Source organism: Bombus affinis, chromosome 3, assembly GCF_024516045.1.
Source record: "Bombus affinis isolate iyBomAffi1 chromosome 3, iyBomAffi1.2, whole genome shotgun sequence".
NCBI classification, from domain to species: Eukaryota; Metazoa; Arthropoda; class Insecta; order Hymenoptera; family Apidae; genus Bombus; species Bombus affinis.
The window spans coordinates 14427456-14499544 of record NC_066346.1 but is presented as its reverse complement, the minus strand read 5'-3'; the positions used below and the strand labels follow the sequence as shown (position 1 = coordinate 14499544).

At 37.7% G+C, this 72089-nt stretch overlaps 2 long non-coding RNA genes across 2 annotated transcripts; both read right to left on the bottom strand.

Moving 5' to 3' along the window:
- Positions 1–51489: 51489 nt before the first annotated feature.
- LOC126914929 (uncharacterized) lies at positions 51490–53801 on the bottom strand. The gene is made up of 2 exons (XR_007709949.1): positions 53721–53801; positions 51490–51602 (listed from the first exon to the last, which is right to left on the bottom strand). It is a non-coding gene; the product is annotated as an uncharacterized LOC126914929 (long non-coding RNA).
- Positions 53802–53876: 75 nt separating this feature from the next.
- On the bottom strand, positions 53877–54201 carry LOC126914850 (uncharacterized). The gene is made up of 2 exons (XR_007709868.1): positions 54110–54201; positions 53877–54031 (listed from the first exon to the last, which is right to left on the bottom strand). It is a non-coding gene; the product is annotated as an uncharacterized LOC126914850 (long non-coding RNA).
- Between the last annotated feature and the right edge of the window lie 17888 nt (positions 54202–72089).

Genomic DNA, 72089 nt, shown 5'->3' with positions numbered 1-72089 from the left:
TACCTATGCATTGGATTTCGCGGAGGACTTCTGTGATGATTTCCGTCATCGCCTTGCATTCTCTCATTTTGATGACGATACTGTCCTCGTCATTGCATTTGGTCTCGGCCGTTGCTCTGTTCGCCATGGCCTTCCTCCTGAGACATTCCCTTTGTGCCGCCGCTTCGCTGCCGCTGTCCGACATTTCCGCCGGTGTGTCTAGCTCCGAGGTGCTGGCCGCTTCGTCCCTCGTTGCCATCGGCTGGCTCCTGGCCAGGCTTCTCGTTGTCTTGCACGCGCTCCCCTCCACTGGGGACTTTCTCATATATCTGGTGATCTTGTCACCTTTCAAGATTTTTTCCTTGGCGATTCGGGTCGCCTTTTCGGTGGGTGGTGTCTTTTCCTTGAGTGCCTCCATTGGCATCTCGACATCCTCGATGATTCCCGCGATGTCTTCATCAAATTCGAGGTATCTTCTTGTGCTTTTCTTGCACATCTTTTCCTCTGTGACAACTGCAGGTGTTTCTTGGTCCCCGGTCGTGTTTACCGAACGAGGGGAGGCCCTGGGATCGACCTTCCCCTCGCCGTTCGTCCAGTCGCTGGGTGACCGTCAGGTCGAGCCTGGGACGCTACTCGAATCCCCGACGGGGCCTGGAAGCTCCGAAACCCCCTGAGCCGTAAGTTTACTTACCTTATAGTACTTGTCCATATTGTATTTGTATCTTTAATATACATATATATATATGTATGTATGTTTGAAATGGATGTCCTTCGACGTAGCCGGTCGTCGTATAATCCCACTGTATCCTTCCGCGTGTATGCGATTCGTGTCCTAAATAAACTTGCCGATGTCGTCGTAAAGTCGCCAGTCGTATGACTGATGACCGGATATTTCTAAAACTAGCAATGTCACTATCACTGTGCGACGCGGGGAGTTTTGACTGGCCCTCCACGGGGGCGCTCTCCACCACTCCTTGGTTACCCAGGTAGCCCGCACGGTGGCGCTTCGGTCGCGCGGCCCAAGATGGCCTCCGCTCTGCCGCTAACCTCACTTTTCACACACAGCACTTTCAATCGTTTCTCTCGCCTCTATACCAGCGAGCTCCCCTATTTCTTGTATTCCCACTCATTCCGGAGCACTAGAAACTTCACTTTCGTGCACGTTTCGGCCCGAATTCTTTAATTTACCCAGATATTTCGGTTATGCCTACGGAGCGACGTGCACGTGTCCGTTCTGCTTGCCGCCATCATTTGATCCCCCCAACAGCCGACTCAAACTACTCACTATGGAAAGCCTCCAGGAAACTCACGCGCCCCCCACAAATAATACCTCCAATCCGCCGTCCGCAGGGTGGATGGGCGCGTAGCCCTATAGAAAAAGCCAACCTATTTGCCAAACTTGACTGAATTATTCCAATTTGACTGAAGTATTCCAACCCCATTCCTCCATAGCTGCAGCGGACGTCACCGAATACCTGCACACTCCCTTCCAAATGTCCCCTCCTATTGAACCCTTCACTTCTGCAGAGATCATAGAAGCAATCAGTCGCCTAAACCCCAAACTCACGACCTAATGGGAAATAAAGCAATCAAGGAACTTCCCATAAAAGGGATTGCACTCATCGCATCAATCTTTAACGCCATCCTCCGCCTTGAACACTTTTCTAAGGCGTGGAAAATCTCACTAATCACCCTCATCCCCAAACCCGGTAAACCAATATATGAAACCAGCTCCTATCGCCCAATCAGTCTTTTACCTACCCTGTCTAAACTATTCGAGAGAATGCTCACGAATCGTCTCCATCCACTCGTAGAAGAATTGAAAACACTCCCAGACCACCAATTCGGCTTCCGAAAACAACACTCAACAGTAGAGCAAATCCACCGCATAAGCCACATGATCAGCCAAACCCTTGAAAAGAAAAAATACTGCTCAGCCGCATTCCTAGACATCCAACAGGCATTCGATAAAGTATGGCATGAAGGGCTACTCTACAAGCTTAAAAAAATCCTACCCCACCCATACTACTCCATCTTAAAATCCTACCTAACCAACAGACAACTCATAGTTAAATGTCTAGACGCCACTTCCGCAACATTCCCAATAGAATCTGGCATACCACAAGGTAGTTTCCTCGGACCCCTACTGTTATCCATCTACACTGCCGACTTACCCATATCAATCGAGGTAACAATAGCAACATTTGCCGATGACACAGCACTATTAGCTACCCACGCAGACCCGGCAATTGCCTCATCCACTCTCCAGCGAAGTCTCGACTCCATGGAAAAGTGGTTCCAAAAATGGGGTTTTAAAATAAACGAAAAAAAATCCTCCCGTGTAACCTTCACGCTCCGAAAACAAACCTGCCCCCAGGTCACCATTAACAACGCAATAATCCCAAGCAAGGACTCCGTAAGATACCTGGGCATGACCCTGGACAGGAGGCTAACTTGGAAAAAACATATCTCAGAAAAAACAAAGCAACTAAAGGAAAAACTAAGAAAATTCTGTTGGCTCACGGGCTGACGCTCCAAACTAAACATATAAAACAAAATAACCCTCTACAAGGCCGTAATAAAACCTGTCTGGACCTACGGAATCCAACTATGGGGAGCAGCAAGTAACTCCAACATTGAAATACTCCAACGCTTCCAATCGAAAACGCTAAGATCCCTATTAAATGCACCCTGGTATGTTACCAACGAAACAATCCACCGTGACCTCAAGATACCTACAGTCAAAGATGAAATACACAAGTCCAGAAGCAGATATAACACAAGAGTCAACAACCACCACAACCCACTAGTCACCCAACTACTGGACACGACGGACCAGATCCGCAGACTAAAAAGAAAATACCCACTAGATTAAATCCTTAGTTCTACTAGAATCAACAATATAAAGCTATTATAATCCATGTCATTGTACCACGCCAAATTATGTTACTGAAAATTCTCAACGAGAATTGATTGTAAATATTCTAATAAATAAAAAAAAAAAGAAAAAAAACCTGCATTGATTGATTGTTGAGGCGATTACTAGCGGAAGGCAAGCGACTACTTGACCAATTGGCTTGCCGTTCTTTTCGTGAGTAGCGTTCTAAGTCGGCTGCTTTCTTTTCAGCTTCTTCAAGATTCAAGGGTTCAATGATTAATAATGTTCGGCCTATTTCGCGCCTGAATCCCTTTAGGTACACACGGACAATCTTCTTTGTAGTTTCTTCGATCATTAGCTTGCGTAGAAGTGGTTGTGGGTACTCGTTGGTTACTGCGTACAGTAAACGGTTGAGTATTCTTCTGAACCGAATATTAAAACTCTGCACTGATTCTTCCCGTCCCTGTCTCAACTCTTTTAATTGTTCCCGATATTCTTCCGAAGTCACTTGAGCTGCCACATTGTTCCTCAGTGCGTTGTACAGATCACTGTAGCACTCAATGGGGATGTTGCGGATACTTTGAGCTGCTTTTCCTACGATTTTTTCTGCCTTTATTGCTTTTAGCAATAAATCTTGCTCCATGCAACGGTCTTTTATACTGCTCACTTCTTTGATAAATTCTTCCACACCTACATCATCGTCTCCGTTGAGCATTGGAATACAACGTATTGCATCCTTAACTCACAGAGTGGAAAGAGCGGGTGGAAAATAGCCTCTTTCTTCAACCTCGGGTTGTTCGGTGTCGATGTGCGCAGGTGGAATGACTGGAATCGTTAACCCGGTCGGTTCGCGTGCCCTAGCCGTACTCCCGGTGCGATTAATCGCTGTCGATTCACTTTCGTTGCTTTCAGTAATGATGGAACCAGAATCATCGGTCGCAAGGGATCCGAACCCAGTCCGTAGCTCTGCGACGGTTCTCCTAATATTTCCGATTTCTGCTACCCAGCATCTATTTGTTTCGTCACTTTGCATAGACAAACGTAACATATCCTCTTGTAAACGGGCAATACTCTCTTGCTGTTTTTGAATGCTATCCAATATTGTTCGCAACGTTGGATCCGTTGAGGTAGAAGTTTGAGATTCGTTTGTCTTAGACATCTTCCTGCTTTCGGGCGAAGATGAGTCTTGGCTACTGAAGCTGGATTTTCTTTCACGGTAACGTACGAAGGAATCCAGTTTACCTTCCTTTGTCACTTCACTCGGTTCGTGATAGTTACTTCGTTGTTGCGGATAACCGTAGTCCCAAATAATTCTATCTTCCGTAGATGATGAATGTCTTTTGGTTTCCGAACAAACACTTTTCACTATCCTGGCAGTAATCGCCAAAAATGTCACGTAAAATAAAAAGCAGGAGGCTCGAACGAAAAGAAAAAATTAAGATAACAAAAAAACAAGAGAATTTATTTCTGAATTTACACTGACTGCGATTTTGTTCTGAGCTCCAGCCGTGACTTTCCAAGACTGAAGCTCTTACAATTTGACTTTCGGTAACATCTGTTTCTTCTTTGTTTGTCATCCCTCAATATCCCCACTACCCTGTAGGCGTACGTGACCGTTGTCACACTTCTAGGACGTTCGGTGGAAGGACCGTTAGGATACAGATGACTCATTAGGCACTTCGGCGATATACATTGTCGCCAAGGCCGCCACATCTCTATCTCCATCATCGGTCCATCGGATTTGAAGTATGCCGGTCGTGACAAGAGCAAGGTCGTTCAAGATGAAATCCTCGGCCCTTGTTAAATCGTCTCGGTCGGGGTCGAACAATGCGTTCGCCAGCATCCTCGTTTCTCGGTGATTGCACATAAAGCTGCCATTACTAGAACTTCAGTGGGCGGTAAGCGCTGGTGCTTTTTCCAGTCTCGCGTTCGCGCTTACTCTTACGCACAGTTCGCCGCTGCACTCGCGTGCGTTTGCAGCCGCGTTCATCCGTCCATGTGGCTGCCAGTCGTAGCACGAAGCTCGTTCATCGCGTTTACTCCACTTTTTCGTCGAAACCTTCTGTCCGGGGGTATGGCGATCGACCCGAGATCCGATCGATCGTCTTATCCTTCTGTCCTTTTCGCGAAAGTCGTTCGAATTTCTGTGACGCGCGCGTGGAAAATACTGGCGCGAATCTTCGAGTTAGTGAGAATCTTTGGCTCGAATTTGATGATTCGTTCGCGTGGGAATCGCACGTCGAGGCGTGCGATTGTCGCGATCGCTCTTATCGCTCGCTCCACTTACGTTCCGCTTCGTTCTACCGACTACTAGTTTGCTGCATTCCCGGTTACTTTACTGGTGGTGAATCGTTAATCGACGCGAGTTACCGCCGACGAGTTTGTTACGATACGCAAGTACAGTGGAAAAAGGAGTTTAGCGAAACAGTTTCGTAAAGCTAAACGATTGGACGAATCGAAAGGAATTGGAAGTCGTTCTAAGAATTCTGTTCGAAGACAGCTTTGAGAAGGCGAACGGCGATTGAAAAAAGAAGAAATTGAAAGACGTCGAAGGAAATCGAGAAACGTTCGAATTCAACGAGGCAGTTTCGTACGCCTAGAGAGGATGATCGAAGGAAATTGAGAAAGATTCGTCTGTAATTTAAGATTCTGTATCAATTTGGTATAAATAGGTCGAGCAAATATTCACGGTTAATCTTTTCGATAAAACACTACCTACAAAACCACTGCATTCTATGATTTCATTTCATCTCTGGTGTACCGTAGAATCGTTCCCTTTTCCATTATTTCGATCGATTAAACAACACCCTGTGTATTAAAACCAACGATTCACCTTCGTATTACTTCCGCGCGAGCTACGTGATAAAGCGCGAGACATTGAAAATGTTAGAACGCGAGAGTATCGTCGCATCCGCGTCTATATGACACGGCGTTTCGAAAGCGTTACGAACCGGCGAAATGAAATGAGAATATCGGGTCTGCGAATTAGCTGCTTTCATCGCGATAACTACGTCTACGAGTGAACGAGCATGCCTGGCGAGTTTTGGGTAGCCAGAAAATCCTATTGAAATTTCGATCAAAGCGCGCGAGACATGACGCGATCGAAACTTCCCAGTTTTCTCCTCGCCACGTGGCTGCTCGGCACGATCGCTACTAAGTCGCGAATGAGCGACTTTCTGCAAAGCTTGCAGGAGTACGAGATCGTTTACCCTCGAGTGATCCCGAATGAGAGCGCGCGGAACAGAAGATCGACCCACGAAGACCGAGAAACTTGGCGCGAGTATCTCCACTAAGAGCCGGTGTTCCTCGAGATCAGCAACTGGACCTTAAGGACCATGGCCAACGATCGATTGATACTGTCGTCGAATTTCACCGTGAATTGGGTGCGTCAGGGTAAAACCAAGTCCGAGCGACGTAACGCCAAGGCGAACTGCGATCTTCGACAAGGCAGCTTGGAAGGAGACGCGAGTTCCTTCGTCGTCGTGACGATATGCGAAGAAGAAGTGTACGCCTTGATGTTGATCGGGCAGAGATCGTTCTTCGTTCAGCCGCTGACGAATGGCCAGCATGTGATGTTTCAGCCGAAAAACGAAAAGTGGTGGTCGATCAGGAATAATTCGAGCTTCGTGTCTGTGAATCCGGAAAATCCTGCAGGTGAGAAGGATCGTTATCGCGATGGCTTTTCATCTTTCGTTAGACGGTTGGATGTAGGTGATTGGTTGATCGATTTACCGACTTCCTTGCCAATTATGTTATAAGCTTCTTACTTTGCGATCCGCCGTTAATTGCTTCTTCTATTCTAAAATTGACTCTGATCGTGATACTGTAAGAACTGATAGCGTCGATATGATAATACCATACATAGAGTATGAGAGTAATCGTAGTACAAACGAATATATATATATTCGGTTTAATAAATTTAATTTAATAAATTTAAACCGTCAAACAGGAAGGGCTTAATCTGCAGGCAAAAAGAAGAAAAAGAAATAATCATTTACAAAGCGAACGACCATTAGCTAATTCCAATTTGAAAATATAGCTAAATTCAAAGTCATTTTGAACAAATATTTCCTGTACGCGTTACCGTTTGGCATGGACGAACGTCTCGGACGTTGATGTCCGTACATTTATATATATGTCGGATAGAAGTCAGGATTAAGGAGATGGGCGTTTAATGAATTTTCATTAGGGTTGGCCATTGCCGTGATACGATGGAGAGTTTATTAGCACAGACTTATTAACAAGATTAGGCACTCGTAGCACTAGTGATAATGACCTTAGGTTCGAAACGAATCCGCAGTCCACGGGACTCTTTTATTCTTTACTCGTAGGCAACGCCTAGGTGGTACTCTCAGTTAGCCCGCGAAGTAAGCACTCTATCGAAATGATATCTTAGTCGATGAAATCGTACTCGAAGCTCTCACGATGACACTGTCTAGGAAAAACTGCCCCACTCTCTAGCGACACCAGGTCTTTTATATTCGTGGAGACAAGTCTTCGTTCAGAGAGTGAGGGAAATTGCCGTTGTTGTTAATTAGTCAGTCTTTGGAAGTGTCCTTCACGGAAAAGACTGTTTGCCTATTTTCGTTAATCAAGGTTTAAGGTTTATGACGGGTCGATGTTTTGCGAATATGTCTCGACAACCGGCAATCGACCTACCCATAGAATAGGGTCTGCTTATGACGAGCCATGAGACAGAAACCGTTAGTATGCTTACTGTCAAGTGCCGTTACAACTATTTCTTTTTATGGAGGGCTATAGACTTTTTCATGACTTTGTTAGAAAAACGTTCGTCCCTTGACCGCGGCTACGTTCGGTGACTGGTTGTCACCTCGAACCCAAACTCATTCTCATAGATTGCAGGCAATTACAATCGGGCTGAAGGACGGTGATTGTTTAACTACGGCTATGGTGAAATCCAAACTACAATATTAGGGGTTTTTCCCCGGTTTCAACGGAAGGCTCCGGTGTCGGAGCCTTATATATATATGTCGGAGATGTCGGACATATATATATGTCGGACATATATATATGTCGGACATATATATATGTCGGAGATGAAAGAGCACCGGAGCCTTCTCCTCGGAACTTTGGGAAGACACCTAGTACTGTAATTTAGATTTCACCATAGCCGTATTAAGAAAACCGTTGTCATTCGATCCGACTGTACTTATTCGAGATTTATGATAGTGAGCTCGGGCTCGAGGCGACAACCAGTCGCCGAACGTAGTCGCGGTCAAGGGGATGAACGTTTTGTTTAACCAAGGCAGGAAGTAACTCTATAACTCTCCTTAAAAGAAATGCTTGGGACAGGGTGCGATGGTAAATGTCTCAATGGTTTCTGTCCCGTGGCTCGCCACACGCAGACTATGCTTCGAGTAAGACGATTACCAGATGTTGATGCGTCTCCACAGTACATGTTCGGCTAGCCCGAGGACCCGCTATAAATCTTAAGATCTATTTAACGAAAGTCCTTCAAACCGACAAACAGCCTTTGTTCCGACTACGGGAAAATTGGAGAAATCTATCCTTCCACGAACGACGCTTCCCGCTAGCAACTTTTCCCAAGGACAGCTAATATCTTTCTCTAACCACCAACATGGAAATTGACCAATTAACAGTAACTCCAATTTCCCTCACTTTCCGAATGAAGACTTTTCTTCACGAATCCGATGATCTCGTGCCCTTAGACACACCCATCATAGTTTTCCTCGACAGCGTCACCGTGATGGAGAGACACACTTTCGTACGATTTGAACGACGATACAAGTAATTCTCCGGTACGTAGTGCTTGTTCTGTGGCGACCTGAATATAACTTAGACTTCCACGAAATATACACGTTCGACATCCCGTTGACCGCGGATTCGTTACCGGACCCGAGGCCATTGTCATAGCGCCGCCAGTATCTAACATTGTGATTAGTTACCAACGCTGTAATACCACTCACTTGTGCCAATAAACTCTACCATTGTTACACCGCATCGATGGCCAATATCAACGAAGATTCATCGAACACCTCCACCCCCAATCCTATCGTCCAGCCGACATATACATATGTCGGAGATGAAAGAACACCGGAACCTTCCCTTTGGAACTTTGGGAAGACCCCTAGTATTGTAATTTAGATTTCACCATAGCCGTATTAAGAAACTGTTGTCATTCGATCCGACTGTATTTATTTGAGATTTATGATAGTGAGCTCGGACTCGAGGCGACAATCAGTCGCCGAACGTAGCCGCGGTCAAAGGGATGAACGTTTTGTCTAACAAAGGCATGAAGTAATTCTATAGCTCTCCTTAAAAGAAATACTTGGGACAGGGCACGAGGGTAAACATTTCAACGATTTCTGTCCCGTGGCTCGCCACACGCAGACTTTGTCCTTCGGGTAAGATGATAGCCAGATGCCAACGCATCTTCACAGTATATGTTTAGCTGGGCGAGGACCCGCTACGAATATTAAGTTTCAATTATACAAAGTCTCTCAAATAGACAAATAGCCTGTGCTCCAACTACGGGAAGATAAGAGAAATCTATCCTTCCACGAACGACGCTTCCCGCTAGCAACTTTTCCCAAGGACAGCTAATATCTTTCTCTAACCACCAACATGGAAATTGACCAATTAACAGCAACGTCAATTTCCCTCACCCTTCGAACGAAGACTTTTCTCCGCGAATCCGATGATCTCGTGCCCTTAGGCACACCCATCATAGTTTTCTTCGACAGCGTCACCGCGACGGAGAGTCACTCTCTAGTGCGATCTCATCAGTAATCGACCTGTCTTTCGTATACGTAATAATTGCCCCTTTCTCTAACGTACAGTGTAACTTAGACGCTAACGAAGGGTAAAGTTCGTCATCCCTTTGACCGCGGATTCGTTATTGAGCCTAGGATCATTGTCATTAGCTTCTCGAGTATCTAATTATCGCGATTACTTGTCCAATTCCATCATAGTCATATTTGCACTAGTAAATATCTCCTCTATTGCATAATGATCACGTCTAGCGCCAATAGGGATTCGTTTCACGCCTTTAACCCTAACTCTAATCTTAACGCCAACCCGACATATATATGCATTTCTGATAATCATTTTCAACTCGCACAGGAAAGAAACATCACTGAGGCTACCGTGAATTAAATTCGCGTATCAAGTAACAGGATAGATACGATTCATACGAAGCTTTGCGTCGTTATTCGAGGTAGGAAAAGCTTTAGCAGTGATATCGGGAATAGCGAAACTACGAAATCATCGCTGTCGTCGAGACAGAAATTGCTGCGAATATCGCGGAAAGCAGAGCGACGGTAAAGAGTATTACAGGAAAAAGTTGTTCGGAATATTAGCCTTGGCAAACATATTTCAAAGCCGTTGAATATGGCGAGATTGTCCGCTTTGTAAATATTTACCGAAAAACATGTCGTACGAAGCTGGGCAATAAACGCGTTTTTCCACAGTTACAAACAAGTATCGTACGTATGAAACAAGTAACGACGAATTTTCCATTCCACGGCACGCGACAATTGACCGTATTATCAGCGTTTCGTCAGAGTTTCAAGAACTGCGTTTTCTTTTCTGTATTTATGGTTTCGCAACTGTAAAACGGAAGGTTTATTCTGGAGATGCGAGTTCGCGTGAACAACTAGCGCAACGAGTAAAAACACGCGGTTTTTGCAACTCGATCGAATTGTTAGCAACTGTGTGTACGAGATCGTATTACTCCCATCGTTGATCGATGTCAGGCTTCTATCCGAGCACACGGACAACGTTCTCCAACGACCAATCAAACATACCAGATAATAATTTTTCATTGTATCATTATTGTAGCTATTAACGACACGGGCTTGTTGTCGCATGATAAAAAGCATGCAACTGCGCTGACACGATAATACAGCGAACTTTTGCACGCTGCGATGGAAAACGCGTCGTTACCTGTTTCGTACGAACGATACTCGTTTGTAATTCTGTAAAGAAACGTCCGTTGACGAACATTATATAAAGTTCTTCCTTCTTCTTCTTCTTCTTGTCTGTAAATCAACTCCTTACAATTTGACGGTTTAAACACACGGTTTTCGCACACCCCGTATATACAGGATGCAACGGAACAACGTCTGAAAGCGAGAACAACGCGAATCCTTGTGGAAAAATGAAGAAAAAGTATAGGATAAAACGTTCTCATTTTCGACTTGGAGAATCGAGTCTGAAAATTTATCAAGTATACTCGAACTGTATCTGAATATCGGTTCGAATAATAAATTTATTTAATTATATAATTAATTTATTACAAAGGAAATACAATCTGGATGTGAATGTTAAATGGAAACAAATTTTGCTAAGTTGAAAATCGATCGTATCGTAATTACCACGACTCGTTGTTTACAGATTAAAAATCTGTTTTACGAATACGAGGAGCTATATATCTACTATTATTAATCAATTTTTATGAAAAATTTCGTACGATGCGCGGATAAATTCTAATTTGATAAATTGTTGGAAACGTGGAAAATTGAATGCAATAAAATTACGTGGCACGGTTTACACGGTTGCAACTTTATGACCCACTTAGGTCAAGTAGCAATGAAATTTATTGCATATATCGGAAATTCAAGGCACGTAATTGGCAGTTTATAAACAAATTATTTGTTCTCTTAATTAAATTGCCCGCGTCGAAAGCTGTGAAACGTTTTTGTATCGAAATCGAAGAATCCAACATCGCGATCCTATGAATCGAAGAATGCGACGTAAATGTTCGAAGTATGGTTGAGAAACGATAGAAAATTCCAAGTGTTACGCTGTATTTCTCGTTCGATTTGAATCGAAATTTTAATGAGGAACAGCGCCGATTGATATTTAAAAGTGAAACGGTTAAGAGCAACGATACAGGTTTTGTTAAAAGCAATTGGTCTATTTACCTCGCTGTTTAAACAGGTTTGTTTGACGTTACTTTGGTCAATTTCCATTGACACTTTTATAGATAGCATTCTTTTTTACGGATGGAAAGCCGTCTGATGGAAATTTGTCTGAAATGTCCGTCGTAAAATTGCATTTTCGCGGGCAACAGAAAACAATGGAATTTTGTACAAAAGCGCAATACTTTAATTAGCCCAAAATTCCATTTTCCCCGCTGGGAAATTGAATTTTCTATTAAAGCGTGATACGTTTAATCAGCGGTGGCGTAATTTCAACAAACTAACAACTGGAATATTGACTTGTCACAATTTTGTGACACCGTATATGTCGTTGATACGTTCCAGTCTGGTCGTATTTACAATTTCAGAAATTTTGCAACTATTTTTTCATTTTATCCGTAACGAGAATAGCGAAGATAAGACAGGCAAACGTGGTAAAACGTTGATAATTCGGTTACAGGGAAATCGAATAAATTTGAAGTTGAAGAAAGTAAGAGAAAGTCGAAACGAAGAAAACGCGATTCCTTAAGCCACGATATTCAGGGATTTTATAATCTTTCCGGCGACGTCTTCGACGTGGAATACCCAGAAGCTGAGAAATTGATTCTGTACGATGAAAAAGACGATGTCTCCACAGAATACAACGATACAATAGTGGAAGAATTATCGATCGACGTAAATCCTGTTGAGAAATGCTCAGTTGGTATGACCGCTAGTTACTAAAAGGTTACTAGGGTTATGTTGGTACGACTCCTAACGACGCTCTTTTGCCATAGGAGTCGACCACGCCTTAATTGCTAAGACGCATTGGGAGAGTTTAGACGTTTGCTGTGTGATTTGGTGTTTTGTATAAGAGAGAAAATAAAAGGTGTGATAACCAATCCGAGTGGATCCGAGATTGATTATCAACCCCAACCTATATAAAATAACAAATCCCGAGGAAATTGGATACTTCTTTGGTCCTAAATGGCAAAGGAACAGATTATCAAGTAAGTCAAATATTTTTCCAAATGCCATTCTTGTACAATCGTTGCTTTTCTACTTACCACGTACAATATAGCGGTTAATAAATTAACGAATCATCGAATATTACTGAAAGAAAGAAATTGTACTGATATTCCAATCTATCGTGTACAAAAGTAATAATAACAGCATGTAATATAAGAATAGCTTATCTTCAGCCTTAAAAGGAACTCGGTTTACAATTATTCTCCCTATTGCGTTCCACTCTCGCTTGATCTTCTACACGTTCATCTATATTTCGCTGTTTTTAATTTATTTTATTATTCCCTGTCTATTACACATATGTATATTGTCCATTGCACGAATCTTTATCTATCTTGCCTAATTTAATGTAAAAAAATAGAAAAATAGAAAAATTTGCTGGAGGAATACGTTTACCAAAATTTGTCAAGAATTTTAAAGAAATTTGCAGGATGAAATTCACGGTGATACCGAATTGATATTTTTGAAATTATACTTTTGAAATAATTATTTATATCATAATAATTATTCCACGAATACTTGCTCGTAGATATTAATTTATGCTTTTAATAATCATGCGTTTAAGCTATCAAGTCGAGTCGAGTAGACTTTCTAATTTCGTGGAAGATAAGTCGATTTCTAAGATAAGTCATTTCATAGAGAAAAGACCAGCTGCTAAGGATTCGCCGCCACGATGGCTAGAGCTTGGAATAGCTGCTGATTACTCCGTGGTAGATTTTCATGGAATTCGAGTACAGCAATATATCTTGGCTCTTTTAAACATCGTAAGTAATACCAAACGAAATTCTGTTATTATACTTAGATATAGAATACCTCCTCCTACATATGTACGCAAGCAACCGGGAAACATAGGGCAGAGTTATGCGTATCTCTGTATTTTCAAGGTACGCTACTTGCTTTCAAACATCTCGATCGTATATTCGGATGGAAGCTCTGTATTTTCTGTTTACACTGTTCAAAGCTTGCACGTATCTTTTAAAAAGTTCAGCGAATAATTTATCCGTAATGGAATTTTGTAATCGATTAATTTCAGCCATTCGGTAATTGGTTTTCCAATGCTGTTGAGATTAATAACGTACATTTCCTAAGATAAATATAACGAATAAAATTAATTTTTTAGGAAAATTATATAAGATACGATGTATTTACGAGAGTTTTGAATAATAATTTATTTGTAAGGCTGTAATACTGTTTTAACACCTGTTACATTTTCGTACGTATTTTAATCCTAGGTCAGTGCAATTTACATGGACCCATCGCTCGAATCCAACATGATTCTAGTGATCGTACGAATGATTTTATACGCGGAAAAACGAGACGTTATGGTAAGCGATTTCCATTAAATTAAATCATTTAACTAAAGTAGTAACTATCTGAGATACGCCTATGCGAGTGTCAATTATTTTATTTTCTACTTATCTGTACAGTGTATGGTATATAAATTATATAGGTCAAAATATCTGCGCATGACGTTTTAGATCGATAAAATGCAACGAGTTCCATTTTGTTAAATTGGACAACCGTGAACGATCCCTTGGAAACAAATTTCCAAACAAACAATTTTCACGGATCATTGGCAAACCTCGCATTTATCGTGTATCCGAAATATCTGTATAATCGACTATTAAACCTTTTTCATCTCTTAAGAATCTTAATTTAATGTTATAGACCTATGATAATATCATTGATATACGACACTTGCGATTCCTTTTACTTTTCTTTTTCTGCTATTCTTCTCTGCTGTTGAATCAACATTTCAACATTTTTCAGGAAGATTAAAATACTAATAGCGTTACAAGTTACATTTGATTACAATCAACAACAAGATTACTTGCACATATATTTATTATCATTGACGAATATTTATATATAGTATATAATGCATGATGTAATAATAAATATAATATATTCGTAATATTTGCTAGCTTTTATTAAGAAAATATTAAACGTTGTCGTAGGTCCGCCGTGGCGATGCCAGACGATCTCTCGAGAACGTGAACAAATGGAACAGAAAGATGCTGTCCTCGAAGGACGTAAATCACGATGTTGCTGTATGGTTGACGCGATTAGATATAGGAGGTCCTTCCGGTTACGCACCTGTGTCAGGAGTATGCTATCCCGCGAGATCGTGCGCGTTAAATCGAGACGAAGGCTTGACCAGCACCTTTATCATCGCTCACGAAGTAGCACACATGTGAGTGTCCCACATGTTGGGATATCGTTGGCAAACTGAAATATTTATAACTGGCCTAGGTATTTACGCAGAGACCCTGTGCTATTTATTTATGCAAATACGTACTTTTACGAGAATAATTTGAAAAATGAAATCTCCATAGGAGAACTTATTATCTTTACCGAATATCACAACGAGTACTGTACTTTGAATCTGCCATAGATTTTTGCGTATTATGTGCGTTCTTGCATTCCTCCTTTCACCTACGATGGCTCTTAAACAAGAAACGATATCGTAACGAGAAATACAACTTAGCTGAGCGTCCACTTTGGTTCCACTAGTGTTGTCCCATACGACTTTGTGTTTGACCTCGCTATTAGGGGACTTTTTACCCAACGTTTCCTTCATCGCCTTCACTACCTTCGATTTATCGAACTTGAGACTTAAACTGGCCGTTACTAAATCTTTCGGCTTCTTCGACATCGGTTGGTGTCTCTTCGTGAACCAATTCGACGGTGCCATAAAGGTCGAAATAGCGGCTTTCGAGGATCCGCTAAGCTTACTTTTAGCTCCGTGCAATGTCGACACGTCGAAGCTATTGGAACGGAAGCTCTTCGATCGACTTCCTTTCTGTTCGGTCGTTTTTCCGGGCCAGTTTGATTTGCTATCGTCCCGGGAACTCGGCGCTTCCTCGCCGCATCGGTTGATTTCCATCGCGGAAGACGCTAACGAGCTTACGATCGATATCAGATCCGTATTAGAGCAGACAATGCCCGCAGCACCGGAAACGGATGCACTCGCGGCTCTTGGCAGTTCCGAGACGCGCTTTCGGAGAGAAGACGTCGGCGAAACCGACGGAGTAGGCATTTCAGAGAATCGTTGTTTCGGCTGTTGAGTGTAACGTTGAGCGGAACTGTTACCCTCCAGCGGCTGTATTTCGTACACTTGCTCCGTCGACGTCCTGTACATCCTTAAGCGCACCTGGCAAACGGATTGCTTTTATTCGAAAGACAGTTTCTTTTTTATCATAATTCGTGCGTTATGATACATGTTTCGATGATTGAGCCGTTAAGCGTGACAAAGCGATGGAATTGTTTTGTACAGAAATTCTGGTTCTAAAATTATGTTAGGGATTCTAGGGCGTAATAACATCTTGGAACGCAAAGTTATCGATGTGTCGATGAAAGTTAAGCGAGCTTTATCGAAGCACACGTTCGAGTCTTTGGACGATTGCTAGGAATACGCGTAATGTTCTTTTCTGTGAGCTGAAAAGTTGAACGACTATAAAAGGCGTTTGTAGAGGATTTGAAAGCGGAAGAAGAGGCAGATTATTTAATACATAATATCTTCCTTTATAATATATCTAATATCCTAATAATTAGATGAACGTAATACAAATGTTTAGAATCAGAAATTATCTGTTTATATAGAGATCTGTTTGATGCAAGATCTAAAATCAATCAAATCGGATTGTATGGATTGTGTATTTGTCTGTGTTAATCCTTTGACGTCGATACCAACGATGTATATAGCGAATGGCGGTTATCAGCCAAGATTATGAGCACGTACGCAAACAGACTATAATATTTTGCAAGAATGAAATGTCTTGGTATGGTACGCTTTAATCTATCTATCCAAGTCAAAATAAGTATAAAAATCGCGTGGCAATCAACATATTAAAAAAAAAAAAAAAAAGGAGAAACAGATGCTTCTATTTATATTCATATTAAAATGATACATATTTGTAATTTTCTGGTAAACTATATCGGTACTCGCATGAAAGTAGATATAGTCATTGAGATTGTGGCACTTTAAATCTCAAATTTAATTCTTCAACACGTTGAGTGTTTAGGTGTTTAGGTGTTTAGGTGTTTAGGTGTTTAGGTGTTTAGGTACGCAAATAGACTAGAATATTTTGCAAGAATGAAATGTCTTGGTATGGTACGCTTTAATCTATCTATCCAAGTCAAAATAAGTATAAAAATCGCGTGGCAATCAACATGTTAAAAAAAAAGAAAAAAAAAAAGAAAAAGAAAAGGAGAAACAGATGCTTCTGATTGTTTAGTGCATTTTCATAAAATCTTCTAAATGTTTAATTCTCATAGAATAAAAGGGAGAGCATACGTTTGAATCTCAGCAGATTTTATTAATTCTTTGAAACCATAAATATAATATGAGTATTACATCAACTTTAGTTCATACATGTAACAACATATTATTCTGCACGTAACAGTTACATTTAATGAAACATTTATTTATCCAGTAAATCCATATTCTCTATTAAACGTTCGTTTATTAATAAAACTGCCATAATCGTCCACGCATTGTTCGCTTCCTTAATTATTTTTCAAAGTATAACGATAATCAATGATGCAACAGAAATATCACGTAACATCCCAACAATCTTACATGAGATTTTAGCTGTTTTTACTATACAAATTAAGTCATTATTAAAATAAGTCATTATAATAATATATATATGTCGGAGATGACAGAACACCGGAACCTTCCCTTTGGAACTTTGGGAAGACCCCTAGTATTGAAATTTAGATTTCACCATAGCCGTATTAAGAAACTGTTGTCATTCGATCCGACTGTATTTATTTGAGATTTATGATAGTGAGCTCGGGCTCGAGACGACAATCAGTCGCCGAACGTAGCCGCGGTCAAAGGGATGAACGTTTTGTCTAACAAAGGCATGAATTAATTCTATAGCTCTTCTTAAAAGAAATACTTGGGACAGGGCACGACGGTAAACGTTTCAATGGTTTCTGCCCCGTGGCTCGCCACACGCAGACTTTGTCCTTCGGGTAAGATGATTGCCAGATGCCAACGCATCTTCACAGTATATGTTTAGCTGGGCGAGGATCCGCTACGAATATTAAGTTTCAATTATACAAAGTCTTTCAAATAGACAAATAGCCTGTGCTCCAACTACGGGAAGATAAGAGAAATCTATCCTTCCACGAACGACGCTTCCCGCTAGCAACTTTTCCCAAAGACAGCTAATATCTTTCTCTAACCACCAACATGGAAATTGACCAATTAACAGCAACGTCAATTTCCCTCACCCTTCGAACGAAGACTTTTCTCCGCGAATCCGATGATCTCTTGGTACTCTCATGATCGTGCCCTTAGGCACACCCATCATAGATTTCTTCGACAGCGTCACCGCGACGGAGAGCCACTCTCTCTAGTGCGATCTCATCGGCAATCGACCTGTCTTTCGTATACGTAATAATTGCCCCTTGCTCTAACATACAGTGTAACTTAGACGCTAACGAAGGGTAAAGTTCGTCATCCCGTTGACCGCGGATTCGTTATTGAGCCTAGGATCATTGTCATTTGCTTCTCGAGTATCTAATTATCGCGATTACTTGTCCAATTCCATCATAGTCATATTTGCACTAGTAAATATCTCCTCTATTGCATAACGATCACGTATAGCGCCAATAGGGATTCGTTTCACGCCCTTAAACCTAACTCTAATCTTAACGCCAACCCGACATATATATATGTCGGATTGAAGTCAGGATTATGGAGATGGGCGTTTAATGAATTTTCATTAGAATTAGCCATTGTCGTGATACAATGGAGAGTTTATTAGCACGGGCTTATTAACAAGATTAAGCACTCGTAGCACTAGTGATAATGACCTTAGGTTCGAAACGAATCCGCGGTCACGGGATGGTAAACGTATGTTCTCGCACAGTTGAAGTCTAACTCTTTGTTAACTAGATGTGAGGTATTCGCTGGTTGTAAGGTGGCACTGTCATTCGTCTATGAGATCGTACGAAAGACTGAATCTCCGTCTCGACGATGCCGTCGAGGAGAACTATAATGGGTGTGTCTAAGGACATGAGATCCTCGGATTCGTCAACGAAAGCTTTCGTTCCGAAGGCGAGGGAAATTAGCGCTGTTGCTAATTGGTCGATCTCCATATCGGCGTTTTGAAAGAGATGCTGGCCGCCCTTGAGGGGAGGTTGTTGACGGGGGGCAACGCTCGTGGAAGATAGGTTTCTCCTATCTTCCCGTAGTTGCAACAAAGTATATTTGACGGACTTCGCTTGACTAAATCTTAAGATCTATAGCGGGTCCTCACGTTAGCTAAACATACGCCACAAAGGCATGCCGACACCCGGCGATCATCTTACCCGGAGGACAAAATCTGCGTGTGGCGGGCCGCGGGATAGAAACTATTGAAGTATTTACTGCCACGTATCGCTACGACTATTTCTTTTAAGGAGAGGTATAGAGTTACTCTGTGCCTTTGTTAGATAAAACGTTCATCCCTTTGACCGCGGCTACGTTCGGCGACTGATTGTCGCCTCGAGCCCAAGCTCATGATCATAAATCTCGAATAATCGGAGCGGCATTTGTTTAATCTAAGTTACAGAGTTGCGGTATTCCCGCGAATCCAAGGAGGAGTTCCGGTGTTCTTTCATCTCCGACATATATATATATATATATATATATATATATATATATATAGAGGTTGCAAGGCATTTATTGCAAACATATGCTTAACGAAAAATTAGTATACAACATTAGTAGTAGTCTCAAACATACAATTAATCGCAGTAAATGTCCTGCGACTCTTACATACATTGTCATACTCGTTTGAAATTGTAATAATACGTTAATCTTGTCACAGTATCGATAGGATATCAAGATATTCTTAATAATATGTCCACAAGGAGTTTGCAGGGATATTCAAATATTTTCGCGAACCACTGTAATTTAGCACAAGAGCAGAAAATTCCAGATTTTTTAGTTCTCGATCAGAGTGAATGTTTATACAAGTAACATTCGCTATCTGTGTCCATATTTACCGAACATTTCTATTAAACCTGCGCCAAGCTCGTAGAATGCCTCAGGTCGTATATGAGATGTCAGTTTTATCAAACGAAACGGGACCAGCTAATGTTTAATCTCGTAAACTGAAGTTGCCAGCAGAAAAGTACGGCTCTATATAGTAATTGGTGAAGACCGTGAAACGCGAAAAATGAGAAAGAATCAAAAGGCGGGGGATATGACGAATCATGGCAATCCATTTTATTTTCCAGCCATCGATTAACAGCCAACGTTTAATTTCATTTTTTTCGCAAAACTCAATTAGAATCGTCGCGACAATCGCTAGAAACCGCAGGCAAATCTGCCAACGTATCGATCGTAGCGGACGCCAATCCCTCTGCGTTAAATGAAATAACGAAATTCAAGATGTAAATTTCACGAAACTTTTCCTCTCGGATTTGTTCGCCAGTTGATGCTTCAAATACTACAGAATATAGCTATTTGCTTTTTGCTGGAAAGCTGAGCGCTATTTCGCTTAAACGTGAAACAGCGAGAATTTAAGTATTTCAAAGACACTGTCTATGGAAATCGCTGAAAATTCCAGCCATTTAATTTCACACTGACCTACTCCTGTTTTTTTAAATACTTTAGGAGAGGGCGCTACTCGTTACCATTTTATATAGCCATGAAGCGTTTAATCTTCGAAGGAGGATAATCTTAACAAGATACATCTCGGGGTCGATATTATCGGAGATGAATAAAAGTTTTTCGATTCTTCATATTTGATTTTTTAAGTAGAACTTTCCGTTGATCCTGGCTTGAATCTTCTTCTTTTTCGTGCACCCAAATGCTTATTATTAGATGAGAGCGATAGGAAGGTTTTTCGTGTTTCGCAACATTAAAGACAACAGGAAACGAGCTAATAAAATTGAAGTCACTTAGCCCTTAATATATTTAATATGAGTAATTTTTTAAATATAGCCATCTATTAGCGTGCGTTTGAACTTTGCGTTTTTCTTTTTCGCGCACCTGAACGTTTTTTATTAGACTGAGTGGGACACGTACCTAGGAAGCTTTCCGTGCTTCGCAACTTCAAAGTAAACAAAGGACATTTGACAAAGTCAACAAGCGACGAGTTAATAAAATTGAAGTTAAGATAGACAGAAAGATAATACGTATGTAGTACCTCTGTGGAAGATAATATAAAATGGAAACGTATTTGACGCAACAGAAATATCTTTCTGCAAATATAGGAGACGAGGAATCAATTTAGCAAAATAATTAAATAAAGTTATTGAGTCGCGAATTACACGCATGTAATACCAGATAAAATAACTTTAACTTAATAATCTTTGTTTCTTATATTCTCGTGAATAATAATTCTTTAATCGATAGTTCCATGGATATTTAGAATAATATCTACAAATTATTTAGAAATGCATAAAAATCCACGGTTTGTTTAATCGTATAGATACATACATAGATAGGTTGAAGGTTTATTTTGAAAATTCATTAGAAACCTAAGAAGTGAATTTATGAACTGCACAGGCGGATAAGTTTGAACGCGAGGAAGAGTGTGGTTCTTGAGTTCGATGATTTTTCCAAGTAACAGTCTTAATTCACGTGCGAATGTTAAATTGGAAATCTTTTAAGCTTTACGCAAATTATACACACGGTTTACACAATAAATATTTATAGAGGTGAAAATGATCTTTAAAACAATCCTTCGTATTAAAACCAAATATTTGAGTAATTCTTAAGGCGAAGATCGCGTATACAAACATTGAATATATTACATAGAGGAAACGTTGCAGAGTAACGTAAAATAATGTTCGTGATACAATTAAAGGCCGCGCTTAAACTAACAGTTCGATCGGGAAAATTCATTACCTTTTAAAAATTCAAATCCAATTAAACAGAATCCAACGAAATTGAATTTCCGCTTAAAAATCTTGTACAAGCCTTTAAAAATCAACGTATGTACCTACTTGTCGCTCTACAAATCCTCGCCGCTATAAATTTCCCTGTCTTAAAAGAAGTAGAAGATACAAACTATATAAACCACATAATTTTTATCGCTTTATATCACATTGCTATTGTTGAGGTTATTCGGTATATAAAGAGAGAAAAACGCGTGGATAAAGTGTAAGATACAAAGTATATATTTGACTTGATAATGAAATACAGGAATACAATTTGAGCTGGTCCAGATCCGCACGCTAGCAGTGTTACTTTATGACTGAAAAACCCCGAAGCCAACGTCGCCTGTCTACAGTTTATGGTCTGCCTCCCTGCTATTCTTTTGTCTATGTGCTGTCGATGGCTTCAGCGCTTGAGAAAGCTAAAAAGACCAGATGTGGAGTTTTCCTAGAAGTGGTGACCACTTCAACAGCTATAATACGTTTTATATCACGCGTAATATAGTTTCGTAATATAGTAATATAGTTTCTCAGCCACAGTGGCGTTACAAGGGCGAGACCATACGTGTCTTAATGGCGTTGTTTCGTTGATATTGTCACGTAAAATAAAAAGCAGGAGGCTCGAACGAAAAGAAAAAATTAAGATAACAAAAAAACAAGAGAATTTATTTCTGAATTTACACTGACTGCGATTTTGTTCTGAGCTCCAGCCGTGACTTTCCAAGACTGAAACTCTTACAATTTGACTTTCGGTAACATCTGTTTCTTCTTTGTTTGTCATCCCTCAATATCCCCACTACCCTGTAGGCGTACGTGACCGTTGTCACACTTCTAGGACATTCGGTGGAAGGACCGTTAGGATACAGATGACTCATTAGGCACTTCGGCGATATACATTGTCGCCAAGGCCGCCACATCTCTATCTCCATTATCGGTCCATCGGATTTGAAGTATGCCGGTCGTGACATACCCCCCAGTTTAGATTGATCTTGGTCCTCTAAGATCGTAGTAGAATTGGTTGGATTTGTTTATAAATCGTAATTCCTATCCTGTGAATTTAAGACAACTAACCAAGGGTATTGTTACTAGTGCTAGGGTCAGCATTATCCTGGAAAAAGTACGTTTTCAATCGGTTACCATGTATCTTTTTCTTAATATTGTCGATAGATATAATGTAGTAAGGAGTTTTCACATCATTGATTCTATAGGGTCCTAACCATTCAATGTCCAACTTATCTCTTTTATGGTCATTGTGAATTAAAACAAAGTCTCCTTTCCTAAACACGGTCTGAGTTTTAACAATCTTTCTTTCTTGGTCTCGCTTGTAGCGTTGCTTATTTTGAATAAGTGTTTTGTGAGCTGTTTCCCAATATTTATTTAACTGTTTTTGCCAAAGTGAGTACATATCGTCATAGGTAAATGTGGGGAATTTGGATATTGCGGAAGGTAAGTTCGCTTTTCGCCCAAAAGTCAATTCGAAGGGGGAGAATCCTGTTCCTTCATGTTTTGCAGTGTTGTATCCTAAACAAATGAAATTAAGTACTTCGCCCCATTCTTTGTCATTGTCGTGTAACGCAGTACGAATTAAATCTTTAACCGAGGCATGTGTTCTTTCGAGGAATCCGTTACTCTGTGGGTGAAATGAAGTTGTTTTGACGTGTTTAATTTTAAAGGCCTCTTCAAATTTCGTCATTAAATCGCTAACAAAATTTTGTCCTTGATCTGTCAGAATCGTCTTTTGTGCCGAAAATATGTAAATATAGTGCTCAATGAGCGCGTTAATTATAGATTCAGTTCGTTGCGTTTTAATGGGAACAAGGATTAGATATTTCGTAAGTTCGTCGTGAATTGAAAGTATATATTGATTTCCGCGTTTGGTTTTCGTCATCGGTCCTATGATGTCCATAGCGATTTTGTCGTTAGGGTGAAGTGGTGTGTCTGAGATCTGTGAGGACTCTTTGGGTCTGATACGTGTTAGTTTCTCCTTTTGACATGTGTCGCATGTCTTCACGAAGTTTTCTACTCTTTCAAAAAGGCCGGGGATTTTGAACTTATCCTTAATCCGTTGATACGTTTTCTGTATCCCTAAATGTCCTACGGTGTCGTTATGGTTTTCCTTTATTGCTTGTAGTATTTCGCTTTCGTCTAGTTTTAAGATGGGGTTGGGCGCATAAGTAATTTCCTTGTATGTGTCGTTAAAATATATTAGCATGAGTTTAATCTGTGTTTTCTCTAATTCAGTGAAATCGTTATTTCCTATGCCAATTTTTGTTGTATTTTTAAGAATTTTGTAAAGTTTTCTGATCCAAAGTGTCTCGTCGTATTCTCCTAAATCGTTTCGAGTTAATTGGTAAAATGTTTGATCATTCGGTTTAATTTCTATGAGTTTCGGGTTTTCGTTGTTGTTTTTCCATTCGTTGAATGAATTAGTGTGGTCAATTAATAGGTCGAGATTAACTATTTCGTTGCGAGTTACCGCGTGAACCCTAGATAAGGCGTCTGCAGCTGTATTATCTTTACCCTTTGTGTATTCGATTTCATAGTTATATTCTTCGAGTCTAAGTCTCCAACGAATCAGTCGACTAGAGAGGTCTTTGCAATTGTGTAGCCACTTAAGGGCTTGGTGGTCGGTTCGAATAATGAAGCGTCGTCCTAACAAGTATTGCCTAAGTCTTTTCACGGCCCATACGATGGCCAAGAGTTCCTTTTCTGTCGTGGTATAGTTTCGTTCGGGTGGGTTTAGTGTCCTTGAAATGTAACAGCAAGGATGACCGTCTTGTGACAGTATTGCTCCTAGTCCTTCGTTACTTGCGTCGGTGGTTAGGGTAAAGGTTTTGTTAAAGTCCGGATAAGCTAGTATTGGGGAATTACAGAGTTTGTCCTTTAAAGTATCAAAGCTAGTCTGGTGTTTGTCAGTCCAATGGAATGGTGTGTCCTTTTTTGTTAAGTCTGTAAGGCTTTTCGCGATTTTAGAAAAATTCCGAATAAATTTGCGGTAATAACCTGCTAAACCTATGAATGATTTAACGTCCGTGGCATTGCGGGGTAATCGAAAGTTTTTTACAGCGTCTAATTTCTTTGAGTTTGGTTTAACTCCTTCGGCTGAAACTACGTGGGCTAAGTATTCTAGTTCCGGTTTTACGAATTCGCACTTATCCGGTTGCAATTTAAGTCCTAATTCTCTGAGTCTCTGAAATACTATCGCGAGGTTTTCATTATGTTCTTGAATCGTTTTTCCCAATATCACTATGTCGTCCAAATAAACAAGGCAATATTTTCCTACAAGTCCAGTTAAGGCTCTGTCCATTAATCTTTGAAAAGTAGCGGGTGCGTTTTTAAGACCGAATGGCATTCGATTGAACTGAAAGTGGCCTTGCGGTGTCGAAAAAGCGGTATATTTTTTGGATTTCTCGTTCATTGGAATTTGATGAAATCCCGAGGATAAATCAAGCGCCGAAAAGAATTTCGCGTTTCCTAGTTGTGTCAAAATGACGTCTATGTCAGGTAAAGGATAAGCGTCTTGTTCCGCGAGTTCATTTAGTTTCCTAAAATCAATGACTATCCTCCATTTCTGTTTTCCTGAGGCGTCTAATTTTTTCGGAACTACCCATACCGGAGAGTTATAAGGGGAATCGGATTCTTCTATGATATTTTTCTTTAACATGTCTTCTATTTGTCGCGAAATTTCGCCTCGATGACATTCCGGTGGTCTATACGATCGTGTGTTAATGATTTTATCTTTGGTTAATGAAATTGTGTGCTGGGTTAAATTAGTACAGGGCAAAAGGTCAGTTTCTAAATTAAAGATGTCAACGTAGTGGAGAATAATCTTTTCTATGGATTCGCGGATTGGCTTTTCAATGTGATCTGTTCTCACTAGGCTTTTTAGTTTTGATACGTTGGAAACATCATGGAAATTTTGAATATTACTAGAAATTTCAATGTTTTGCTCACCAGTGTTGATAAAACATACTTTAGTTGGTTTGCCTTCCAGATAGATTGTTTGAACTCTGTTTTCTCCAGGAGTTAATTGTATTGGTTTCTGAAATAAAATGGTTTTGTCATTTAGTCGGATTCTGTCATTGGATATTGGATAGTTATACTTCCCTAAACATGGTAGCCCACTGATTCCGTCTTCGATGATTGGGAAGTTGTCCGGTACTATGTGAAAAATGTGGTCTTGTCCAAAAATTCGTTTCGTTACGTATTCGTTCGTTTCGTATTTGTCACGTCCCATAGAAAATTTTTGTCTAGGCCCTATTTGTATCGCGTTGACAGTTTTGTTACGTTTCACTAGGTTTATCCCTGCTCCTGTGTCGACCAGAAATACTCGCTCTGTGGTTCGGGTTGACAAAGGTATTGTGAGTAATCTTCCCGTGGTGATGTTGACTCGCGTCGTTTCGCGCGGTTCGTCTATACTCTGGTTCGATGTTACTTCTCGTGTTTCGTCCCTTTCTTGGACTGCTTGAATTCTTGCGGGTGGTCGGTCGTACTGGCTCGGTTGTAGAAAATTTTGGCATTTGTTGGCCATGTGTCCCAGCTTTCCGCATTTGAAACACTTCATTTGTGCGCGTTCAGCGGGTGGCCTATTCTCTACTCGGTCAAATGTGGTAGGTTTCTGAGCTACTAGTGCGTTAGGCGATCTAGATAGTGTATTAGATCGTCTTACCTGCATTGATTGATTGTTGAGGCGATTACTAGCGATTACATATTCGAAACTTTCCATCTTTGCATTTCTTTTCTGTCTCCCCTTTCTCACGAATACTTGAATACATGATTTTTTCAAATGCAATAAAAAAAAAAAAAATAAAAAAAAATGCTAATTCGTATATTACAAAACTTCACAAAAATAATCGTAAGAATCTGTTCTATTTTTTCTCGTATATTTCCTTGTTTGGAAAAAGGAATAATTTATGACTTGTAATTTGTAAAATTACGCTAATAATATCAGTTTATTTGTACAAGATGGCCACCATACACATATTTGTCACATTAGAAAATATAGACCTAACCAAACAGGAATATTACACATTACAAGTTAACGTACATATATGTCGGAGATGAAAGAACACCGGAACCTTCCCTTTGGAACTTTGGGAAGACCCCTAGTATTGTAATTTAGATTTCACCATAGCCGTATTAAGAAACTGTTGTCATTCGATCCGACTGTATTTATTTGAGATTTATGATAGTGAGCTCGGGCTCGAGGCGACAATCAGTCGCCGAACGTAGCCGCGGTCAAAGGGATGAACGTTTTGTCTAACAAAGGCATGAAGTAACTCTATAGCTCTCCTTAAAAGAAATACTTGGGACAGGGCACGACGGTAAACATTTCAACGATTTCTGTCCCGTGGCTCGCCACACGCAGACTTTGTCCTTCGGGTAAGACGATTGTCAGATGCCAACGCATCTTCACAGTATATGTTTAGCTGGGCGAGGACCCGCTACGAATATAAAATTTCAATTACACAAAGTCTCTCAAATAGACAAATGGCCTGTGCCCCAACTACGGGAAGATAAGAGAAATCTATCCTTCCACGAACGACGCTTCTCGCTAGCAACTTTCCCCAAGGACAGCTAATATCTTTCTCTAACCACCAACATGGAAATTGACCAATTAACAGCAACGTCAATTTCCCTCACCCTTCGAACGAAGATTTTTCTCCGCGAATCCGATGATCTCGTGCCCTTAGGCACACCCATCATAGTTTTCTTCGACAGCGTCACCGCGACGGAGAGTCACTCTCTAGTGCGATCTCATCGGCAATCGACCTGTCTTTCGTATACGTAATAATTGCCCCTTGCTCTAACATACAGTGTAACTTAGACGCTAACGAAGGGTAAAGTTCGTCATCCCGTTGACCGCGGATTCGTTATTGAGCCTAGGATCATTGTCATTTGCTTCTCGAGTATTTAATTATCGCTATTACTTGTCCAATTCCATCATAGTCATATTTGCACTAGTAAATATCTCCTCTATTGCACAATGATCACGTCTAGTGCCAATAGGGATTCGTTTCACGCCTTTAACCCTAACTCTAATCTTAACGCCGACCCGACATCAGAAGTGGGATCAGTGCCGATTATAACAGTGTTAGAACTTACGACCATCGTGCGCGAGTAATTCAGTCGCTAGTGCAAAATCGAGTGTGAAACCTAACAAGTTTTCGCTACCACGTTTTAACCCTTAAAATCGCACGTTCCGACCCCGCTGCATGGGGCGCAGCTGTCAACCTGATTATGAAAGGAAACCATAATTTCAATAACGAGTGGCGAGTCGACTTCTACGTACTGGAAGCATCATTGGGTAGATCAAGTCATCTGGGTGAGTCGTTTCCATTTTACTCCGATTCGGGAGCCGAGCGTTCACTAATTAAAGAGTCCGTGGCCTCGAGATTTCTGGCAAAAGAATGACTGACATATTGGTAATGCGAGGAGTAGGAAATACCTGTATTAAACATACGCCTCCCATTTGTTCATCGTGTGTATTAATGATTTTTACATCGAAGATAATTTCTCATGTCCTTGCTGATAGTTATCTAAAATATGATATCGCGATTAGTTGCGGAACTCTAAGTCTGGGTTTTGACGTAACATTTACACAAAATAGCCTCGCTATGTGTAAAACGAAAATAATTAATGTCTGTAATGAAACCACTGCAAACGAGATCGTCGTTAATGAAGCTGACACTGATGTACATGGTAATAATAAGAGTCGATCAATTTCTCTTCTCGACAAATTCAAAGATTCATTCGTTACGGGTTTCCTACGTATTCGTGTAAATACAGGCCGGTTAGAAATACGATAATTGATCCTAACATCACCGTACGAGGAAGTCCTTATAGACTTAGCGAGGAGGACCGAAGAGCAGTACGTGAGAAAACAAGCGTTTTAATTAAAGCAAAGATCATAAGGCCTAGTAATTCGCCATTCGCGAGCCCTACGTAACTCGTGAAGAAGAAAACGGCTCAGATAGATTACGAGTGGATCCCCGAGAGCTAAATCAAAGTACCGTCTCGGATCGGTACCCTTTACTCCTTATTGCGGATCAAGTCGCGAGATTGCAAGAGGCGAGATATTTTATTAGCCTGGATATGGCCAGCGGGTTTCACTAAATTCCTATTTATCCTAATTCAGCGGAGTATACAGCGTTCGTTACCCCCGACAGACAATATGAGTAGATGACGATGCCGTTTGAACTGAAAAAAATTGCACCGTCCGTCTTTCGGAGGGCCATTCGCAAGGCCCTAGGCGACCTCGCTCATTCGTACGTTGTTATTTATTTCGATAACGTTCTAATTATTGCCGACTCGATAGATCAAGCTTTAGGAAGATTGAACACAGTATTAGATATCCTCGTAAAAGCAGGATTCTCTGTTAACTTTGCGAAATGTTCTTTTCTAAAAACATCGGTGCTCTATTTGAGATATGTAATTCATAACGAAGAAGTTCGTCCCAACCCGGGTAAAATACACACCTTAAGTTCTTTACCTGTGCCAACGGCCGTCACACAGTTCAGGCAGTTCATAGGGTTAGCTTCGTACTTCCGAAAGTTCATCCCTAAATCCTCACAGGTGATGAAACCCCTGTATGCGCTCATCTCAGATAACAGAAATATAACTTGGACAGATAGGCACGAGAAAATAAAACAGGGAGTTTCCGCCCTGATCGACGCGCCGGTGTTAATGATATTCGACCCCAATTATCCGATAGAACTACATACTGACGCTAGCTCGGAGAGTTACGGGGCGATTTCGACGCATCAAGTTGAAGGTAAAGGCAAAGTAATAGAGTATTACAGCAAAAGAACTACCCTCGCGGAATCTAGGTATAATTCCTACGAACTAGAGACGATAGCAGTCGTAAACGCAGTCGAGCATTTCCGTCACTATCTACATGGAGGGGAATTTCTTGTCGTCGCGGATTGCAACTCGTCGAAAGCGTCGAGTAATAGAGTACATTTAAATGACAGGGACCATAGGTGATGGGCCTACTTGCAGACTTTTGTTTTTATGACATTTTGTACCTGGAAAGTAAACGGACGGCCTACGTAGATTTCTTCTTGCGAAACCCCGTAGACTTAGACCACCGTAAAATTGATAAAATTGGGGAGAAAGAAATCAATCTGGCCGAAATATCGGAAGACTGGCTACTAGCCGAACAACGTCGTGATTCTCAAACCTTGGAAGTCGTCAAGGAATTGCAAAACGATGAGCTCGCGGAAGACACCGCGAATACATACGAATTACGGTCCGGTACTCTTTACCGTAGGATACAAAGAAAAGACAGGACTCTCTGTTTACCTATAGTCCTAAGAGGTTTTAGATAGTCTGTTATTAACCATGTGCACCAGACAATTATGCACTTAGGTTGGGAGAAAACGCTCGAGAAACTATACGAGTATTACTGGTTCGAAGGGATGGCGAAGTACGTTCGCCGATTCATTGAGAACTGTCATGCTTGTCAAGTTTCGAAAGCTAGTTCAGGTAAGATACAAGCCGAACTACATCCTATACCTAAGACCAGCATACCCTGGCATACGGTCCACATGGACATAACAGGCAAGTTGAGTGGTAAAAGCGATTCAAAGGAGTACGTCATTGTTTTGATCAACGTGCTCACTAAATTCGTATACCTGCATCATAATCGTAAGATAGATTCCCGTAACACCATTAAAGCGCTTAAATCCGCTATGTTTTTATTCGGAAGTCCCTGCCGATAATAGCAGATCAGGAAAGATGTTCTAAGGGTAAAGAATTTCGAGAATTCTGCGAAAGCAAACGAATTAAAGTTCGCTTGATAGCGACCGGTGCTAGTAGAGCCAATAGACAGGTAGAGCGTGTTATGCGTACATTGAAAATATGTTCACGGTAGTAGAGACGACCGGGCGGTCATGGCAAGACGCGATTGGGGAGATACAATTGGCCCTGAATTGCACCACCAACCGCGTGACTAAGGCGAGCCCACTGGAACTACTAATCGGTAGGACAGCAAGACCGTACGACTTGTTGCTACCTGATAGCGTTGAAGAAAGAGGAATAGACATCTCCGATGTAAGACAACAGGCGACAAAAAAATATAGCAAGTAGCGCCAAACACGACAAAGAAAGATTCGATAACACCAAAGCTAAAGTGGTTAGGTTTAATGTCGGTGATTTCGTATTGCGCAAAATCGAGGAAAGAAACCAAATCAAGTTAGATCCAAAATTTAGGGGCCCATTCGTAATAGCAGAGATTTTGGAAGGGGATAGATATACTTTAAAGATATTAGACGGCAAACGATCGTATAAATACAGTCATGACAGATTAAGAAAAATGCCGAATAGTTGCGTTCCTGCTGAGTTGGACGTCTGTAGTGATGACAATGGCAGTGACAGTGACGATATGACTACACCGATCTCAGAGGATCATTAACACTATGACCATGACATGTAACACAGTGTTTCCACACACAAGCCTAGTGTTACCATACACTAGCACACAAGCCTAGTGCGACCACACACTAGCATTCGATATTTCCACACAAGCCTAGTGCGACCACACACTAGCATTCGATATTTCCACACAAGCCTAGTGCGACCACACACTAGCATTCGATATTCCCACATAAGCCTAGTGTGACCACACACTAGCATTCAGTGTCTCCATACACGCCTATTACATCAATGCACTCGTGTTCAGTGTCTCCATACACTGCACTCGCATTCAGTGTCTCCATACACGCCTATTACATCAATGCACTCGTGTTCAGTGTCTCCATACACTGCACTCGCATTCAGTGTCTCCATACACGCCTATTACATCAATGCACTCGTGTTCAGTGTCTCCATACACTGCACTCGCATTCAGTGTCTCCATACACGCCTATTACATCAATGCACTCGTGTTCAGTGTCTCCATACACTGCACTCGCATTCAGTGTCTCCATACACGCCTATTACATCAATGCACCCGTGTCCAGTGTCCCCATACACTGCACTCGCATTCAGTGTCTCCATACACACCTATTACGTCAATGCACCCGCACTCAGTGCCTCCACACACGCCCAGTGCGGTAATATGATCCAACAAACTGAGACTCGTCCGTGTACGAAATCGAAAATGATCTGTCATGTCATTACGGTCTGACTGGTAACTCACAAAATGCAACTGGCGCTTTGAATACCAATCATAATGCTACTGACTTTTGTGTTTTTTTTTTCTTCCCTACTTTATCATTGAACGTCCGATCGAAATTTTTGTTGTTAACCTGGGCCCTTGACCTATTTGGACAGTTAGTTAAACCATAAATAAACTAGTGTAATATAATTTAGCTAAACTATAAAGGAGTAAAATATTAGTCATATCAAGTCTAATGTTGGGAGAACCCAATATTTTAGATCCACCCGAGGACGTGTGATAGTCAGAATGGCCGTGTCGGAGATGAAAGAACACCGGAACATTCCCTTTGGAACTTTGGGAAGACCCCTAGTATTGTAATTTAGATTTCACCATAGCCGTATTAAGAAACTGTTGTCATTCGATCCGACTGTATTTATTTGAGATTTATGATAGTGAGCTCGGGCTCGAGGCGACAATCAGTCGCCGAACGTAGCCGCGGTCAAAGGGATGAACGTTTTGTCTAACAAAGGCATGAAGTAATTCTATAGCTCTCCTTAAAAGAAATACTTGGGACAGGGCAAGACGGTAAACATTTCAACGATTTCTGTCCCGTGGCTCGCCACACGCAGACTTTGTCCTTCGGGTAAGACGATTGCCAGATGCCAACGCATCTTCACAGTATATGTTTAGCTGGGCGAGGACCCGCTACGAATATTAAATTTCAATTACACAAAGTCTCTCAAATAGACAAATGGCCTGTGCCCCAACTACGGGAAGATAAGAGAAATCTATCCTTCCACGAACGACGCTTCTCGCTAGCAACTTTTCCCAAGGACAGCTAATATCTTTCTCTAACCACCAACATGGAAATTGACCAATTAACAGCAACGTCAATTTCCCTCACCCTTCGAACGAAGACTTTTCTCCGCGAATCCGATGATCTCGTGCCCTTAGGCACACCCATCATAGTATTCTTCGACAGCGTCACCGCGACGGAGAGTCACTCTCTAGTGCGATCTCATCAGTAATCGACCTGTCTTTCGTATACGTAATAATTGCCCCTTTCTCTAACGTACAGTGTAACTTAGACGCTAACGAAGGGTAAAGTTCGTCATCCCGTTGACCGCGGATTCGTTATTGAGCCTAGGATCATTGTCATTAGCTTCTCGAGTATTTAATTATCGCGATTACTTGTCCAATTCCATCATTGTCATATTTGCACTAGTAAATATCTCCTCTATTGCACAATGATCACGTCTAGCGCCAATAGGGATTCGTTTCACGCCTTTAACCCTAACTCTAATCTTAACGCCGACGCGACATATATATGTAGTATCTATTTACAAGTATCGCAGATTACCTCTTGAAAAGTAAGAAAACATAAAGACTAAAGTAAAGTTGTAAATCTAAACTACAGTTCAAGTTATACGAGGCATGCAAAGCTTCTCTTGAAACGTTAGGTGCGTACTTCGATATACAATATAAAGAAACATAGCCCGCGAGAAAAGCTATATAATACATACCATACAGATCCCTCGCCATAACTTTGTCAATATGCGCAACGAAATCGGTAATTTTCGCGCTACCACTCAAACGCCGTTTCTCTCGCTTTGGATAATTGAATTAAATCCAGATCGTCCATGTTTACAGCGAAGCAACACGTGATACCGCCAAAAGTGCTTTCCACCCCCTCACATAACTGACATCGGCCGTCCGTGGATCCAACGGAAGGATTTTGAACGTTGGAGAATGCGTAACGCTGATTGGCTATTGAGCTCGGGGGTCGATCGTAGAAGCGGACGCCGGGTCGCAACGAGCCTCACAGTACCACTTCGACTGTGAACGCGATAGGAATTGGATCGTCTATTTTACAAAGCTCCTTTATCTTTTGCAACAATTACATTCGAATGTCTTTTCAAGCGCTAACGACATAATCGACGTTTGGTAAGCGATTAGTAACTGCGAATTCGTAGAATTCGTGGATAATTCTCGAGCTGTTTCGTGCGTACGCGATATTAAGTGGCACGCAAACAGGTGCACCTATTCGCGTAGCGCAAGAAATGTATCACGGAGGTCGTTCGAATTCGGGTGCACGATCTATGCCTATAACTGTGCAGTAGGGCATACTCTTCTCGACCACTTGTCTGGCGCCAACCACCACTATTGTCTCGCGAAGGCCAAGCTGTAAATCTTCGTTGCTTATACCGTTTTCTTGGTGAGTGTTAATTTTTTACTTATTCGATGGTATAATAATACCGTTATTACGAGGTAAAAGTTTTTGGATGTGTGATTTCTTGATTGAAGAGACGCTATCATTATTAAAAGTTTGAATATCCCGCCACTAGCGAGGGAAACATAATACAGAATGATTCTTTCATTTGCTTACATTCGATTTGTTAATTTTACTCCTATTCTCCTTTTTAATTCGTAATTTAATTGTGAGGACATATGCTATGGAGCAATTTTTGTTACTTTTAGCATCGTTGCTTTATTTGTTAAGACTGTTGAGCAATACGATCGTTTACTTTATTTACTGCCTTGTTTGCTATTATTCTACTTTTAAAGACAGGTATTTTGGAAATATAAACTTCTACATATTGGTATAATATTGATATACTTGAGATAAGCTCGTTTATGCTGTTACTGTTTAGGATCGTTTATTCATTAAAGTTATTGTAATCATATGACAACGAGAACTAGTGTAAAATATATAAAATGTATAGTTCTATTTTAATAATCAATTTTTAGTGCCTTTAGCGAAACGAATTGATTCGTATTAAAAATGTCGTTTAGTGAATAGGAAAATAGGACACTGAAGGTTTAACTAATTTAAAAGGATTTAGTTATTGAAGATAGTACTTGCTGAGCAAATGGATCGCGAAGTTGTCATAATGCTACAAATGATACACGCTTGTTAAATGAAAATCCATCGACTTTTCATTTTTCCATTTGTTTAAGAAATATGTTGTCCTATTAGTTTATTCCATTAATATTTATAATGATATATGCAAACAAAAGTGTATAAATAATAATATGCAAATAATTTTTTAACTTAAATGTCACTTATTTAATGTTTTATAGAATGCTATAAGTATACTACTGATAAGATTAATTAATCGAGAACGGAATTAATGCTGTTTACTGTAATCAGAAAGAAAATGGATTAAGGAGCGAGAAGATTTCGAACGTAGCGAAATTATTTGTTGATTGAATATCTCCTCCAACCCGACAAGCAATGCGGGTTATTACAAGTAGTTTTTACTTAATTTCCAATTAGTTATCGTATCTATAAGGTGTGGTCAAAGTTTTGGTACATAAATTTAGCTTGCATCGTATTGTGCCGATTTATTTATATATCCTTTTTTATATGATTTATGTTATTGAGTTAGGATTATATTAAATTATTAATAAAATGAAAGAAAAATGGAAATTAAAATTAAATAAAATAGAATTGCATTAAATAAGAAATAGAAATAAAGTTGAACTAAAGCAAATTCAATTAAATTATTTCTTTTTACTTGCCTATGGGATTCTGGGATTATTAAAGTTCCTATTACGTACTCGTATTCTCGCTAATTCTTAAAATGAATTGACTATGAAATGAATGAGACTATTTCTCCGATTATATTAAATAGGCAATATCAATTACGTGTAATTGAATACATTATTCGAACGTTTTCTACAGAACTCTTGTTATTAATACATTATGGAAAATTTGAAACCAATTCGATATATATATATAGAGGTTGCAATGCATTTATTGCAAACATATGCTTAACGAAAAATTAGTATACAACATTAGTAGTAGTCTCAAACATACAATTAATTGCAGTAAATGTCCTGCGACTCTTACATACATTGTCATACTCGTTTGAAATTGTAATAATACGTTAATCTTGTCACAGTATCGATAGGATATCAAGATATTCTTAATAATATGTCCACAAGGAGTTTGCAGGGATATTCAAATATTTTCGCGAACCACTGTAATTCAGCACAAGAGCAGAAAATTCCAGATTTTTTAGTTCTCGATCAGAGTGAATGTTTATACAAGTAACATTCGCTATCTGTGTCCATATTTACCGAACATTTCTATTAAACCTGCGCCAAGCTCGTAGAATGCCTCAGGTCGTATATGAGATGTCAGTTTTATCAAACGAAACGGGACCAGTGTCACGTAAAATAAGGAAGAAATTTAAAGGAAAGAAAAAAAAATTTATTTTTTCCTCGTTTATACACTTCTGAACTCTAGCCGTGGCCGTTCGAGACTGAGGCTCTTACAATATCTTCTTACTTTCGATGACATCTGTTTCTTCTTTTGTTTTTCATCCTTCATCATCCCCACTACCCTGTAGGCGTACGTGACTGTTGCTACGCTTCTAGAACATTCGGTGGAAGGACCGTTAGGACATAGATGAACCCTCAGGTACTCCGGCAATATACATTGTCGCCAAGGTCGCCATGTGTAATGTTCAAGTATCGGCTGTCTGGAGAATGTTTAGAAGTGGTCGCCTAAGGTGACGTCAGGGCAAAAGAGTTTGGGGTTACACTCCCCCCTCCTTAGAATGAACTTAGTCCTCGAAGTTCCTTTTCCTCTTTAAGATAGATGGGTGAAATTTTGCCTTGGGTGTTTCCAGGTCGAAGGTTACTTGTGAATCGTTGCTGGTGCTGGGCACAGGTAGAATCGGGGTGAATATGTTGATAGGTGCCGGGTTGATTGGCATCGGAGCGCTGGCTGGTGGATTGTTATTTGTCGTGTTTCGCTTGATTTTACAACAGAATAAATGAAAACACAATTTCGGCATTCCTATTTTGTTGAGAAAGTATAAGCATATGAGAGCAATGGATAAATATCCTATAATTTGTAATATAGATATTCCCCGTGATTCAACTTGATCGATTCTATGAGCAAAAGTTAGTTGATTCGTTTGATCTTCGATTCCATCCAGAGTGTCTTTGTATCCGTAATTATCGTTAATAAGTTTTGGAGTTTTCTCTAGTTTATTTAGTAAAACAATCCAGTCTGAATCATTAGTTACATTGACTGTTTTGATTTTAATCTCGTAAGAAATTTCCTTGCTACTACCACTGATTCTCATATGGTTATTCTTGTACAATATGTCTACGGTTTTATTAGTTTGTAACAAAGATGGTTTCTCTAGTCTAACAATTCGATGTGTCTTTTCTTTGAAAATGCTCAGATCTATTGGTTTTTCTGGTATAGCTATAAAATGATTCTCAGCATTTAATGGGATAAAAGTTATATCTTCAATGTTATAAACTACCACCTTACAGAATTTGACAGTGTTTTCTGCGCTTAAGATTTCAGAGTTACAATCGTGCTTCACTCGACGGTCGTGAATCGGCTGAGTTTGTTTGCAAATGTAAAAGTCAGATATAGAACGGCATTGCTTATCCAAGTAGTTTTGATCGACGTTGATGTAATTTAGTCCTGACGTTAAAAATATCGGATGAACTACTAAAGGTGCTAAAAACACTTTGTTCGTGAGAGATGGTATGGGATATATTTGCTCTATATCCCATTCCATGTCCATAACTGTTGGTACAGAAATTACAAAGAAAACTTTGTTTTGTCGAGTAAACAATGTGAGTTCTGAGATATCTAAAATATTTTGGAAATTCTCTTCCTTTGGTATAAAAGCGTTTCCTACTGTTTTGCTACCTAGTACTTGGGCGTAATTGTTAATAAAAGTTCCGGGATCAATAATCTGTGGGCTTATTATTCCTTGTTTTCCTAAGATGATTAAATTGAATATTTCGTCGATTTGGAAATGTAAGTCAGAGAGTGAGCTTTCTAGAGCTATGACTTTTATTAAGGTGATCTCGTTTTTGTTAAGCGTTTTAAGTTCTTTTGTTACACCTGTGTCTACTTGTTTCAGTCGCTGGATGACGTCGTTATTTAAAATTCGTTTAATCAAAGCTGTCTGGTTGGCTACTATGGTTTTTAGGCTGTTACCTTCTTCAAAGAGTTTGTCTATATTTTTGTTGATTATATCTAGATCGTTCGCGGCTAGGGTTCCAAAAAGAGTTTTACTAATAGATCCGATATCGTCTACTAGTCCTCGTCTACTTCTGGGATGAATGTGAGCTAAGGATCGTAATTCGATGCTAAGTGTTCTGACGTTATTTATTTTTGCTTGTAAAGAGCGTATTTCTGGTAATATGCTACAGTCTTTTCGTGTCTCGCAGTGATTCCTAACTTCGGCTACTCCCTTTTCGATATATCTTACTTGTTCCAATACAGCACTAATATCTAGTCCTATAATAACATTTATGTGTTCGCTATAAAGATATGCTTTGGATATTTTCTCATGAAATATTCCGTTATTGTCAATAGGGGTTATTTTTAATCCGTTAAGGGTGGTAAAGCCGACGGCAAGGGCGATCGTCCTGAAAAATAAGGTTTTATTCTGTTACCGTGGATTTTCTTAACTCGATCTCTAATGAGAATCTCATAATACGGTGTCTTGACTGATTTAATAACGTAGGGTCCTAACCATTCGTCGTCCAATTTATCGGACTTATGATCGTTGTGAAGGAGTATACGATCTCCTTCCTTAAATAAGGTTTGAGTTCTAATGATTTTCCTTGTCTGATCTCTCATGTACCTCTTTCTACTTTGTTCAAGAGTGTTCTTCGCTATCATTCTATATTTTTGCAATTGTTTTTGCCATAGTGCAAACATTTCTTCGTAGGTGTAATTGGAAGTTCGGGATACGGAAGACGGGAGGTTGGCTTTTCTTCCAAATGTTAGTTCGAAGGGTGAAAATCCAGTTGCATCGTGTATCGCGGTATTATACCCTAGGCAAATAAAGTCTAATACCTGATCCCATTCTTTATTAGAATCGTGTAGGCTCGTGCGAATCATGTCTTTTACTGTGGCGTGTGTTCGTTCTAAGGATCCGTTAGATTGAGGATGAAAACTAGTGGTCTTTATATGTTTGATTTTAAATGCTTCTTCGAATTTTTCCATTAGTTCGCTAATAAAGTTTTGTCCCTGGTCTGTCAGTATCGTTTTGGGTGCTGAGAAGATGTAAATGTAGTGGTGTAGTAGTGCATCGATAATCGATTCGGTTCGTTGTGTTTTCAGTGGTACTAGAACGAGATATTTCGTTAGGTCATCGTGAATCGAAAGAATGTATTGATTTCCACGTGTGGTTTTAGGCATCGGACCAATTAGATCCATGGCTATCTTTTCGTTTGGCTCTACTGGTGTCTGAGAAATTACGGGTTGTTCCTTGGGTCTGATTCTAACTAGCTTTTGTCGTTGACAAGCTTCGCAATTTTTTATAAAATCTTCTATCTTTTCCATGAGGCGTGGGATTTTGAATTGGTCTTTGATTTTACTATATGTCTTTTGAATACCCAAGTGTCCACTAATGTCGTTATGGTTTTCGCGTATAATGTCTAGAGCTTGTTCGTCAGTTATGGTTTGTATTGGTTCGTATGCAAAAGTTATTTCTTCAATTTGGTCATTAATAAACATGAGTGTTACTTTGATCCTAGCTTTTTCGGTTTCGGTAAAACTATTGTCTCCTATCCCAATTTTCTTGTGTTTCTTCGTTAGTTCAAAAATTTTTCGAATCCAAATATCTTTGTCGAATGGACCTAATGTTTCTCTATTCAATTGATAGAAGGTGTGATCGTTTGGCGTGATTTTAAGTCGTCTCGGGGGTGTCGCGTCTTCTGACCATGCGTTAAAGTGTTCTACAATATTTTCGGAGTTTGCAGGTGTGTCTGGGACTGATTTGTCGGTAATTTGGTAAATTTTTCTGGAAAGTGCGTCGGCTGCTGTGTTCTCTTTACCTTTGCAATACTGAATATCGTACTCGTATTCTTCGAGTTTAAGTCTCCATCTAATCAAACGCGAGGAAGGGTCTTTGCAATTTTTGAGCCAAGTGAGTGCTTGGTGATCGGTTCGAATAACGAATCGTCTTCCTAACAGGTATTGCCTGAGTCTCTTAACTGCCCATACGATAACTAATAATTCCTTTTCTGTGGTAGAATAATTTTTCTCTGGGGGGTTGAGTGTCCGTGATATGTAACAACAAGGATGTCCGTCTTGTGATAAGATTGCGCCTATTCCTTCATTGGAAGCGTCTGTGGTGAGTGTGAATGTTTTCGTGTAGTCTGGGTATGCTAAAACTGGGGCTGAGCATAGCTTTTCTTTTAGTGTGTCAAAGCTTGTCTGTTGCGTTTCTGTCCATCTAAAAGGATTGTCTTTCTTTGTGAGATCTGTTAATGGTTTGGCGAGTTTGGAAAAGTTTTTAATGAATTTTCTGTAGTATCCAGCTAATCCGAGAAATGACTTTACGTCTGTTGGTGTTTTGGGAATCTTAAAGTCTTTAACTGCGGAGATCTTTTTAGGATTTGGCTTTATGCCCTCGTGTGTTATGACATGTCCTAAGTATTCTAATTCAGGTTTTAGAAATTCGCATTTGTCGGGTTGGATTTTTAGTCCTAACTCTTTTAATCTTTGCAATACTATAGCAAGGTTTTCATTGTGTTGTTGAATTGTACTACCGAATATTATTATGTCGTCAAGGTATACAAAGCAGTATTTGTTCAATAATCCTCGTAACGCGGTATCCATCATGCGTTGGAAGGTGGCTGGGGCGTTTTTTAAACCGAATGGCATGCGATTGTAGTGAAAGTGTCCCTGAGGTGTGCTAAAGGCTGTATATTTCTTTGAGTCGGGGTCCATAGGTATTTGATGGAATCCCGAAGATAAATCTAGAGCAGAGAAGAATTTGGCGTTGCCTAATTGTGATAGAATGTCGTCGATTGTCGGTAGTGGGTAGGCGTCTTGATCGGTAAGTTCATTTAATTTTCGAAAGTCGATAACTATACGCCATTTCTGTTTGCCTGATGCGTCTGATTTCTTGGGTACTACCCATACTGGACTGTTGTAAGGAGAATCTGATTCTTCAATGATATTTTTATCTAACATTTTTTTCATTTGTTTTTCAATTTCTGCTTTATGGGCTTCGGGAGGTCGGTACGATTTGGTATTGACGATTTTGTTTTCGCGTAGGGTAATAGTGTGTTTTGTTAGGTTAGTACAAGGTAGGGTATCGGATTCTAGGTCAAACACGTCTATGTAATGTAGGAGGATCTTTTCGATAGGAATACGAAGTTTGTCTTCAATATGGTCTAGTCTAATTATTTGTTTCATTTTAGCAATTTTATCGAGATCGTGTTCATAAGAAAGATCATTAGTGATTATAGTTGGTTGCTCACCAGTATTGCAGAAACATACTCTCGTCGGAACTTTATCCAGATAAATTGTTTCGATTTTGGTTTGCCCTGGGAGAATGGTTTTCGGCGCCTGGAAAAATATTTCGTTCCCGTTTAATTGTATTGATTCGTTGTTAATTCGATATGAGTAGTTAGAGAGCATAGGTAAACCAATTATTCCGTCTTCTATTAAAGGAAAATCGTCTGGCACAACGTGAAATGTGTTCATGATGTTAAAGAATTGAAAGTCTACTGTTTCGTCAGTTTGGTATTTGTCATTGCCCATGTAAAATGTTTTAGCTACTGTCTTTTTAGGTTTAAATATGGCACTTGATCTTTTAACTAAATTTATTCCTGCACCGGTATCGATTAAATATCGTTTGATTTCTGTTCCCGATCGAACTCCAATGGATAGAAGTTTTCCTGTTGTTGCGTGTACTCGTACGACGTCTCTCGAGGTTCTGGTAGCGCTGTTTCCTCTTCTCGTCCCGCATTCACCATGTTTATATTGTAGCTGCGCGGTGGCGGAAGATTTCGCTGGCTGGCCGGTTGAAAATTTTCGGCAGTAACTTGCGGTATGTCCTATTTGGTTGCACTTAAAACACTTCATTCTCCCTCCGTTGTTTATTTGAGTGCTTGTCGGCAGGCGATTTTGCGTAGTCATCGGACCGCTCCTAAGTGGGGGTTTGCGTTGTGACGATACATTCCCTCGGGCGAATGAGTGAGCTCTTATTTGCTGGCTGCACTGATTTCCGCGGTTTCGCTCAATTTCTCCGATTAATAGTTCTGCTTCGAACGCGGCATCTTGTGCTTCTTGTAAGGTGCGCGGTTTCATGCTTGATGTTCTGATTTCTATCTCGGGTTTTAAATTTAGTATGAACGTTTTGGTTGCGCGTTCGTTCTCTAGGTCTATCGCGACTGCTCGTCGAATAGGATCGCGGATTTCGTGTTGCAATGCGTACATAAGTTCATTAAGACCGTGTCGAAATCTTTTGACGTATCCGTGTACTGATTCGTTAAAACTTTGCCGAGTTCTTTGTAATTTATCGCGCGCACCGTTTGAAGTTACGTTAATCGATACGAACTTCCTCAGATTTTCGAATAAGGCGCCGTACGTCTCGATAACCAAATGTCTAATGCTTCTTTCGGCTTCGCCGACAATGCGTTTGGTTAAAATTAATTTCAATAAAGCACGCTTTTCCTTACATTCCGATCTAGCTTCGCTTACCCGCTTGATGAATCCCTCCACTCCAATGTCATCTTGACCGTTGAGGACTGGGATGAACTCGATGCTGGTTTTCGCGTCGAACATATGTCGTTCGTACGAGGCTGATTCTTCTTCCTCGTCCTCGGAGTTCGCTGGGTCGGAGGTTTCTGGAGTTTCTTTGATCCGAACGCGTTCTTCCGGAGATTTCACTATGCGGGTGTCCCGAGTAGTGCTTCTGCTGGCAGAACTAGTATCGTCTGTCATAATTGAGTTGAACTCAGACGTATCTACGGAGGATTGTACTCCTAGCTTGAGTTCGGCCACAGTCTTCCCTATTGGTTCTATTTCCTTGATCCGTTGAGTGCTTTCATCGCGAATTAGTTTATACAAATCATTTATAGCTGCCTTATGTTCTTCGTGCTGGCGCTGCATCATATCCAAAATTGCCCGCAGGTTTGGATCACCGCTAGTCGAAGCGACAGGTGTAATTTTCTTATCGTCCCTTTTGTCCATTTCAGAGTAATAGATCGTCGGAGTCTGACGTTATCGAATGCAATCGATCGATCCTTTTAGAGGAAATGGTTCTACTTACTAATAAAACCGTTTTTCGTAGTCCAGGTTGCTTGATACACCTTTGGTCGGATGTCCCGTAGGCCAAAACCGTAATCTTGTTTTATCCAACGTTGATGTATCCTGGCAGGATCGCCAAAATGTCACGTAAAATAAGGAAGAAATTTAAAGGAAAGAAAAAAAAATTTATTTTTTCCTCGTTTATACACTTCTGAACTCTAGCCGTGGCCGTTCGAGACTGAGGCTCTTACAATATCTTCTTACTTTCGATGACATCTGTTTCTTCTTTTGTTTTTCATCCTTCATCATCCCCACTACCCTGTAGGCGTACGTGACTGTTGCTACGCTTCTAGAACATTCGGTGGAAGGACCGTTAGGACATAGATGAACCCTCAGGTACTCCGGCAATATACATTGTCGCCAAGGTCGCCATGTGTAATGTTCAAGTATCGGCTGTCTGGAGAATGTTTAGAAGTGGTCGCCTAAGGTGACGTCAGGGCAAAAGAGTTTGGGGTTACACCAGCTCCGTCTTACGTTTTCGATTAATTTTTTTCAAGATCTTGCTCTTGCATAATTAAATAATTTGAAAATTTATAATAATATGTATGTAGTATCTTAATGGGTCTTAGAGGAAAGGACAAGTAATGATGTTTTGATTTAATTAATAATATTCGAAGCAACGAAATAATTACAATGCTGTCGTACGTCTTATTTTCAGACGCGGCTTTCGACTTCCCGATTCACACTCTTCGGCTTCTACACTCGCTCGCTCTCGCTTCTCAATTCACACTCTGCACACCTTTCGCATCCGTTCTCTCCGGCTTCTCAACTAATACTGACTTTAACGTTTCTTTTGTCTTTTCCCGTCGTTCGAGACACGTGTCCCGAAACGCGCGTGGCCAGGGTCACGCGGGCCCTTACCACGAAACTTAAAAAGGACCGACGACACCTTGATGTACCCGACGATGCCGCGGCTCTCGCGACATTGTTTACGATTCGGCAGATATCTTAGGCCTTTTGTCCACGATACTACATGTATATATAGAAATTTAATAGAAACAAATAGCAGGTGGACTTGTTAGATCGTCAGAAAATTATAGATTGTTATGTTTATGTATCGTTCGTATGACACGCTGTAAAAGTAAGAAACGATAATTATAAATTTATCGAAATATATTTATTATAAAGAGAAAAGAGAAAATGGCAGGGAAATATAGAGGAAAATTTGTTCGTAGGACGCTTCGTATTCAAGAGATTCCAAGATTGAAAATTTGCCTACCAAGTATACTTGAACTTGGCTCATTACGTGATAAATTAAAAAAATGTATTTTTCTTGAAAACAATGCGTCTTGCGAATAAATTTTGTTCCACATTCTCAGTTTATTTTCACACGTAGAATAGCGTCCTGTCGATTGTTTACTCCTCTTCGGTTCAGAATTAGCCATGTTCTAGTACGCTTGGTAAATTTTCAAACGCGATCTTCTCGAAAATAAAGAATCCTGTATATTCGAATTTAAGTTGTCGAACGAAACCGATTTATACAAATCAAATGTATATCATCGAATATACAATTTGTTAAATAATACTCGTTTTAATCTACTTATGAAAGATTATGATACACGAAGAACTTATCGTTAGAATCAAATTATTTCTTTCGCTAAGCTTCGAATCTCAAAAATTTAACGTAGATATTTCCATCAGGTATTTTGGCATCGGAAGGAAAATTCCACGAACTTGAACCAATTTTTATTACTTTTCCGTCAAAACAATTCCCTGCTTCGTCTGACTTCGCGCTGAAATAACGCGTGATACACATAGCTTGCATTTCACTCTCAATATTATTTTGATCGATATCCGAGCCGAAAGTACTTGCCATTTCGATTTAATAACGCACTTACGTATTTATATCTCATTTATATGTGTCCTATGGTTTTAAAAATATTACGAGGCTGTACATGACGATAACAAGCGAAACGAGAAAGTAGAATATTGCTTGACTTTCGATGTTACATCGATGTTTTAGCTGTATATTCTACGATCGATGGAAATTCGTCAAGCACAATGAAATTTGAATTTTAATCAAACCTTCGAACTAAAAGTATTTTCCATTTCGATCTCATAATACAAATTCTATGCCATATATTCGTCATGTCTTTTGAAATATTATTCTCCGATCACGATCAAACAATAACAATAATGACAATGACGTAGAATACATTTAACTTTGCATATTATATCCGTTATTATATATTCTAATATTATATATTCTGCAACCGATTAAAATTTCCAAAGTACAAATCGAATTTCAACTAAAGTTGATTAAAATCAACTGTTCGAACCGAAGGTATTTTCCATTTTGACTTAATAACGCAAATAATAACAAGAATACTTATTCATATTTTTTCTTCTGTCTAAATATTATTAAAATCGTGCAAGGTGGTGTGCAACGAAAATAAAAAAATCGAGATGACAGAAATGGCCCTTAAACGCATAACTGCGCAACTATACGTTCAATTCCAAGCATTTCAATAACAGTCCCCGGAGTAGGAAACACTTCAAGTATGCGCTATCCTTGAATGAAGGAGTTAGACAAACTGACCGTCTACTCATTGTGGAAGCGCTCGATAATTACCAGTTCCTGGCGATTTTCTTCCTTACCGGTGTCTTTAATGAAAAGTTAGTCCATGTATATTACTTTAAAGATTCAACCGGGATAATTAAGTTTCGAAAGTCCTTTAGACGCAGTCGTTTTACGGAAGCCGGAAAAAGAAGAGAAATTAAATTTCGTGCTACAACGTTCGTATAAATATCAGATTTTAGATTCAAAGTTTCCAATATATATATTTTTCGATCTTTTTTTTTCTCCATTCGATATGATGATTACGGTGACTCGAAGTTGTTCCCATTCGTTAGAAGATGCGTATGTACTAACAATTAAATAATTTCCTTATAAAAGGAAAGAAACTTTTGGGACAAAGTAATATGTTCCTTCTTACGATAAAATACCCACTGTACGTAATATTTGCGCGCAACGATGGTAACAATAATATTAATTTCTTGATCCTTTTTTGTTTTTATTTGTACAAGATTTACGATAGTTTCATTAATATAATTGCGCGTAATTAACGACATTACAATGTGATCGATCGATACTCATTGAAGACTGGCTTGTTTAGATTGGAAATTTCCATAACATTCATCCCTAATCATCTATGCAGATTCCAGATATGTACCGTTATACCGTGTTGCGTGAACAACGAAATAAGCGTAACCCGTATCATCGGTTGACACAGCCAACATAGTTAAGGTAAACCAATTAAGGCAACGAGTTAGTAAAACGATTACCCTTCACGTTTTCTCCACGTTATAATCGTGTACGATCCGCCTACCATGAGAAAGGTTATTTGGCAATAGACAAAAAATAGTAAAAAGTCATGTAACAACTATAGCAAGAATCCGATATTAACCGGTTAACCGAGTCATTTTTTAAACTAGTTTTTTAAACGTAATTTATTTTTAACGGAAATTAAACGTCGCGTAGATAAAAGAACAGCAATTGGTAATTTGTATACTGTTCGTGGATTTCTAGCCATGGAACGTTAAAAACATAGACAGTTAAAATACTATAATAATACGAATCCGACAGACAAGCAACGATAATTTATTGAAAATCGGTAATGAAAAACGAACGGAATTTGCAAGAAAACAACATTATAAGTTGTTATTTTTAATATTAGACGCTTGCCTATTATTGGGTTGGCAACTTAGCGATTGTGGATTTTGTCATTAGGTGGTATTGACAAAATTCGCAATCACATAGATGCCAACCCAATATTTATCGTATGCAAGAAGAACCTTACGATATCTCGAGCGATTTTAATCGAGGTATAGTTGCAAACAACTTTTTTCATTAACTGCTGCAACTGCTATCTTAAAGTATATAAGCACGAGCGGAATATTTGGAAAAGAAGCGAAGAAAGAAACGTTTTGCGTTTGTAACAAAATTGAAGGACGAACATCCTTTAGACAAACTGTCAAGGCGGATATTCATAAATAAAATTGTTCGTTGTATGACTACGGATACGATGAAGAAAGCTTTCTCGCTTTAGTTAGAGTTTAGGCATTCCCACGTCGGATAAATAGATTCGCAAAGCGGAAATAATAGTCTTGCGAGTTCTTCTCGCGAAAAGTACGACGTTGGCTGATAACGAATTAACGAAACTTTACGAGATCTTGTACGTCGTGTAATTGGGAAATTTGTTCGGGTACGAATGAAACTTGTACAGGAGCGACGGGAAGCATAATATCGCCGACAGCCTCAAAATATTTATAACAGCCACAATGTGATCAAATCGCGAGTTTAAACGAATGATCCGTTAATAAATATCAGACGAAGCAGGGAATTGTTTTGACGGAAAAGTAATAAAAATTGGTTCAAGTTCGAGGAATTTTCCTTCCGATGCCAAAATACCTGATGGAAATATCTACGTTAAATTTTTGAGATTCGAAGCTTAGCGAAAGAAATAATTTGATTCTAACGACAAGTTCTTCGTGTATCATAATCTTTCATAAGTAGATTAAAACGAGTATTATTTAACAAATTGTATATTCGATGATATACATTTGATTTGTATAAATCGGTTTCGTTCGACAACTTAAATTCGAATATACAGGATTCTTTATTTTCGAGAAGATCGCGTTTGAAAATTTACCAAGCGTACTAGAACATGGCTAATTCTGGACCGAAGAGGAGTAAACAATCGACAGGACGCTATTCTACGTGTGAAAATAAACTGAGAATGTGGAACAAAATTTATTCGCAAGACGCATTGTTTTCAAGAAAAATACATTTTTTTAATTTATCACGTAATGAGCCAAGTTCAAGTATACTTGGTAGGCAAATTTTCAATCTTGGAATCTCTTGAATACGAAGCGTCCTACGAACAAATTTTCCTCTATATTTCCCTGCCATTTTCTCTTTTCTCTTTATAATAAATATATTTCGATAAATTTATAATATCGTTTCTTACTTTTACAGCGTGTCATACGAACGATACATAAACATAACAATCTATAATTTTCTGACGATCTAACAAGTCCACCTGCTATTTGTTTCTATTAAATTTCTATATATACATATTATTATAAATTTTCAAATTATTTAATTATGCAAGAGCAAGATCTTGAAAAAAATTAATCGAAAACGTAAGACGGAGCTGGTCCCGTTTCGTTTGATAAAACTGACATCTCATATACGACCTGAGGCATTCTACGAGCTTGGCGCAGGTTTAATAGAAATGTTCGGTAAATATGGACACAGATAGCGAATGTTACTTGTATAAACATTCACTCTGATCGAGAACTAAAAAATCTGGAATTTTCTGCTCTTGTGCTGAATTACAGTGGTTCGCGAAAATATTTGAATATCCCTGCAAACTCCTTGTGGACATATTATTAAAAATATCTTGATATCCTATCGATACTGTGACAAGATTAACGTATTATTACAATTTCAAACGAGTATGACAATGTATGTAAGAGTCGCAGGACATTTACTGCAATTAATTGTATGTTTGAGACTACTACTAATGTTGTATACTAATTTTTCGTTAAGCATATGTTTGCAATAAATGCCTTGCAACCTCTATATATATATATACATATATATATATATATATATATATATCGAATTGGTTTCAAATTTTCCATAATGTATTAATAACAAGAGTTCTGTAGAAAACGTTCGAATAATGTATTCAATTACACGTAATTGATACTGCCTATTTAATATAATCGGAGAAATAGTCTCATTCATTTCATAGTCAATTCATTTTAAGAATTAGCGAGAATACGAGTACGTAATAGGAACTTTAATAATCCCAGAATCCCATAGGCAAGTAAAAAGAAATAATTTAATTGAATTTGCTTTAGTTCAACTTTATTTCTATTTCTTATTTAATGCAATTCTATTTTATTTAATTTTAATTTCCATTTTTCTTTCATTTTATTAATAATTTAATATAATCCTAACTCAATAACATAAATCATATAAAAAAGGATATATAAATAAATCGGCACAATACGATGCAAGCTAAATTTATGTACCAAAACTTTGACCACACCTTATAGATACGATAACTAATTGGAAATTAAGTAAAAACTACTTGTAATAACCCGCATTGCTTGTCGGGTTGGAGGAGATATTCAATCAACAAATAATTTCGCTACGTTCGAAATCTTCTCGCTCCTTAATCCATTTTCTTTCTGATTACAGTAAACAGCATTAATTCCGTTCTCGATTAATTAATCTTATCAGTAGTATACTTATAGCATTCTATAAAACATTAAATAAGTGACATTTAAGTTAAAAAATTATTTGCATATTATTATTTATACACTTTTGTTTGCATATATCATTATAAATATTAATGGAATAAACTAATAGGACAACATATTTCTTAAACAAATGGAAAAATGAAAAGTCGATGGATTTTCATTTAACAAGCGTGTATCATTTGTAGCATTATGACAACTTCGCGATCCATTTGCTCAGCAAGTACTATCTTCAATAACTAAATCCTTTTAAATTAGTTAAACCTTCAGTGTCCTATTTTCCTATTCACTAAACGACATTTTTAATACGAATCAATTCGTTTCGCTAAAGGCACTAAAAATTGATTATTAAAATAGAACTATACATTTTATATATTTTACACTAGTTCTCGTTGTCATATGATTACAATAACTTTAATGAATAAACGATCCTAAACAGTAACAGCATAAACGAGCTTATCTCAAGTATATCAATATTATACCAATATGTAGAAGTTTATATTTCCAAAATACCTGTCTTTAAAAGTAGAATAATAGCAAACAAGGCAGTAAATAAAGTAAACGATCGTATTGCTCAACAGTCTTAACAAATAAAGCAACGATGCTAAAAGTAACAAAAATTGCTCCATAGCATATGTCCTCACAATTAAATTACGAATTAAAAAGGAGAATAGGAGTAAAATTAACAAATCGAATGTAAGCAAATGAAAGAATCATTCTGTATTATGTTTCCCTCGCTAGTGGCGGGATATTCAAACTTTTAATAATGATAGCGTCTCTTCAATCAAGAAATCACACATACAAAAACTTTTACCTCGTAATAACGGTATTATTATACCATCGAATAAGTAAAAAATTAACACTCACCAAGAAAACGGTATAAGCAACGAAGATTTACAGCTTGGCCTTCGCGAGACAATAGTGGTGGTTGGCGCCAGACAAGTGGTCGAGAAGAGTATGCCCTACTGCACAGTTATAGGCATAGATCGTGCACCCGAATTCGAACGACCTCCGTGATACATTTCTTGCGCTACGCGAATAGGTGCACCTGTTTGCGTGCCACTTAATATCGCGTACGCACGAAACAGCTCGAGAATTATCCACGAATTCTACGAATTCGCAGTTACTAATCGCTTACCAAACGTCGATTATGTCGTTAGCGCTTGAAAAGACATTCGAATGTAATTGTTGCAAAAGATAAAGGAGCTTTGTAAAATAGACGATCCAATTCCTATCGCGTTCACAGTCGAAGTGGTACTGTGAGGCTCGTTGCGACCCGGCATCCGCTTCTACGATCGACCCCCGAGCTCAATAGCCAATCAGCGTTACGCATTCTCCAACGTTCAAAATCCTTCCGTTGGATCCACGGACGGCCGATGTCAGTTATGTGAGGGGGTGGAAAGCACTTTTGGCGGTATCACGTGTTGCTTCGCTGTAAACATGGACGATCTGGATTTAATTCAATTATCCAAAGCGAGAGAAACGGCGTTTGAGTGGTAGCGCGAAAATTACCGATTTCGTTGCGCATATTGACAAAGTTATGGCGAGGGATCTGTATGGTATGTACTATATAGCTTTTCTCGCGGGCTATGTTTCTTTATATTGTATATCGAAGTACGCACCTAGCGTTTCAAGAGAAGCTTTGCATGCCTTGTATAACTTGAACTGTAGTTTAGATTTACAACTTTACTTTAGTCTTTATGTTTTCTTACTTTTCAAGAGGTAATCTGCGATACTTGTAAATAGATACTACATATATATGTACGTTAACTTGTAATGTGTAATATTCCTGTTTGGTTAGGTCTATATTTTCTAATGTGACAAATATGTGTATGGTGGCCATCTTGTACAAGTAAACTGATATTATTAGCGTAATTTTACAAATTACAAGTCATAAATTATTCCTTTTTCCAAACAAGGAAATATACGAGAAAAAATAGAACAGATTCTTACGATTATTTTTGTGAAGTTTTGAAAAAATCATGTATTTAAGTATTCACGAGAAAGGGGAGACAGAAAAGAAATGCAAAGATGGAAGGTTTCGAATATGTAAAACGTAGTGAAATCCGTAAATGATTTCATGACTGCTCTTGAACATTTCTTACAAACAAACGAGTCATCTCATACTTTCCTACAGGAGAAGTACATATTCATCAGAAAAAATTCCATTGATGTTGTCTATGAATGCTTATGCATCCAGCGAAGTCTATGATTATTTTCTTTATCTGGAAACATACGTTATAGTTTTGAAGTTATAGTTTTACATTATTTCTTCACAATCGTTATAAAAAGACCGGAAATGTATTCAGGTCACGCACATGCTTTACTGCTTTATACGTACCATCGATGTTAAAAAACAACTCGCACCGAAAGGATTAATATAATTTTTATTTAAATTTTTTATTTCGTATTCATAAACGAAAACTGTGTTGTGTTGTTTGTCCGCAAATATGTAAAACGATTCCATTATATTATAAAGTTCTGAAAATCGATAATTTTCGTTATACATTTCGTTAGTTAAAATAGTTAAATGACTTTCCAGAAACAAATCATGCTTCATGGACATTTTGAGCTTAGTTAACGTAAAAGTTAAACCTTGTTCTGTAATTAGTTAAGTTACATGAAATTAAATGGATTTCAAGTAGCTGGTATGTAAATGATACTTAAACTAACATGTAATGCTTAAATCGTAAAATAAATATACATCTAAAATCAGTTAAATTTAGGGAATCAATATCGATAAACGCGAAACTATAAATAACATCTTTAAGTCAAAGATTATTTGAAAGAATTTCAATTTTACTTCAAACTTGAAAGGATATTTCAGATCAAGTAAATAACAAATTTATACCGGTATAGTGATCGCATGTTTCTTGAATTCAAACAATTTGTGTAATCGGTACGAGAATGTATGCAATATGGGATATTAAAGAGAATCGCATTAGGCATTATTGCACCATGTACGTCATAAATCGTCGATGAAAGCTCTGAAGCGGGCAAAAAAGTTTATAGCTTCGATAAATAAACTGTTCTTTGTAAATGATAGGTTAAAAAGTAGGTAATCAGCATTAATATCAATAGGATATTCCATCGAATAATTTTAAGGATCTTTGTATTATAACATATCCTTTAGATAAAAGATAATTGTTAGTTTTATAACGAAGAATCCACAAGTGTTTCTACAGTAACAAAGTAATTAACGTTTCCTTAAGGGACTAATTCTTGTTACAGATTTCTTTCACCTTCATCTTTGAAACTATTCATAAATTATATTTATATCTTTCAAAAAATCACATCCTAATCCTTAATAATGCTCACAGTTTTGTAGTATTTAATATCTTTTGATTTATTCGAGATTTCTTCAAATCTAATACAGAATTCAAAATGTTTCACGTATTTATTATAGTCTATAGATTATGCTTACAGACTTGGTTCATGTATGTACGTATGTGTATTATACATTATTTTATTTAAGAATTTATATGATCGTCCCATGAAATACCTCTAGTCTGTAGGAAACAGTCTGTTGCTACTATGGTTTAGATGAAAGAATATTATGACATGTCGTTTAACTGTATGATACCATCTATTAATGTACCAACGATGACTTTAATGACAGTCTAATAGATATTGCGCTACAACTTTTATCGACGTGACTTATTTCTATGATGCACTTCGACAAGCTGATTTCAGCCAAATCAAGTCAAACGAAGTTTCTTATGTTTAATATTCATATAAACTTACTATGCATGTACGTAGTTTGTTTCAATAGCATCTACGTACTTTAAGAAACTAGTTGATGACGTTGTTTCAATAACACAATCATAGTGGTTTTTAGAATAATCATGATTCGAACGCAGACTATTAGGGGATGATATGTTTTAAGAACAAAAATTATAGTTTTCCCTTCTAAAACATGAGATTGAGATTGAAATAATTTTGAAAGAAGAGCGAAATAATTTTAATTCTTTAACCATTTAACTCTACCTTAATAACAAAATACAAGAACTTGTTAAGTATACATTATTACTAATTTAATTATTTATATCACTAATAAACAATATTCTTAATTCGCAATTCTTATATCATTGAACTATACTATTAATGAAATGATTTTATATAACTTGCAATTCAATGGAATAAAAACATGAATGAAATATTTAAACATACCTACGTACATAGATTTCCAATAATTTTACGTAACTTTATGAATTAAAACGTTATAATATATTTTGCATATATATACGGTATATATCTGTTACATTTATCAAAAATGATTCTTGTTCAATTACATTCGCCACTTATATCGCGGAAGCGTAAAATTATTTCAAACAATAGGAAAATAATTTATCGTGAAAAATATTTTACGTATTGTTTCTCGTTTTTATCGTAAATTAAGCACGTTCCCATTTCTTGCCATAAGAAATAATGGATAATCGATAACAATAGCGTAACGAAAGTAAAAATTATTGTTCATTCACGTTTTGAACGTAATTTTATCAGCTGTACTTTTTCAGCTACTTTGATTTTACTTAATTTCAAAGAACATATTTAAATAATAGCTGGCTTAACGTATGAAATATAACGTCGAAATATTACCGCGACTGTCTTGAACAGATTTCCGCCTGTAGATGACTTTAAACGTTTCCGTATCTCGTAATTTGCGAGAAACGAATCTCACATACATTTCTACGAGACCTTGCTCTGTCCACCTTGCAGTTCTTTCCTTGATTGACTTTCAAATTTCCCCCTGGATTCTAGGCTGTTTCTGTCATATAGAGTGAAGAGTTCGCTGGCCCTCGAAGCAAAGAGACAAGCACATAGAAAGTCTGCCTTTGGGGTTGGAAGTAAGCATAATTTACGATACGATGATCTAATCCCTTCATCACGCTTGGAATATACATGGTTGCCTGTAAAAGGACGCAGTTTTATATTCAGCAAGTTGCAAAGAAAAGATCTATGTCATTTTGTGATCTTATAGTACTCACTCGAGAGAAAAGGAAATTTTAATCAACGTTATATAATATTGATGAAATCCAATTGCTGGGTCAAGAAGAAGAGAAAAATATCCTTCGCCATTCATAACAAATATTTGACTTTCTGTTTTAATATACTGCGGGCACGAGAAAATATTTGCGCGTGTCCATATTTTCCAATGAACCGTTTTCCTATCAGCTTTTATATTTCAAATCAAATCCTTATAATCGTATGAAAGTACCATTAAATAATACCAAGTTTAATACATGTATCATGTATTTATATTCATATTATTTAAATACCTTTCGTAGTCACTGTATAACTGCCATCTATGGATAACACATAATTCTCTATTTTTTCCTTCTGTAGCCGATATTGCACGACATGCATTATTTATTGATTTGTACGTGTGTCCACAATAGGTAGATTTCTCTCTATGTGTATTCATAAAAAAAATTCGTTGAATTCAAATCAGATGATGGAGGAGATTATTTTATTGGACACGTTTATTCTATCTATTCTATCGAGGGTTCGATTTAAACGTTCGATTTAAATGTTAAATAAAAAGTACGGTATATCAAATAAATAGGATTAATTTTTGGATCTACGCTTATCAGATATTTTATACTTCTCTCATTAAACATGTACTACAAATTTACGAAGTTTTAGATTACTTCCTTGTAACATTCTCTCTCTCTCTCTCTCTCTCTCTCTATATATATATATATATATATATATTTGTATATATATATATAAATATACAAATATGTACATATATATAAGATCGTAATCCGGGGATAATTCAGGGATCTATTCTGTAGTCTGAAAATCGAGTTTTTATTATGGAGTAAATGATAAAATACAAAAATAAACAACAATTAATATGCGTCTATAACAATAAATAATAATTATATAAACGGGAAATAAAAAGTCTTTAGTACAATGTTTACCTGAAAATCGAGAATCGATTTTCAACGTCCTGAGCTACCGATCTTTCTTCTTCAGTCTTTAAAATTTTAAATAACTATTCTGTAACCTTGTCTGTCTCTAATGTAACTCTCTGTCCGTCCGTTCGCGAAAAATTTGCTTCTTAAAATGGTCGTCCATAAAACAAAAGAAGGTCTGTCCGTGAAACACAGCCTGTCGTGCTACCCGTAAAACAAAAAGAATCCCTATCCTACATGAACTCTAGGGAGTTTATACCGCCCCTCGAATGGGGAGTGGAACAGATTCCCTTCAGATCCCCGATTACCGTTATCCACTTCATATATGGAGTTTGAAATCCTTCTTAGAATTATGAAAGGTCCTTTCCTAATTTCTTCCAGCTTATTTCTATTCATTTTTTTTCCATTATGGGTGTAGACCATATCACCGATTTTAAATTCGTGTTCTCTTCTTTTTTTATCGTATTTTTGTTTGTTAATTTCGAAATTTCTTGTTGAGTTTTTGAATGCTTCTTCTCTGTCTCTTTTTAGGTTTATCTTATTCTCCATTATTTCCTTAGGGACGATTTCAATCATTTTTCCATTCAGTAAATGATTTGGGGCAAACCCCGTTACACTGTGTCTGGTGTTATTGTTTTCTTCTACGCTTTCTTCTGTGATTTTTGTCCAGTTTCTCTTATTTTTGTCTGAATTACATCTGATCCTGTTTACTAATGTTTGATTTACCCTTTTGTTCAGTCCATTGGAGGATGGGCAGTCTGTCGAGGTGAAAATTAATTTAATGTTCCTTTTCCTCGTATACTCTTGAATTTCTTTGGATGTCATTACTGGGTATCGGTCTGCAAGGATAATTTTTATGCAATCAGTTTCTCCTGTCGAGTCTATAAGTTTTATGATATCTTCTGTGTGTTGTGTTTTCGATGTGGACATAAAAACAGCCCTTGAAAAATGATCGATGAGTATGTGCATGTATTTCTTTGGTGAGTTGTTATTGGGTGAAATCGACCTGGGAAATTCAGTGCTTCATAAATCATACAAGGTTGTTTCTTGGGCAGTGGCTCTGGCTTTCTGTCCAATCTTGCGTTACTCCCTTGTGTTTTTCTTCCCTTCGTCTGATATTGCCCCAAGAATCCGATTAAGCCATTTGTTGATTGTACTGTTTCTTTATCGATTTTATCTTGAATGTGTATGGGTAATCCAATAACAATTAGATTTATCCCTGTCTCTTCAGAAGTCTTCCTCCTTACTTCCAATATTAATCATTCCTTTTTTATGGCATATTCAGTGAATGAACCTGAAATGTATTTAAAGTTATAAGCGTATCGTACTGCAGACCAACCTTTATTGCCAGAAGCTTTTTGAACTGCCACCTTCCAATTTTCCCAGTTGTATTCTTCATCCTTTGACAGATTTGTCTGGTACCATTCTGATGCTGTTTTTCCCAGATATTTCTTCAAATTCTTGATCCTTTTTTCATCAGTTTGGATTTCGTATTCGGTTTCATACTCATATTAGAGTATGGAAGGGATGCGTATGTGAAATATGAATATTTCATACTCCAATCTGTGGCTTTTTGCGTTCCATCAAATTGTTTTATGACAAAGTCTGTGCCTTCTCTCTCATGCATGTTTTGTTTCTGGAAGATTTCTAATAATGTTTCTGTTTGAAGATTGGGCTTTTCGATTTCGGTCTTTATTTTCCTTGTGGGGATGATCTCCGATTCTTCTAAGTAAATATCTCGAAACACGAAGTTTAAACTTGTACCGATGTATGACGCTGCCGTTGCGTCATCCATCGTGAGTGCAATGTTTCTGTAATGGCTTACCTTGGTTAAGTTGTTTGCGGCTTTCTTCACTATCGATAAACTGAATAACCGCGGACGATGATCTCTTGCTTGATATTCTGGAGGAAAGACATCACATACTTCATCTTCTGGTTTTCTTATGGATTCTTATGCATTCTATTTTCTCCCTCTTGCGTTCTCGTTCACGGCGATACGTAGCTTCACTTCTAACGGCATGGCGTAGTGAAAATCGATTTGTAAGATGGTAATTTGGTGATAATTCAGGGATCGATTCTGTAGTCTGAAAATCGAGTTTTTATTATGAAGTAAATAATAAAATACAAAAATAAACGACAATTAATATGCGTTTATAACAATAAATAACAATAATTATATAAACGGGAAATAACAAGTCTTTAGTACAATGTTTACCTGAAAATTGAGAATCGATTTTCAACGTCCTGAGCTACCGATCTTTCTTCTTCAGTCTTTAAAATCTTAAATAACTATTCCGTAACCTTGTTTGTCTCTAATGTAACTCTCTATCCGTCCGTTCGGGAAAAACGTGCTTCTTAAAATGGTCGTCCGTAAAACAAGGGAAGATCGGTCTGTCCGTGAAACACAGCCTGTCGTGCTACCCGCGAAACAAAAAGAATCCCTATCCTACATGAAATCTAGGGATCTTGCATATATATATGTATCCTTTTAAAATTCTAAAAAATTATACAGATTCATAAAAATATAGTTAAAGACTTTGTAATATAGCGGTTTTTAAATAAATATATATAGTTTTTAAATAAATGTTAAATTTCTTCCGACTATTCGTATCACATTACGATTATGCTCTTTTAGTTCTATAGCTTACGAAGTTAGTTTAGAAGTCGAGGCTTACCTCACAGGCTTACACAAAAGTATTGGTTGAAGTTTTCCTATCAAAAAAAAAAAAGTAAAAAAAAAGGAAAAAGTTGTAATCGCTTTAATCCGCAGGTTGTAGTTAACACGTTTGTGTTTCGATTTAAAAGTTAATTCAATTAATCCATAATATCGAAATGTTGCTAACTGTTATTTTATATTTTTTTTATATTATTTGATATTTAATCGTTTGATGAATACCATAGATATCTGATATTTAATCATTTAGATGAATTTCATAGATATGTAATATTTCATCGTTAGATGCGTTCCATCAAAGTTTAATATTCATCCGCCCACGTTCTCTAAGGGAAGATTTCATATAAACTAATATTCATAACGTTTTAAGACATTTATAAAATAATTACGTAACACTTTATGTTAATTTGGAAATTTAAATAAATTAGAGAATTATCAACACCATTCGTTGTTATAACGATGCTTAATAACTCGGAATACAAACAGCTTTCAAGTAATCGGATAAAATTTATCATGCTGCTAAAGTAAAAGTATGATTTATACAAGGTAAAATCTCCTTTGTAAGTAGTGTGATGCTCGTAATGTCAGGCACACGAAGTATACGCGCATATTATATCACGTAATTTCAGCTTTATTCCATCTCTTAATCGCTTGGTTTGAAGAAGCCGTAAGTAACAAGCGAAGCCATAGCGTAAAATAGTTTTATTAAACTTGTAAACAAATATAAGAAATATAGTCGTAGTATCCAACTGCAAGTTCAAATGCGAAAAATAACGTTCGGGAAAATTTGTGACATGGTGAGAAATTTTATACTCATATCCTAAATTGATAACATATATATTATTTGTAGAAAATTATATTTATTTGTATATATGTAAACATAATATCTATTAATGAAAAAGTTAATTAAGAAATATTCTATTATTATTACTATTCGTATCAATTATTTTTCATTTAATAAAAAACTAGTGTACACCAACTCATGTTCATTCTACTGATCTTATTTTTACGGTTCGAAATATATATATCGAATTTCGATTTTCCATCGTGTTTCGCTTATGATTCGTAAATATTAATTAGCATGCGATTAATTGGTGTTATAATTCAGAATGTTCGATATTCATTTACATTTATATTACTTTCACGTTATAGTTAAATATTTAACGTTGGTTAAATATTTTATTATTTGAAAGACTTGTGTCTATACTTCATATGCGACAAAAATTGAGAATTATTCACGTTTTTTAATTTAACGATCCTACTTTTATTTCAATTAAATCTCGATTCTTAAACTTTCATTTATTCGCGTCAAAATTAAATCCTAAGCTTCAATCCTACGCTTCCCTATGTAAAAACCTTTTAATCCTTATTTTTCGAATAGTTTGCGAGAATTGATCTTCGCGCAAGAATTAACGCCACTCAAGTACTAATTGATTCCATCTCCAGAGCGCTTAAGTGACATTCGATTGTCGCTTGAGTAGTTCTTATCCTCGCTGTAAAATACGACAGAATTTCGATTCCTCGATCATTAATTACATTATGAGACTACTTTCTCACGCTTTTCCATTCCACGCCGTGATTCCGCTCGCCTAACTACTCTTTCGTTATAGCGCCGATCAGACTTTCAACAAGGCCACGATTAATCTCGATAATGAAATTTCCATCACTATCGCAATAAAAAAGGTTATTCTACGTTAAGCTATATCTTCTTTTTTTAATTGACAGAATGCATCGATACGTTGATCGCCACGTGAATTTTATAGATTTTGGCCAATAGATCGAATAGAAACACAGAGTGTGATTCTACGTGAAAAATAAGAAAGATAGGAAAAACACCTGGTATGATTTATTACAATTAATTTTTTTTCATCCGAGGATCGAAATTGAGGATTTAACCGGTGTACTGAAATTTTTACAAATTTTATTCCACATTTTCCACTCGGTTTTTCACGTAGAATCAGTAATTGCTCGCTTCTGCCGCAATATTTTTCAGCCCATTTACATTATTAAAAGAAACGTTTTACTTTTCCAAGGTATTGTATTACATTCGCGCACTCTTCTCCGACAACGTTACCTAATTCCTTCATATCGTCGGAAATTCCTTGGCCCGTGAGATTTAGCCTATTTTAGCGATCCTGGGAAATTCAATGAATAACAGTCGATTCGATCGATACGAGGAATTTTAAAGTTCGTTCCTCGGTATTCGTGTAATTTCATTATTCGCGTTTCATTCGTTGGGAACTTGCGTTAATTTGTTCGCCAACTGGAGGTTGCATAAGTCCGTCGATTTTTATTTCCACGAACTGTTAAAATAGGATAAAATTTTGTTGCCATAAATTGTATTTAACGTCTTTAGCGGAGTTATCAACCACGAGCTATTGTATAAAGCTTATTACTTATTGTATAGAACTTTTACTATATCGTAGATCAATAACGTACTAAGATTATGAAAAATAATTTCACGTGGCTGAGATACGACGGAGATTCGGAAGATTTTGGAGATTTATGCTCGTAATATTAAGACTTATGTACGCGACTCGAATATTTATGTATTCTCCTTCAATATCCTTAATCCCTTCGATATGACGTATAAAATTTACAAATTGCCATTTTAACACAATTCAAATATAGGTCACGTGGACTACACGCGAACGATGTGGTTTCGAATTTATTAACTAAGCGTTATACGTTCCTCAATGTGGACATTACTTATGTACATGGAATGTACGATTATAGTTAGAAACGTGGCTGAAAATACAGATTTGTTAATGATATAAGTTACAGTTGCACAATGATGAGTCATAGCAGATGAGATTACCATAACTTCGAATATAACTTTTATCGTTACAATTCTATGTTAACGTTGTATTTGCATCTGACAGTTTGTTGAATTGCGTGATATCACGAAGATGGCGAACTAAGTTTAACTTGGTTTAAGAATATAAGTTTAACGATAAGTGAAATCTACCAGTTTCTTCTCTTTTTTCTTCTTTTTTTCTTTTTATTTTGCTTATTTCCTTATTTCGAGAGTTTCGTATAATTCTCATCTATCCAGGAATAATTTAAATGTAGAAAACAATTCAACGAAATGAGAAATATACGTTTGTTTCATGTGCGATTAAAAAATTGCATCCGACGAATTTAATATATCAATTAATAAGTATTATATTTGTTTGGAATGTTATTTCTGCAAAATTGTTTAGAATTGTTCTTTGGATATTTAATAATACGTATCTTGTAAGTTAACGAAGATAATCGCGATTTGTTGTTTTTTTTTTTTTTTTTTTTATTAATGTAACTTTTACATACTGCTGTGTCCGCTAAAATAAATTCAGATATTATGGAGGTTTCAAATACGTAACGACAAGAAGATATTGTGCCTGGAAAATAGTAGTAAATGTTGAATATGTCGATGTTAAAACGTCTTTAATATATTCGGTATAAATATATCGAATTTAATTTATTTTCAAATTACATTATTATTTAATGCTCGCGATTAACAACCATTTCCAATTACATATTTAATGATGCATCTATTATCAGAACTTATTAAAACATCGCATCTCATCGAAGATCACGTTATTCTGTGATTGTTTCGTACTCGCTACGTTTTATGTACGTACACGTAATGAGAATTAAAATTTATCGAAGGAGGAGCTGCGGTCTGCGAATAATTTGTTAACAAAAGCGAAAAAAAAGAATCGTGTTAAATCTAACTAAGTATCTCTGTCTGTTGTTACAAATATTACGTTAAAATTGTGTACGAGACGAATAAATCGTAGAGAAATAGGGAATCGAAGAGGCAATTATGGCATAGAAATTAACAGGAAAAAATAATCTTATCTGTTAATTTTTATAGGATAGTTTGCTTTTTAATTTTTATCTATAGGGATAAGAGTAACCATTAGAAATGTAGTATCGTGGGCAAAAGGCCCAAGATATCGGCCGAACCGTATACAAAGTGGCGAGAGCCGTGGCGCCGTCGAGTACATCAATGTGTCGTCGGTCCTTTCAAGTGGACAGTTTTGTGGAAAGATCCTGCGTGACTCTGGCCACGGGGTTTCGGGACACGTGTTCGATGGGACGAGAAAAGACAAAGAGACGCTAAGGGTAGTGTTAGTTGAGACGCCAGCGAGAACGAATTCAAAAGGCGTGCAGTATGAGTTGAGAAGCGAGAGCGTGCGAGTGCAGATGCCGAAGACGAGAGTTGTAGAGTTGCTAGCGTTGTAGAGAGATCGAGTTGTTAGTTATAGAGTTGCGAGAGTGATTTGAACGGAATAAGACTTTTGTGTTTTAGTTCAATTTGAACATTTATCGTTCTCTGTCCATTTAATCTCTGTTATTTTTATTTATCTTAATAAATAGTATTAGGAGAATTTTACAAATCTAAATCATCCTAATCCTATCCTTTTTCCGATACTACAGAAACACTTATAGAAATTTAATGGAATTTTCTGTTAAAATTACATCTACCTTGATTGAAGGAAATTTTAATTAATTTCATTCTTAAAACTCAACGAATCAAAGTAAATGCTTAACATTCGTCATACATTAATTGAATTCGCTAAAATTGATGTACCAAATACATTTCACCATGATGAAAATGTTTTAACGTTTGCATCGATATAATAGCGTTTGTACTGGTGTATTTATCGATGATATGTTTACTTGAAATACGTGAAAACAAAGTATAGCTACAACAGGCTGTTTAAAAACAGAATGTAAATTATTGAACGTACTTTCGTACTGTGACGATAAATCGTGGGGATTGTTAATGAATTATTATGCACTCGGTAATAAAATACGCTTGCAAAATACAACATCTTTTTGCATGGAAGCTTTGATATTAATATTAAATATGCAAACAGGATATACAGCGTGATGAAGGCTATTCATTTAGTTTGCTTATTACTTTATAGAATGTTATAAACGTTAACTTCATATAGTTTAAGAAAATTATCACGGAATACACGTCACGTTGCACATGGAACATTTGCGGTGACATTTCAAAGACTGATTAACAGAATGTTATTATTGTGCCGTAGAGAAATACGATTAGTGCGCGGAATTTACTCGAAACTATAGTAGAAAAATGGTAATACGGCGTTTATTTAATTAGAATTTCATTTTACGTTTTAATCATTCTTAAGCAACCTTCCTCTTCTATATTTGTAAAAGAGGAAACGAACACCTCGCTTTTTTTCTTCTGGTAACTTCAATCTTGTAATTTTGCTAATAACTTAACGTTATAATAACTAAGATTAATATATTGTATAATAAAAATCCGTAATTCTTTCGAAAATTGACGTTATGTAAGGGTAAAGCTGTAAGTAAACGTTGGTTTATAGATATGAACGTTAACGGTATAGCAAACGTTTATTAAAGTAATAACGCAAATAATAAATGAAATATTTCCTTAAAAATGAAAGCATGTTGATCGAATGCAGTTGATTGTTACGTTTGACAGCCTATAAAATTTTTCTGAGAGTCGTGTTAAATAATGAACGTAAAAAATATTACTTTTTGCATGATTTATCATTAAACATGTTTGTTTAATAGAGCGAGTAAAACAGTCCCGGAAGGATTTGAGTTCTCATCGACCCTTTTTTCCCAGAAATTACGCTCTTGGTGCAACAATTTCAACAATTTTCAGCAGTTGCCAAAATTATTTTAATACAACTTTCAGCTGAAAAATTGTAAGAAATTGTTAGAATTTAATATTAGGAAAAAACGTAATATCGATGTTAAAAGAATTTATAAAGCGACACAGAAAGGACTTATTAATTTCTCGAAAGCAATTGAAAAGAAAAGCATGTTTCTGTTTTTGGGAAGCTTTTAAAGTCAGGTGTTCCATATTAAGTGCAATTAACTTGCAAATATTTATATTTGCGCAGTTCCTTCATTTTGAAATATTCGCAAAATTTGCTGCATATTTCGTGTTCGTTCCATCCTCCGAAATGAAAATAAAAATTTTTATTCAATGTCTGAATATATTTCATTATATTCCATCTTTCTCATGATCGAAAGTTTCTTCTTCTTTTTAATAATTATATCGTAGCAAATACACAAAGATATTCAATTTTGTACGATAAAACAATTTTTACTGTAACATCGTCATTTCACTATTTTATATTTCACTATTTGCAGAAATATTATACTTCAGGTAGTATACATAAAGATGAGACTTTGAAAATATAATTCCAACGAATATCGTTCCAACGAACGTTAATTTAATATTAATAGTTTTCACAACTAACAGTTTAATCCTACGCTCGGTATTTTGCCGACGGTAGTTGGTAAGAGAATATTTCTTTTTAAAAAAATTCGTCTCCCTCATGGCTATGTTAAAGAGAATCAATTAATCATTCAACTGCTTCATCATGCTTAATGTGAAAATCGCAGAAAAGTTATAAATACCTGCTATCAATCTTTATACACGTAACAATTGATTTAAATAATTAACTGCATTATATCCAATTATAAATTGCAGAGTACTGATTAATTGCAAAGCGATCATCTGCTATCGCCAAGATATTAAATGAATTAATATCCTCCGTATCGATCAGTAATTTCATTCTCTGTATCTATATGGTGTTTCCTATTAATAAGTTCGCAATTTCACAACTTCCTAAATACGATATTGATATTATATAATCCTACTAGAAACGAAGTACTTTTAATACTTTCCAGATAAATGATTATACACTTTACAAAAGTATCTTTGGTCTGAAAAATCTGCAAATAATCCTTGAATACGTATTCCAGGTAAAATACTCTCGATGTGTATTTTACTCTTCTTTTCTTTTCTTTATTTATTTGTCAAAAAACAAATATATCATTACGTGAAAGTAGCCGATACGATATTTAGAGCATTTCGAAGTTTTCTCTTGGGAGGTTGCAATTTAGAATCCCAAACATTGTTGCAGTAAATCCACGAACAATATACTTAGGCAGAGCGCTCAAATGAAAGCAATAACACTTGTCCCTTGTAGAACTGGAATCGATTTCTCTGCGGCTATTCACCCCTATAAAACATGCAACTGCGGCAGTCTGTTTTGAAATGGTCGATGGGGAATTTGTGATTTCAATTTACGATCAATCGTCCGTTATACTTCACGTCGCTAATACGATAAATTTACGAAGATGTGCAGAAACGGAAAATAGAAAGCGATAAGTTTTATTGCAACGATTAAGCTGCAATTTCCTATAAGTACGCGGAACGCCAAAAGTAAGAAATATAAAAGGCAAATGCTTGCAAGAGAAATGCTTTTCGCAAAAACAAGATATAATAATAATAATATACGTATGTTCGTGCAGTTTGCTACTTTCACGAATACGACTGAATAAACCGAAACGGATAGAGATTTATTTCATCCTCTACGTTTCCTAAACGTTTCATGGACTTTTGCATTTTTAAAATTCCCACAAATGCACGAACATCCGCGATCTAATAATCTAACGATGAGTCCGCTATTTCGGAAGATATTTCTATATTTTGGGTAAATCGTTGCTTTGTAATATTTGACATAAGAGATGCTCGTTAACGAACGCGTAACGTCAGATATCCACGTTTACCGCGACTCTTTCAGGAGAAGAACTTTGCAGCTAGGAGAGTTTTAAGGAACTTTTAATTTAGAAGAATTTTAAAGAACGACCGTAACATGTATATTCCGACGCAAATGTCGTTCCTGATAGGAGAATCACACAGTCGAGTTCAGCAATCGAATCGATGTTCAACAGACGCGAGGGCAGAAGCAGACGAAGAATAAAGAGAGAATAAACACGCACTCGTTAAATCAGCGCAACGAGTAAAGTAGATCTAGCCATTATTCCGTTCTGAAAAGGAAGACGAATGGAAGAGGAAAGGAAGGTTCAAAAGAGCATCGTTCGCTTTGATTATTGACACACGCTCACGCTAATAACGGTCATTGAAAGGCGAACGGAGAATGAGAATTATTGAAACTTGGAAATATCGAAAGCTTGAAGCTTCGCTAATTAAGAGAAGTCAACCGTCATAAACGTCGATGAAGATCCTATCGACGGAAAGTTAGGAAATTTAATCTTTTCCCTTTACGTTTGACTCGAACGCGAACAGTTCGATCTGTTTCTCGTTTGAGGAACGACCTAACGAGTATACAGAGTCTTTCGCGTACATTACTCGTCGGAAGTTTCGAGTCATTGCGCGTTTTTATCAAATTTTGCAGAATTTAAAGAATCGAAGACTTCGCTTTGATAAATTTTTAATTAAAGAAACGTATAGTCGAGTGCAAGCGATTATTGCTGATAACTGTAACATTTATTTTAGTAACGAAATTGACAGGAGATTTGGCATAGATAATACAGGAAAAGTATTTTAAGCTTTCCATATACGAGGGAGAAAAAGTTTAATTATTTATATCGTAAAGTGGCGTCAGGGAAAACCGGTGTCTTATTTCATGAATCTGAGTCTTCTATCGAGTAAACGTTCCTCTTTAATAAAATCTATAACGTGTTAGAACGATACAACAATTTTAGTTATTCCGTAGAGTATTACGACAACAGTCTTGGACCATTTGCATGATGATCAGGATCGCATGGTCAAGCAGACAAGTAAGTGTCACAGTGTAAAAGAAAAATAGTATCGGTGCATGACGTAGGGATGATGTACGGTGGTAAAGCGAAAGCTGAAGGACATTCGAATAAAAAGAAATAATAAAAAGAAAATAGTTATCGGTTATACAATGTGAACAAAATTACGTACGTGTTTAGAGCAACGACGTTGCCTACTACAGTTGTACGGTAACGAGCCTTTAGAATTTAAAGCCTGGATATTACTCTCGCGATGCTCGTCGATTATACGATGGACATTTTTCTAATAGTTTACAGTAAAAATATTCCTACGTCCAATAGATTGAATTTCAAGTTGAAAAATAATATTAGAAAAGACTGAAAACTTCACGATTCCTAGGATTACGTGTAACATTGCGTCTGCGGAGCCAGAAAATTGATCCACCGATTGGTCTCAAAGGAAAGTTATTTATAAGTCAAAGAGTATCGTATTGCATCGTTCTTTCTTTATTCGAAGCACTCGGGAACGTTCGCTGTAAACATTTCCATTGTATCGCGATCAACGAAGAATGATTCGTTTCGTAACTATAATCGCATTTTCATCCATAATGGACAAGACGAAACAAAGCGAAAGGAAAGTTGTACGTTCTCAATTACTCCTATACGGAACAAAGATCAGAAGTTATAAGTTATAGTCATAAGGGGCGACTTAATTGAAAATTACCAAGACACTTGACATCACGTGTTGCTCGTGTCACGTAAAATGAAAAGCAGGAGGCTCGAACGAAAAGAAAAAATTAAGATAACAAAAAAAACGAGAGAATTTATTTCTGAATTTACACTGACTGCGATTTTGTTCTGAGCTCCAGCCGTGACTTTCCAAGACTGAAACTCTTACAATTTGACTTTCGGTAACATCTGTTTCTTCTTTGTTTGTCATCCCTCAATATCCCCACTACCCTGTAGGCGTACGTGACCGTTGTCACACTTCTAGGACATTCGGTGGAAGGACCGTTAGGATACAGATGACTCATTAGGCACTTCGGCGATATACATTGTCGCCAAAGCCGCCACATCTCTATCTCCATCATCGGTCCATCGGATTTGAAGTATGCCGGTCGTGACACTCGAGAGCGAAGTTACGCGGATGTTTATATCGTCTGGGAGTCCCAGAGCAGCAGTTAAGGGTTAATATCGAGAGCGCAGCGATGGTAAACGTTATAATAATACAAAGTTCCGATATTCTCTAACTCTAACCATTCTACAAATTTCATCTTTAAACGGTATCGTGATCTGGTCCTGGTTTAACCAATTGGCTGTTTTCCACGAGTATACTCGTCACGAAGAGATGGCAGTATTTTACGTTACGACGAGCCCCGTCAGTACTAAATTGAAAAATAAAACAGTCGTTTCGTAACAACTTAATTCTATATTATAACAGCCACCCGTACTCCGTGTTCGACGAGTATACTCGCCATCGCTTACTGTTCGCGACACACTTTTAGGTACACGCTTTTCAAAGAGGTCGCAACCGCTAACTGCTAAACTTTTTTATTCTGACATTGAAATTTAACAAGAATAAATCAATATCAGCGGCAATTTCAGTTCTATCCTTGGCACGTAAATACAATATAATTTACCTTTAACGAAAATGAATGCAATTATTCGTAATTATTCGCGATACTATTTACTTATATATTTTCCTATGTTGTCTTACGTATCTGTTATTTGTAATAGATGAGATCGAACGAGAAATATTAGAGGATCAGCAGCAGGGTTAATTTATCAGTGTAAAAATATGCGCAAACTTCCACGATCCAGTTATAACACGCGATATAATTCGCTATTTGCTTAGCTCGCTTCGCCAACTGCCAGCCTCGCTATCTATGTCCATGAGGATCTATTAAGATTATCATTTTAATTACACTTTGGTTGATCGAACGGCCAACGAGAAACGCGGCCGACAATTTTGATTAAATAGCCGCTAGCGTTACCGAGAACACGGCTCGTGTAAAACAATTTCGTCAGACAATTTTAGTTATCGGATTTGTTCGGCGAGACGCGCAAACAAACCGGCTTTCACCTCGTCAAAGGCTACGTTTCACGCGAAACTCGCGCCAGTTACAGCGTTAACTTCCTTTGTAGTATTCATGGTGAAATCGCCAATTCATTTCCACCGTCTAACGAGAAAGACGAAACGGACGTATTCTCGGTGAACGCTTCCCTTTCGCGTCTCTGCCGTTCTTCGAATCGCTCTGCTTCAACGCAGTACAACCAGCCAGCTCTCTCGTTCGACAGCTGACAAATTGCCTGCGTAACTTGTTTGCCGCGACCGCGAGAACTATGTTTTAAGTCGAATGATCGTCAGATGTTACGAACAATTGGAAATTATCTTCATTTCCCATATCGCTGGCCGATGCTCACGATCTGTTCAGTTTGGAAAACATGGAACAGCTCGCTGGACGATTAGTTTGAATTTTACGGAATCGCGTTTGAGGTGGAATATGCCGAGATCGTAGAATCGTTGATGTTCGACTGCTCCCACGAATACTCTGGTGTCTGTACGTTTTATCAGTCGAACCTAACATTTCTCAGTGACGGATAAGTTTCTGTTCTGTCGCGCAACACATCTGCACGCCATCCCGCGCGGCTTGCCAACCAACGGTCTATCTGCCGTCCTTCTAACACTCCAGAGGCCCAAGGACCCACTATAAAGTTGCAATTCTAGCTGCATTGTTCGCACACATGGTCTAAGCACATCTGTTTGCCAGAAAAGACTTTCTAATTCCAGAAGAGTTTTCGGCCGGTTTTTAGAAAGGTCCTTGGGTTTATTATGTGCTCTTAAGAATTACGAAGAAAGCGGAGATATACCTAACGAAAAATCTGAGTTTCCCTGTAAACAATGTCGCCTAGGACCCAAGTTGGTAGGAGGTTTCTTCCTCCTCTCTTCCTTCCTAACATTGGTCCCAACCAATCGACATCGCGGAATGTTGCCCTCACTTTACTAAGTAAAAATGTAAGCAACGAATCCGCGTTCTTCGTTCAAAGGGCACACCCATAACAAGCTTTCCTCCGTATTCACATTAGAATAAGCTTCAGAGTTTTCCATCGTCTCTCACGGTGACTAGAGTTCCTGCATTCCCTATAACTCTCACCGTTTCTATATCTCTCAGAATTTCCTACCACAGTCAAAGATCTAACTTCTAACATTAAGTCTCATACCGTGTTACTTTCATATCTATATTATTGCAGCGTGATAAGTTATTAAGTGTTTATATCTATTCAATCGTGTATACTAAGTGTTGGAAATATATATTTTAATTCTGTGAGCCACAGTGTTATCATACCTGAATCACCCCTATTATCTTAATCGAAATACGGGGATCGAACTATTCGTGGTGTCGATCATTCTAATCGTAACGGGAATTTACGACTCCCGTTGACGCGTATTCTAACGACCGCGTCTCCCCGCGATAGCTCGAAAAAACAGTTTCTTTTTAAAAAATCTACACATTCTTTTCTCTGTTCGATAGAATAGAATTCCGATAAATAAGAATTTGGTATGAAACTAACAACGCTCCAGTCGTACAGAAAGAAAATACAATTTAATTAAAAACGTGGGAGGTGGTGTAAGAATCGGCGATAGGATTCATCAAGAGTACGTGACGTTGGAAAAGCTACAGTCACGGATGTTAGAAAATGGAAACGTGATATTGAGAATTATGTAAAGCACGTGGATTGCTCGAATGATGGGGTAACTGTGGGGAAACCTTAAATACACTGATGTAATGGGATGGTTTCGTTGTGATAAAGACGATAATAACGACGATTTTATACAAATGGAAACAGCCAGCTAAAACGATAATGGAGAGGCACTTTCCCATGCCGAAGCACCCACGCCACTCGAAAAAGGGGCTTCGATCGTATAAAATTCACCGCGCAAAAGCTCCCAGGTACAGAGAAAATGTAATTTTACGCAGTTATTTCTACCGAAAGAATCATGTGACGTGGTGCTTAAAAAGATATGGAATGTATAAATATTCAAAAAATCAATTTTATAAAATTAAATCTATCGATCCATTAATAGGATTAAAAGAAAGGAATACATCCGAAATGTACACAAAATTGAAGGAAAGGAAGATTTGTATAAAAATTGTAATAATACGATGCAGCAATTTCACGATACCATTTAATTAAAGTGGGTGTATATTTTTTTGAGAGCATCCTCTGTATATCAGAAATATATTACGAAATAGAAATATGTTATTACTGGTTTTCCGATGAGAATCCGAAGTGTATCAAAAATTTAATCGGCGTAGATATTTATCGACGCAACAGTAGCAATTTCACAGATACAAATATCTTGCGAGTTCTCTCATCGTCGTAATTTGTATCTCCTTTATATACATCGTCTGTCTGAATATTCTTTCTAATATTCTAATTAGACTGTAGATTTTGATGCAAATTCATATTTTTGAGGATATGATTGAAAAGAAAAAAAAAAGAGCAGTAAAGAGTATTTTGTATATTTTATATTTTCTTTCGTATCACGTGCATTTTGTACAATTTTATTGAAATTGGATTACAAGAGCCAAGCAAATCGAACATCAAACGGACTACGCGTCGTGTGTTACTTTATAGGAAAATCACGACAATGTCTGTAACGTTCGTAGTATTTTACGATCCTATCTACGATAGCAATTAAAAGTTCATCAAACAGATGATTACATCACGTACGAGCCATTTGAAAGTCAAATTGTTCCATTTTCCGAAAATTTATTCTTTCTAACTCTTTAAGAGTATTACATCGTGGCTTATTAACATACTAAATAATAATTGACTGTTCGAATAGTTTGATGATTTTTGGAAAGTACGTGTCCCTGATAAATATAACTTCTACGCACACTTCCAAATCCGTTTGAAATTTCATCGATACGATCAAGTTAGGCGTGTCTCGCTACAGTGCTGCAATGATCATTTCGAAATGCTTCGTATATCATATACGCAAAAAGTTTCCAGCAACGTTGAAACAGATTCGCGAGCCACGTGTAATTTATTTATAAAAGATTTTTGCAACTGTCGAGACATCTTGGTATCTGTTAATAATCGTTGAGATATCATTGCAATCAAGTAAGTGCACTGTATCATACTTTTATAGATAGCATTCTTTTTTACGGATGGAAAGCCGTCTGATGGAAATTTGTCTGAAATGTCCGTCGTAAAATTGCATTTTCACGGGCAACAGAAAACAATGGAATTTTGTACAAAAGCGCAATACTTTAATTAGCGCAAAATTCCATTTTCCCCGCTGGGAAATTGAATTTTCTATTAAAGCGTGATACGTTTAATCAGCGGTGGCGTAAATTCAACAAACTAACAACTGGAATATTGACTTGTCACAATTTTGTGACACCGTATATGTCGTTGATACGTTCCAGTCTGGTCGTATTTACAATTTCAGAAATTTTGCAACTATTTTTTCATTTTATCCGTAACGAGAATAGCGAAGATAAGACAGGCAAACGTGGTAAAACGTTGAAAATTCGGTTACAGGGAAATCGAATAAATTTGAAGTTGAAGAAATTAAGAAAAAGTCGAAACGAAGCAAACGCGATTCCTTAAGCCACGATGTTCAGGGATTTTATAATCTTTCCGGTGACGTCTTCGACGTGGAATATCCAGAAGCTGAGAAATTGATTCTGTACGATGAAAAAGACGATGTCTCCACAGAATACAACGATACAATAGTGGAAGAATTATCGATCGACGTAAATCCTGTTGAGAAATGCTCAGTTGGTATGACCGCTAGTTACTAAAAGGTTACTA